The 72,089-nt window shown below is 35.7% G+C and overlaps 1 long non-coding RNA gene across 1 annotated transcript; it reads right to left on the bottom strand.

Moving 5' to 3' along the window:
- Positions 1-31,672: 31,672 nt before the first annotated feature.
- On the bottom strand, positions 31,673-69,173 carry LOC145674328 (uncharacterized). Its single transcript, XR_014128894.1, has 4 exons — positions 68,786-69,173; positions 66,274-66,338; positions 57,302-57,494; positions 31,673-33,016 (listed from the first exon to the last, which is right to left on the bottom strand). It is a non-coding gene; the product is annotated as an uncharacterized LOC145674328 (long non-coding RNA).
- Between the last annotated feature and the right edge of the window lie 2,916 nt (positions 69,174-72,089).

Raw genomic sequence — 72,089 nt, 5'->3', positions numbered from 1 at the left:
GTGAGTATAATATGTATAGGGGTGTACCCTTTCAAGAAGGATATGGTGTAGGTATCTTTCTAGGTTGTTTATTCCGTAGCGTATTTCCATGATTAAAACAAGTTTCTAAAAGATTTGGTAAAGAATTATTATGTACATGAATTAATCTAGCTGGAAATGTATTAGATGATAATATATATATTGATGAGGCTTTAATATTACGCTAGCAAGAAGCAAAAGTAATTTTTAAAAAGCTCAAAATAAAAAAGCAGGTATTGGTAGGATCGGGTAAGAGAAAAAAGAAAAGTTCATGTTGCACAGACAGGTGATAATAATAAAAATAGAAGAGGGAAACAAATATTTTGATTAATTGATAAATATGGAGCAGAGTGCTAGTTTCTATCTCACATTACTCAGTAACAATTCTATAGAATATTTTCCACAATATACCTTGTCATGTTATACTACCAAACTATATCATCCCTTTGTGCTAGAGAGACGTGCGGGAGACGGCTGTTGTTGAAGTACATTATGCAAGTTCATAAGAGAGTTGAAACGTAACTAAAATCTTGCCAAGACATATTCTATCTAAAATTAAACACAAAAGTGATAAATTTACAATTAAAAGTTAAAGCATCGGTAGAACGAATTGAAGTTAGTTGAGTAAGAAAAGATCGGGATCAGAATATAGAAGTACGCCTATCCCCCGAATTAGTCAGAATACTAGGTTTTGATCATATACAAGAAGAAGATATTGCATTTGTGATTATGTTCGTTATCCACCTGATTTACAAAAATCGCTACCCACACTCATGTCTATTTATAGTGATATTGTAGAACAACAACTGGTAGGTGATACTGTAGCTCCACTGTTACGAATAATAAATACAAATATTAGAGTACGGTGCAAGTAATGTGCGCATTTTTTAAAATTTCCATTATGCCACTGCGTAACGTAAACAGTTTATAAAGTTATTATTGACTTAAGAGATAGTACAGGTAATCCACTTCCTTTGTAATATGGTAATGTATAAAATTACTTTTTCAAAGGTGTGATGCATGCTAATAATAATAATAAGTTATTATAAAACTAATTATTAGTTATTATAAAACTGAGTGTATGAATAGCAGAAAAATGCAATGTGAGTGTATGAAATCAGAATTATATTTATTTGCGGGTCTACCCACTCAAACAAGTATTATAGGTAATAAAATAGTTCAATATAATCCTGTGGCTTCTATATCTGATAACGCAACAATAGAGTTTGTAGTCCCCGGTCACGGTGATAATTATATTCAATTATCCCACACAATGTTACATATTAACTATAAAATTACTAAAACAGATGGTTCTAACTTAACTTCAGCTGATAAGAAAATTGGTCCTGTAAATGATTTTCTCAGTTCAATGTTCAGCGAGGTGCAAATGTATTTGAATAATCAACTTATTTCTTACTCCTCACATACATACCCATATCGATTGTACATTGAAAAACTGTTAAATTATAATGTCAATATAAAATCAACGCATCTTCAAAGATCCATGTGGTTTAAAGATACTGCAGGTTATATGGATAGTGCGACCGATAGTAATTTATGATTTAAACAACGTTTCCTTATCACTATTTTGTGTCAGCTATTTGAATTACTGGGCTATATTCATGGTGATATTTTCAATTAGGAAAAAAATACTGAGTGGTGTACAACTGGGTACTAAGCTAATTACAGCTAATCCTGCATTTTGTATAATGGGTGAAGCACAAGGGCGCCGATTTCTCTTTAAATTTAGGGGACCCATTCAGATGCAGAAGGTATATATATATGCTGATTTTAAGACAAATTACATTCAAATTATGCCAAATATTGTATATTCATAAATACAATAGGGTTTGCCTACATGAGCTTTGCGGAGGCCCGGTCCCCCGCTTCCTAGGATCGGTGCCCTTGGTGAATCAGATGCTGAGGGAAAAGTTGTAATTATAGATGCAACATTGCTTGTGCAAAAAGTTGATGTATCACTTGCGGTTAAAATAGCACAAAGTAAAGCATTAGAAAACTTTACATTTAGAATAAAATATCCAATAATAAAAATGCAGGTGAAGACAGAAATTTTACCACAAGAAATTATGCATAGTACACTTCCAGATTCGGTTTCCTGCATAGTGCCTAAACGTATTATCATTGGGTTTATTACTGATACTGTTTTCAATTGTTCTTTGAGACAAATCCTTTTAATTTTAAACATTTCGGTATGAACTTCTTCACATTGTATGTTGATGGAACTCCTGTACCATCCAAACCACTACAACCAGATTTTGATAATAAGCTCAGGGATGTAGCCAGCAGTTTTATGTAGGAGGGGCCCGTCGTTTTTTAGGGGGGGCAGCTACAATGTACAAAGCCAAAGAAATTGTGTTGCAGCTAGTACTCTTGAGGCCTGGAAAAAAACGGAAAATTTTAGTTTCCTTCCGGAGAACTAAAAAGCTGGTTTTTAGATTATTATATTATTATTATTACTGTATTATTATTATTATTATTATTATTATTCGTTTTTTCTCCATAAATTATATTCAAGGTAGTTTTTATTATGTTTAACCAATAACTGTCCCCGCCAAACATTATACCTCTCTGCATAACTATTTTAGTTTAAGCTCTTGTATCTTCATAAGACCGATTTTCTTTGAAATTTCACTGAATTTCTTTAAAATTTCTTGACAAAAATATTTATTTATTATTCGTCACTAAAAAAACATAATTTTATTAAAAACTATATCTCATTTACTGTTTTCGGGGCACTCCACATATTTCGTAACGCTATTTTTCACCAATTTTTACCCCCTTCTCCTCCTTGTCACACTTCGTAACGCAAGGCCGAACCTCTTCAACTTTGTTACGTAACACTTTTTGATTTTTGTTTTTTCACTAATTTTGATTATTTTGGGGGTTATTACAATTTAAAGAAACTATTTTTAATGGTAGAACTTTTTATTACAAAATGCTTATATTATTGTGAATATATTTGTAGCGTTTTTCGCCAACAAATCAAAGTATTAAAAAATGATAGACCCGTAATAATATTTTAAACCCATAGGGTTGCTTAATTAACCAATCCTATTTCTTCAAAACTACTGTAGTTTCCCTAAGGGAATCGCATCCATCATTTTAGGTCACTGGTGATTGGCAAGGAGAAAGCGGAAGATGCAGTTAAAACAGGATCTAAAGAAATAACATCAACATCTTCTTCCAAAATCCAGGATGCTTCGTGCATTTGAAGTTCGCCAGTGTCAACGACGCAAAGTTCTGTTCCTCGTCGACCACAGGATTAGAAGTGGCTGCACACATGAAGAAGCAGGGATATCACGTTTGCGAACAATTTTTCGAGCATCTTCTTTGGACTTTGGACTTCAGTTTACTACTTTACAAATTCTTCTTGTCCTAAAACAGTGCGAGAATGTGAATAAATTCGATTTCTTCAGAAATATTCAAATCCTAAAATTGAAAAAAACAAAAAATAGTACGATATTAATATCTGACGAATTACAATAACTTTCGGTTTTTAATATCTTTTGGTCTGCAAATCGTGGATCGTTCCGTCGCGGAAAATATTATTTCACGAAAAAGAGTTTCTTCTGTTTCACATGCGAAACCTCTGAGAAGAAAAGAGTGGTAACGATTCGAATCAAAAGTTCTAAATAATATTCTCAAAAATAGCAATACGAGTAGGAACGCGAAGGAATTTTAAAGAGGTGGTTACTATCACTAACAACTAACTCCAGAAAAGCGTGTGTCGTAAATGTAATGCTGTGATAGCCACAAAACGGAGTTTTATTGTATTGCAATACACACAGAGTTCCTCACCAGTAATGCTGGTGTCTAGTGCATCTTGGAATCCCTGCTGCATGATTTAATTTATATAGGCTATAGTTCACTACTTACCAAAATAATGGAAAAATCTATCTATCCATCTCTCTCTCTCTCTCTCTCTCTCTCTCTCTCTCTCTCTCTCTATATATATATATATATATATATATATATATATATATATATAATGAAAGTGACTACATTTGTAAGTTAACTCGAACCACCCGACCGATCACGATCAAATTTTCAACATAGATGAGTTTCGGGCCTTGGATGGATTTTATCGCTTCACTTTGAAGGTGCACTTTGAAGAGAAAGGGAAGATATGTAAAAATGATCGAAAATGAGTAATATTAATGTCGAATCCATAGTTTTCGGGGTGGCTGATATGAACAATAACACTTCCGATGCCATTTAAATACAAATTTTAATCCGCATTAGTACTTCTAAGCGGGATGGTGACGTAAAAATAATTGAAAATTACCGATTAATTGGAATCCAAACTGAAAAACCGAATAACGTTGTTTTCACCAAATTTTCCATCTGATGTAAATATGTTTTTTTTAAACATTAGTTACAGCATACAAAAAGGTAATGCAGGCCTACTTACAAATCAGTTTAGTACCATTGTTGTATGGTAGTATTTATAGTACCTTGTTAAAACATTTGTTTTCAAACTGTCAAATATAAATCGCAGTAAATTGTGTAATCTGCTGTGGAAAGAAAAAGTATACCATACCATTTTCCGATCGGTGTAAGGAAGAGATACCATACTATTTTTCGATTGGTATGGTAAAATAGTATTTTTCCATACTATTTTACAGTAAATTATTAATTATATGTGTAAACTTTGTTATTTTTAAGTGACTGAAACGAGGTAATCTTACGATGATGTTTTAAAAGTTGGTCATTTGGGGGGCAGGAAATAATTTGGGGGGGCTGGCCCCGATGGGCCCATCTTGGCTACACCCCTGAATAAGCTATACATAAACCATGTTCTACGCTATTAACAGGTTCTGATATTCATTATTTTAACCAAGGTAATGATATTTCACTTGACGAATATCATAATGGTTATAGTCTACTGGTGTTTGATTTAATTCCCGATTCTAATGCTAGTGCTGCATTTCATACTAGTCTACAACGCCAGTAAAGTGTACGATTAGATGTTCATTTTAAAGAAGCATTGCCATCTCGTGTAACGGCAATTATTTACGGTGAATTCTCTTCAGAACTACAAATTGATTTTCAGAGAAAACTACATATTAATTAATTAAACAAAAATATTAAACACCCTTGAACCTTATGAATCATTACAACATAATTTGCCTAAAATATTTTATAGGTGTATATGCTGCAGGTGAGCTACGTCAGTTTATTTATAAATTTTCTGCAGCCATAATTATACTCATTCTAGTAATAAGCCTGGTGAACATTGTGTTGCCGTTTATATATCTAATATGCGTGTGGGAGAATATTTTGATAGTTATGGTATACCACCCTATATACAATATCACATAAGATTTTTAAACGAAACGGTTTGTACTATATATGAAATAATAGAAGTACTCAGGATGGGTTATCTCAGTATTGTGGACATTGTTTTTTAATTTAGCTTCTAGGGTTTCAGGTCATTCATTACCTGTGTTTCTAGCAATGTTTCCAAATACTAATAGTAATAGTAATGATGTTATAATGTATTTATTAATGAGAAGTTTAGTACAATAAATTATTGTTATAAATTAGAAATATTATATGTATGAAAACCAAAATTTAATAGTTATAACAACACTGTGAAAAACACAATTATATATGTTACAATTTTATTGTCTTTTTTAATTGTTTGAGAGTACTTAGGTAGTACAATAAACTCATACCCTAGTGTTATAAATGATAAATATTATATATGTAGAAACCAAAATTTAATAGTTATAATAACATTGTATGTATGTGACATTATTCTTATAATATAAATTATAACTATGTTAAATTTTTAAATTAAATAGAATTGTTTTTCTTAATACAATAAATTCATACCCCATTGTTTTTATAAATGAGAAATATTATTTGTGTCGAATAACGTTGTTTTTGCAACATTATTCTTATTACATAAAACATGTTACATTTTAAATTGTTTTTAATTGACAATGCCCCCATGGTAGGGTATGTACATTACAATTTAGTATACACCGTTTGTCGTCGTTGGGGTCTAGAGCAATTTTATTCACACAGCTCGGAAATATTTCATGCTCCTTCGACTGAATTTGTTTGCTTCTTTCTGATAACACTAGTCAACAAATTTTATCTTTTTTGGTGTAACATGAGAGAAAACACCTCATCTTAGAAAGCTTTTTGCTCTGAATTCGAATATGTATTCCGCTTTTCTCAATCACTTACAATTTTCCCGCGACAGAGGGACTTTTGGGAAATTCACTGAAAAATCCCCTTTCTTCGCATATTTCATAACCCTAGCTCTTGTCCCCTTACGAATAATAACACGGAAATTAAACCAAAGACCTTGATTGATACTCAACAAATCCCCGAAGTTTCAGAACAGTCGCGTTATGATTTCTAGAGAAATAAAGATCTTTATATGTATTCTGTGTGTATTGTTCATTGCAGCATACTTCAGATCTCTTGATTTGGTGAAAAAGCATTTGCTTCATTATCACAAACACAGACAGGAACATGACTGTTTACAATATTCAACAATACATTCACTTGCGTCACTCTCAGTAGAATTAGAAGTTTACGTTAACTTTCAGAATTGATGAAAATGGAATTCAATGTATATTGGTTAAACGTATGACCTATGTATATCCCAATACGTACACATACAATCTTCAGATTCTCTCCGTTGTCTTCCTTATATCGTTATCAAATATTCATATCAAAGTTAATTACGTTCCTGGAGAATGCAACGTCAAATATGCTCCTTTGGTAGGTCCTAATAAGATACTACTGCCACTACTTCATATAAAGTTAGGATTTACGAAAAACTTTCTTAAAGCCTTAGACACAAGTGATGAAGATTTCAAGCATATACGAAATAAGTTTCCTAACCTGAGTGTTGCTAAGATTCCACAGTGAGTGTTTGTTGGTCCCCAGATTAGGAAAATCTTACTTGATGATAGCTTTGACAGCAAGTTAAACAGTGCCGAGCTAGCGGCCTGGACAGCATTTACGTGTGTTGTGCTAAACTTTCTGGGCAATAACCAAACGGAAAATTACCGTGAAATCGTACAGGACATAATATAGAAATACAAAGAATTGGATGTTTTTGAATATCCAGTTTTTACGTTTTCATCTTAGCTTCTTTCCTGCTAATCTAGGTGCTGCCAGCAACGAACAGGAAAAAAGATTCCACCAAGACATAATGGCAATGAAGAAAAGGTACCAGGGACAATAGGATCCTCCAATGATTGGGGATTATTGTTGAGGTCTTCTTTGAGAATGCAATACTTCTTACAAAAGAAGGAAGTAGTTTATATTTATGTAACTCAATGAAAGTTTCATACTTTCTGGTAGTTTTAATGGCTTTCTCATGACATTTTTGTATATTTGTATTACTGTTTAGTGTAAATTGTGATACATGTAAATTGTATTGTATTCTATTTTATGTCTGCGCTTGTGGTAATGAAGCAAACCGTTTTCGCCAAAATCAAGAGATATGAAGTATATTGCAATGAATAATACATACAGTATACATATAAATATCTTCATTTCTCTAAAAATAATAATGCTATTGTTTTGAAATTTAGAGGGTTTATTAAGTAGCAATACGTTTTTCTTTGGTTTAATTTTTGTGTTATTATTCGTAAGGGGACAAGAACTAGGGTTATGAAATACACGCAAAAGGGACATTTTGAGAAAATTTCCCAAAAAATTTCTCTGTCGCCGGAAAATTACATGATAAAGAAAAACTGAATACATTTTCGAATTCAGTGCACACAGTTCCTTCAAGATCAGGTGTTTTCTCTTATGTTACAAAAACGTTGCTACACATTTTTGAACGCAAACCTACATACTCTACAATTGGTACTCCATTTGTTTCATCTATCATTTTACCTAATACTTTTTTTTTTATTTACTTTAGGGTTACCGTAAGGATTGTCATCACTGTATTCAGAAAAATCAAAATGTTCTTTCAAAATTGGCTTCATATCCTCGTAAAAATCATGTGTCTGAATAATATATATAAAAGAATCAGTGTCCGTGTACGCAATGTTTAATTTTCATCATACCACTTTTTCATAACATCATAATGGAATTAATACATGGCAAGTTTCGATAATTCTAATACCGTAACCCCTATATAAATTGGTTTGCTCAGCTCAACAATACCCTTTCAAAGTAGCAGAAATAGACAACATAAGAGAAGAAGTGGAAGAATTAAAGCAACACTCAAGGTGAAACAATCTTGAGCTTCATGGAATCCTAGGGAAGTCCGGAGAAAAGAACGATGCTATTTATGACATTATCATAAACTTAGCACAATGTGTGCAAGTTCTACTTACTAAAGAAAATATAGATGTAGCGCACAGGATTCCCACCAGAGCAATCGGGATTACAAGACCAATTTTAGTAAAACACAAGAATAGATGGAAGAAAGAAGAGCTTATGGAAGCAAGAAAGAAGAAAAGGGAAATCAAGTGCAAAGACATAACAGGACTAGACACTAGTGGTGCTGATGGAAACAAAAGAGTATATCTGAATGACAATTTGACAGAAAGGGAAACGGACCTCTTCAAGAAATCTAGAGATCTTTGTCTACATGTTAAGCATGTGGAGGTTAGTGACTGTAAGATTTTGGCAGGAAAAAGCGAAAATAACAGAGTGGTATGGATTAGGAGTGAAGAGGATATTGACTTACTAAGGAAATAAAATAAGATAATTATGTAGCAACTTAGCAATAAATGGATGGTGATTTAGATTCAGGATTAGGACTTATTTGTAAGGATCTTTATTATGAGTCTATTTTAGAATATTTATTGTCTGAACATTATCGACTACAACAGGAAGGTATAACATGTGTAACAATTAATGCAAGAAGTATAAGAAATAAATTACATAAAATAAGAGACGATATTGCATAGACTCTCGCTAGTTGATTTTTTGGTAATTAGTGAAACATGGGTTGATAAATTGGAAATAGATTACTTTAATATAAGAGATTATGCATCAGTACATGTGAATAGAGATAGGCTCGGAGGAGGTGTAGCAATATATGTCCATAACTCATGGGAATTCAAAATATTAAATAAAATTGAAAAAGAACACAGCATTGAACACAGGATTGAAATAAAAAAAAAGATAGTATAAATGTGATTGTAATATGTATATATAATTCCGATAACAAAAATAGTCCACTAATGATGGAAGATCGTGAAAAAATATTTTCAGTATATTCTAATAGAAAAATAATAATAACCGGAGATTTAAAAGTTAATATAATTAATTATGTGGATACTTATAGAGTACCTTTACTTGAGTTAATGATGTCGTTTGGTTAGTTACTATGTAATACAAAGTACCCTACGAGAGTTAGTAACACAAATGAGTCACTTTTAGATCATATGTACTCTAACAATTATGAATTACAACATGTTGTATGTACTATTAAAAATGGTGTTAGTGATCATAGGGTATTAGTAACAATTATCAAAGGATGGAGAACTGAGCATAGAGGAAAACATGAAAATTCAGAAGAGCGGGTTTCTCATCAGATTGACCATAATAATAATAATAATAAAAAAAATTGAAACGCAAAACTTTAATAAGAAAGATGATGATATAAATAAGCATTACAACAATTTTATTTCATTCTTAAATATTGGAATAAAAACTCAACTTCAGTTAAAAATACAATAATCTCAAACATTAAACCCTATACACCAGTAGGTCCATGGGTCAATAAAGAATTACTTGAATTAATTAATACACGAGATATCTTCTCTTCAAAAACTAGGAGATATCCTAGTAGTGAAATATTCAAAGAAGAATATATCTTTTTTAGAAATAAAGTAACAGAAGAAAAAACTCAAAAACATGTATTACCAAAATAAACTTAATAATCTATCAATTAAAATGCTGCAATAGCAATTAAAAATGCCTGAGTTCCAACCTATAACTTTGGCTTTCAAATCTTTCAATTACGGTTATGTGTGATTTCACGTTTAACAGAGACAAACATTTTAAGATGTGTACTTTAAATTAATAACCTAACTAGATCTTTTTCATAGAGTTTGTTTTAAAATTATTGTCCAAAGCCTTTGTATTTTAATAAGCCTTCTCTAAAATCAATACACGTGAACTGTGCCTGCATCTTCCGAGTACTTTTAAACTATATGTTGTGGACGATTATATGTTTGTGTCAATCCTTTCGACAATGAGATCTCGGAAACTACAGGCTCTAGAAAGATCACGTTTTCAATGATCGATTGGAAATTTTGATTAGATTGTCCAGTTCTAATTGATTAAAAAAAAAATGGCCATTATTTCTTTATTACATTTTTAAGGGTACACTGGAAGCGTTCAAATTAAAAAAAAAAAAAAAAAACTAAAGCATATCCTACGCATTATGCATTCCAACACCACACTGTTGTAAATAGGGGTTGCATATGTCTCAAGCGTTTGCTTCATGGTCAAATAATAATGAAAAAGGAAGGATAACCATTTCTCCAGTGTAAGATGAATCTTTATTTTTGGAGTGTTTTGCCCAACGAACACCATATATAACTGCCATTATAATTATTTCTGTATGTAATGTGTTTGCTTATTACTTACTGCATGCAAGAAGAAAGAAAACACTGGTCATGCATGAATTACAAACTCCAACCGGAAGTAGGCTCAAATCTTGCAAACGGTGCGAGATATTGAGAAAAAGATAATCGATAAAATCTCCCCTTTATGATACGTCTTGCTGATTTCTTTCAATTGTGTCTGTAAAGGAACATGTACAGATGTGAGGAATGAGAAGGAGATTTATGCTCATATGCGAATGATGCGCTGTGTGGAGAGCGCAGGTTGAGCTAGTTCGCTAGATAATCTTAAAAAGTTTTGGAAAACAGTGAAACAGATAAGAAATACAAACGATTTCTCTAACAAACAAAATTTCACAATAAAAATGGAAGGTAAAATAGTTCCTCCGGAACATGTACCAGGCATTTTTAATTATTTTTTGTCACTATAGGTTCAAATCTTGCTAAAAATATTAAAAATTCAAGTTAACAAATTTATGAAAGAGCCAATCAATAACAATTCTTTTTCCCTAAGCCCAGTCACAGCCTACGAAATTCAGAAGATAATAGGAATCTTAAAACAGAAATATAGTGCAGCTAAAGACAAATTAAAGAATACATTTCTCATTAATTACAAGAGTCAATTAAGCATATACATTGCTCATCTTGTAAATCATTCATTCACTTCGAGAACAATGCCTACTAATTGTAAAATAGCTAAAGTACTTCCAGTTCATATAAACGGAAACGTTAAAGAACTAAATAACTATAGACCTATATCAATTTTGTCTTTGCTCTCAAAAATAATTGGAAAGAGTGTAAAATTTAGATTAGAACGTTACCTAAAATCTGTCAATTTCTTTTATGAACATCAGTATGGGTTTAGGGGATCTTCCTCAACACAATCAGCAGTTTTAGACATTAGTGTTAAGATAGAAGACGCTTTAGATAAAGGACAGGCATCAGCAGGATTATTTATTGCCTTTGCTTTGAAAGCCTTTGATACAATTAACCATGACATTCTGCTTAACAAACTTAGTAATTTAGGAATTAGAGGACTTGTATTACAATGGTTTAAGATTTATTTAAACGGACGAAAGAAATATGTTGAGGTAAACAGCTTCACAAGTACAAAACAGACAATTACATGTGGGGTGCCACAAGGTTCCTGTTTGGGTCTTCTCTTTTTTTTAATATATAAAAATGATGTAGCAAACATCAAACTAAATGGTACGTTAGTATTACTCGCAGACGATATGTATATATCATACACAGCAGAAAATAAAAATGCATTAGAAAATATAACACAGCAGGATCTAAATCTACTGCAGGATTGGTTAAATTGCAATAAACTTTCACTAAATGTAGAGAAAACTGTATATATTAGTTTCCATAAGAAAACAGATATCCAAGTAGACCATAATATAAATATTTTTTTCACAAGGTCAACAAATAAGAAGAGATGCTGAAACTAAATACCTAGGAATAATAATTAATCAGCATCTTGAATAGGCACCGGACATAGCATATTTGTGTTCAAAAAAAAAAAAAAAAAAAAATCTTACGAATAATAGGGGTGCTTAATAGATTTAGAAATATATTATTGCCGAACATTAAAAAATATCTATTATGTATATGTACACTCTTATTTAACTTACATGAACATATGAGGACGTTCGAACAAAAGTGCACTGCATCCACTACAAATTTTGCAGAGTAGGGCTTTACGTACTGTACAATCTGTCACGCTTAAACCCAAATATCTATAGAACGTCTAAGGTATTACCAATAGATTATTTAGCCAAAGAATCAGCTATGTTTAATGTTATGAATAATAATATACATCAGAATATAATAGTACATAAAAATAGTTACTTTCATAATTATGAGACAAGACATAAAGAAGAAATACGGAATCTTATTCTTCAGAAACATACGGAACAGGAGGGATTAAGAACTATCTCACAAAATATTCAGCGAAATTCCAACTGAATGCAAACACTTGAAATCAAAATCATTATTCCAAAAACGGACAAGAGAACTATTATGGCAAAAACTATGAAACTGAAGTGTAAGAGTAAAAGGAACCGCATTAAAAAAAAAGTAACAAGTAAATGGAAGGATAAACTCAACAGATATTGCCTTATTATTATTCTATATATGTATATCTATTAGTATAAGGAATTTAATTTTTTATTTCCATATGTACAAGCAATGTAACTGTATTGCTCCTTAAAGTGAGTCCAAGAAAGGGCCTGGAATCTGATATAAATAAATAAATAAAAACCCTTAACTAAAGGATGACTATAATTCATACGGAATGAATTGTAATTCCTTCCCTTATAGGAAGAACGTTGCATGTTTTTTTCTTTTTTTTCTTTTCTTTTTTTTTTTTTTTTACAAATGATTTAAACTGCATTTCGGTTTACACCCTTACATGAAAAAGGAAAATATTATTTACAGAAAGGAAATTGCATATCTATACTGCATGAAGAGCAACATCATTCATGTCATCATAGCAAAGTACATCCGACCCATCCCACTAACCAATCACGTTATAACAAGTCTGTTTTACGTAGTTCATTTCTCTTTATCCAGTTTTCGGTTTTGTCCAATCAATACCTTATCCGTCGTATATATGGGCAAGATATACAAGAATTAGCTTTCTCCACTCTCAAAGTACAAACAGTCAAGTATCAATCACCCGTGAAACGTCACGTTAGATGAGGTAAATATGTGTTGACATCGCTATTTACCAGGTTGTTATAATTGTAACTTCTGTTCCCCTAAACAACATTAATCTTGTCATGGCTCAAGTAATGTTTTAAATTTTTTCGAAGCCACGACTTACAGAATTTCTAAATACAAAAGCTAGAGCCACTTGGTACCTTTTGCCCTAGAGGCTCTTTGGAATATAAAGGACACATTATATATTTTTCGCTATTTAAAAAAATAAATAAATAAATTACCTTGTTTATTGCATGTTATTGCTGTTCCTTCTCTTAATATTTTGCTTATTTTTATTTTATTTTAATAAATAATTAATGCTATTAATCTGCATTTGTTCTGTTTTGTTTTGTTCTCTGTAAATCTTAAAGACCTGCGGTAAATTAATTTTCTTTGAAACATTTCTGATCTGAGGTTTCAACAGAAATATCGGATTTATAACACTTGGAATTGTTCGGGGTAATAATGGTGGTCGCCTATTTTACGCCAGACAACCTGAAAAATCGTTTCACAAGTAATCAAAATCGTAGTTTTCATTAACATATCGTGAGAAAAAATCATGGTATTATATTCTCTAACTTTCAACTGTGGGTTTAATTTCTCTTTCATTCTCTGTTGATGGCAATCGATATAGATTTTTCATTTCATGTAAGGCGAAGGAAGTACTAATTTTATATGGATTTGTTGATAAATTGTCTCAAGGGTATCTGAAGGTATTCTGAAAGGGGTACTTTTGGTCGATTGGAATGCGGATTTAGCGTCCCTGGAGTACCATAATATGTTGAACATTTTCCCATCAAAAATCGAACCAGGGAAACTAAAGGTTCTTAATTATCTACTAGACCAGAGGAAAGGGATAAAGGAATACTTTTGTTGCTAGCTTACATGGCAACCTTAATAAGGCTTACCTGTGTTCTCACACATCTGTCCGATATTTTATTGTCATACAAAAGAAAGGGGAAAGAATGATTAAATACATTTTTATGCCCCATCAATAACGAATTTCTCTCTGTTCTAATCCGAACGTGTGCGTCTGTCCTTGGCTGCTTAAGTAAAGCTATACTTAGGTAAAAGCATCTAAAATGCATACTGGAAGAGAAATTCATTTAAACGTTATGGATTCGTTTGCTTCGAATTAAAGGTAATGGTGAGACCTAAAGGAGGTAGATTTGAAAGTCAGAAGATATCAAGGTTCTTAAGCTAGTCTTGAATTTTTTGTAGTTTTTCTTCGCAGAAGTACGTTTATCAATGAAAGGAAAATAAACACAGGTGCAACAATCACAAGAACAATGGAAAGGAAGTGGAAGGAAGTTGACAATGACCAATATTTAAAGACACCCTCCCGGCATTTGACTGATGGAATGAAGTGAGGAGAAACCTCAGAGCGGATGGCCAGCTAAGGAACACGAACCTACGATCTCCTGTTTGCAAAGCAGAAACGCTAACCACTAGCCTATACATATTTTCTTCACCTTTATCTGCCTTTCCTAATCTCACCTCACTTATTCAATACTGATGGCCAATAAATGTTCACATTATCATTGAAATAATATCAACGGATCATGTAACATACAAAGATTCACTTATTGAAAGGAAAGTGAACAAGCTTCTACTATTCAAGAGATATTTATTTGTGTATATATCTGTCTGTTCCACAGTAACCTTAGTAGTACCTATGTATTTAATAGCGTCTTTTCTTAAATATGTTTATATCTTGAGATTGAAATCCACCATGAAAAGAGGTAACACATATATTCAACACGATGTTCGCGAAAAAGCTAAATTTCAAAAGGCTCTATTCGAATTTGAAAAACTTTGGATGGTGGTCCTTATCAGCGTAAAGGAAGTCACGTATACACAATCTGAAAGTGCATATTTTATCCATCTTCAATAAGTGTACAGGGTATTCCAACAGGATGTAATTTCAGATATGCTCTCACTAGAATTTTCAGATATACCCTGATTTCAAGGAGGATTCAAACTAGACAGGAGGTAAGCCTTCACAACAATGAACATCCAATGCCTCGGAGGAGAGTCGGGAGTATTAAGAACCGGTAGCTTTTTTTTGTGTGTGTGTGTGTGTGTGTGTGTGTCTGTTCGGAATACCGTGTGATGTGATGTATTTCGCCATGGTAAATTTCACGTTTTCTCCACTTATAAGCGTGAAAGAAAACATCCCAGCATGCGTTTTTCCAAGTACGAGAGACCGTGCTGCTGACGATCCTTAACACTTCCGACATTACACCAAATGATTTCGTGTTCACTGTTATTAAGGCTTATCATTTCCCTACTTTGGACCAATTATGAACTCAGAGAATATCTCAAAATTCGGTTGATGGCAACTCGGGGAATTTCACCCTGCAGGAAATACTCTTTACATCCAGTGAATATTAACGAATTGTGCATTTATGGATTGCGTGTTCATGACTTCCTTTACGCGGATAAGGGTCTCTCGAATTTGAAATAGGGCCTCTTGAATGTTTTTTTTTCCCGCGATTTTGGACATCTTTAGCTCTGAAATTATGCACTTTTCTCTACAGGTCCGTATGAACTTCTTCTCTTATTTTGATGTAAGGAATCACTTCTTACAATTTGTTAATATAGCTCATTAGCACCCTGTATAATGCTGCGTTAAGCAAAAAATCAAATACATCAGTTGAGGTGACAATGTCTTATTCGGAGTTGTGTAAACAATCAACAATATTCGTGATATATTAATCATTCTTATATAATGGAGACCATTCTCACTCTCGATCAGATTTAATTTTTCAAAAGAAAAGGAGAAAAGCCTCTTTTGTTTGTTGCATATACGTGAAAGTAGCTAATAGTATTCGGAATAAGTTAAAGTTGATTTTGAGGTTAACGTACCTTTCAGCAGCGAGGCTATATGACATGGGACTTACTCATTAACGTGGAATCCGAACCACATGAGCTCTCACCGGGAATCGAACCCGGGTTTTCCACGCCAAAGACGCGTACGCTAACCGCTTAGCCACGAAGGAGCTCAAAAGAATACGTTAAAGTATACATATTTACGCACTCTTATGACACTGAATAATAAGATTGTTCAAACAGGCAATAATTATTTAAAAATTAGTCAAAATAAATTTGAAAAAAGACATAATATGGCCAAAATGGATCCATTTCTCTTTATGTTCAAGGCTTTTCTTCAGGTTCCAGAAAATGCGATAATATGGATTCAAAGTTGCGCTGAAATCTTCAAAAAATTCTGCAAAGGCTATAAAAGTTATGTTGATGGTAAGGTAAATTTGTATGTATATACGAGATAATTTGAGATTGTAACCACACACACACACATTTAAAAAAAAATAATATTTAAAAAAAAAGATTCGGAACATATAAATCAAGCAGTTTGTTTTAGGATTGTGAGAACAGTTAGGTGAGCAAAGAAATCCATTACAAATGTTCATATATTACATAAGATGTCCTCGTTAGTGGAAAAATTAGCATATGAATAATAATTTAAGGAACATTATAGAGGTTAGGTGGTTTCCCGCACTTTTTTTTTTTTTTTTTTAATAAAATCACTGCGTTTGTGTGTTTAAATAAGATATGAAAAATGTTGGAAGTTCTAACAGTAATGAAAAGATGTGAAACTTAAGAAATGAAAAAAAAAGAAGCAGAAAGAAGAATATCATATTAACATCAAAGCTTGTAACTTGATTCGGTGATCACACAAACTCTATCAAAGCGTAGGACGACTTACGAAATATCTATGCACTCAAATCGCACTCTTCAGGTAGGTTTAGATTTAGCTTCGAGACTATGTGAAATGTTTACGTCGGATTCGAATCATTTTACCTCCTCCGAATGTTGAACCCAGATTTCTCTTTCGCGCCAGTACGCTAACCACGCAGCCACGATGGAGTTCCGTATTATTCAGAGAACTTCAATAGACAGTGCGGACAATGACTAGACTTTACTGGATGTGTTATCCTAAATAAATAAATAAATACATAAATAAAAATGTCCAGTGTTTATAGTAATTGTGTTTATTAACGTTCACAGACTGTTAATAATTTTCAACATTATTTGACACTGTTTCAGCGATTCCAGATCACTAGTCCAATGTGTCAGTTCTTCAACTGATATCTTGCTACAGACCAACAGAACTCTTCCAGTGATATCTAAATATTTTATTTTCCCCGCAATAATTTTCATTTATTAGTCAGATGGAAACACTGAGGCAGATATAAAAGTTCTTTAGTGTTGTCTACTAACATTTTTTTTTTTTTTGATTCTCCATAAATTAACTAACATATTAAGGAAAAAAATAATTATCCATTTCTGTCCAAACATACACTATAATATTAAAGATTCGTTCACATAACACCATGTGTAATGAAAGATTAACTTTGACAGGAACACTGCAAACTATTCAGATACTTTGTGTAAAATACGTTCATATACATTAAAATAAGTTGCATAATACAGGTATTCCGTGAGAATTATGACGAAAGTATGATAACTACTAGCGTCATTCCAGGTTTTGCCAGTGGGGAAGGGCGACGGAGTGCAGAGATATCCATTGTTTTTCACAATTTTTTATTGGTACATAATTTATTAAAAAGCATGTTTCTCAAACTCAAGAGAGTGCAATTTCTTTCCTGCCCTCCCCGAATGACGCTCCTTATGTTAAGAAAGAAAAAAAAAAAAAAAGAAAACATATATAACTACGAACGTTTTGTGATATCTGGACCTGAAAATACGAAAGGAAACCGCACGCAAGAAAACGGAAGCTCGGAGAATAGTTAAAGGAAAAAAAAAAATCTCAGAAAGAAGAAATGAAAAAAAATCAGGAGATTAACTGTTAAGAGTGTAGTTTAAGATGAAATGGACGACTGACCGACAGAAATTGAAGAAAGGGTAAGAACAGATGAATTGCAAATTTCAGTTCGAGTAAATTATTTCCTCTCATTCATTGTTGTTAATATCGTTTATTCTGTATTTGTTCTGTGATTTGATTTGACTCTGACCGGTTATTTAACTGCCTTGCACTAGAAAACCATATATATATATATATATATATATATATATATATATATATATATATATATATATAAACTTTTTATTTGAAGATGGGGCAAATTGTAACGGACCCGTTTGATCTCCATTACCGTATAGGATTGTCTTTCATTTCATGCGGCCTTATTGTTTGTCTTTACCAACCGTAAAAGTTAATTAATTATTGTTAGTACTGCATTTATGGCATTATTTACGTTAATTTACTGTACAAGTTAATATCGGGTTCTAATGTATCTACGCCATCAGTGTACTAGCGCTAATGACCGGGAAATTATAGCTGATTGTCTTCTTTTTCTTCTGTTAGTATATATATTTAGTATCTCACTATATTCATATTCTATTCTATATAAATAATTGTATATAGTAGTGATAGTACAGTCAGCGACAACATTTCTTTGCGTTTGGTAGAATTTATTTTGGGAATAACGGTGGAACGCAGACAGTTTCACCGAGTTACAAGGCTGGAACGTACAGAAAATTACATTCTTTTTAATTTACTGAAAACTGTACTCAAATTATCCTTCCATTCTGGAGCCTTTTACGAAATTTATTTCATCAAACGAAAGAGCTTTTGTCGTTGATTTACGAGAAGAGAGAGCATGAATATGTCGTGCTGGTCTCAACAGTCCGGAATCGATTATTTTCTCTCCTGTTTATAATAAATAACATTGTTCAGGTCAGGAAGCATAAAATACCTTGCTAACTGTAAGTTCATTACAAAGAATCCAAGAGACGCCTGTACTAGTATAATGCGTTATGTATCCCACGCCGAGTGATGTATCTGCCTCTTATAACTAAATGATCATCCTGTTGTTATACGAAGTTATTATATTTATGAGAGTAATGTATTTTTTTATGATTATACGACGATTTAATCAACATAATAGTTTACGATAAAATGGTAATTCACTGAAAAACATGTTAATTTGGATTATTATTATTTACATTGAAGTTTGAATGTAGCCTTTTTTAAGAAGAGACTTGGAATATTTTTAGATTCGTAACATTAGCTTAAGGTATATTTTAAATTAGTTTTATTGCTAATGTGAAAATCACGCATTTAAACGTGGTACTGGCTAGAGGCTTATAAATGAGATATTAATAGGGATTTTTGCCATTGTTTTGAGACAGCAAAACAGAACCATGTGTGTAAAATAGGAACACAAAATGGAGTTATATTTAACATGTATACTGTTTTACAAATATTGTGTATATATGTATGTTTGTGCAACCGATATAGGTTATTTGAGAGTTATTGACATTATTTAGACTACATGAGGAAAGGTTAACTGCCTTCTGCCTTATACCTTACGTAGATAATGATGATGTTGAAACTTAGGAAATCTACAAGCGGCGTACAGCTACTTTTAATGTACATGTTTAGTTTATTTGAAGAATTTGTGAATGCGCTCTTTTTAGGATTTTATGACTGCTTAACTTTTTACTATTTTTACTTTTCGTGATTCTATTCTATTGCTTATTGTTGACTGACTATAATGAAGTAAACTTAAATTTACAAATAAATAAATAAAATAAAAGTAAAAAAGGCTTGTACTACACCTTGTGGTTTTTAAAATTTGGGTTGAAATTATACACGTGCCTTTGAATTTTTTTAATGAAAAAATTTTAGTTAATCATTTTTTTTAAAAGTATTGAACACTATGTTATTATTTAGAACTTAACCATTGTATTGCGGAGGTGAGATCACAAAAATTAGCTTATAAATTACCAAATTCCGCGAAAAGCTAAAAATACTAATTTAGCTTAACTTTTGTTTATTTTGTATCAAACATAACTCATACCTCATTTTCCTGCTTATTTTGTTTTGATATACAGTGAAATCTCCCTTAACGGACACCTCTATAATACGGACAGATTTTTTGTCCCGGCAAAAATATATGTTCTCTTACGTAACAAACCCCTCTCTTTTACGGACACTCTCAGATACGGATACGGACAGTCCTTTTTTTCTCCAAACGTTTCAATAACCTCTTCACAACGGACAGGAATTATTCTCGGTTCAGCGATATATTACAGTAGACAAAAAAGTCTTTAGCCTACAACTGTATGTATCATGAGTCTAGACCTGGTGAACCATCAAACAGAACAGCTTCAAGCTGAACTTGAAATTTTTTTCTCCCTGCAATAAACTGCTTTTTGCTGGAAATCCTAGAAAACCTTCAACAAGCAATAGCACTCATGAAGGGTCAGTCGTATGGCCAAGAATTCTATGCGAAAGATCTTCCCTTCTCTGACAAATTTAGTCCTTTTTCCTCTGGGCTTTGCATCTTTCCCGACAATTTCATGTGAATTAATGGACATTTTTACAGATTGATGACATGTACTTAAGAAAATTACCATACACGCATTATATTTTGCAGTATACGAATATATCAACACATCCCCCAACAATAATATTATTTAACAGAAATGAATCTGTCCTTCATCTCTCCCAGTAATTCAAATACGTACTGAATAGATTATTTTCATATTGAATTTTACGTATTTACGCTCATATATAATGTATTTGCTGTATATTACTGCATAAAATTATCGCTGTGAGAAATTACATTTTTGTAACAAGTCTGTAACGGACACCTCTCAGTAACGGACAAAAATTCATGTCCCACTGGTGTCCGTTATTCAGAGGTAATTGTTTTCATATTAAGTTAAAAGTCAATGGGAAATTAAACTTTTTCTTACGTAAGTCGACTGCAGTAGACCAAGTACTGTAAAATATTGATGATACAGTCCTAATCTAAGGACACTCAATTTAAAAAAAAAAAAATAATTTGTGTACTATTTTTAATTATGTTACGTGTTTTGCCTAAAAACAAAAAAACAATAAAAACTCGAAGGAATCTTCAAGCGTGAGTTCTGAAATTTTACGATCGACAATGTCCTACAGTTCAGCAGATGCATTTCTTGTGGAATTTTTCCTTGGAGTGATATGCTCTGAAATAAGGGACAACACAAAGAACTGGATTGTTTGGTAACACCTCAGTTTGATGATTTCCGGACACTAGTATGACGTTTTCTTTCTCTTGCATGACCCCTTCCCTAACAATTTGCATTTGGCTTTTCTGATACTACACACTTCACAGTCTGGTTTTTACTTTTTGTCCTCATACTGTGCAGAAAAGCGGCGTTCCACGATCTGCCGACTGAGTGCAGCAACTGAATGGCATCTCTGATTCAACTCTAATCTGCATCTAATTCTCGTAATCTTTCAAACTACCTTGACTCACTGCAACACGAAACTGCCTTGGAGTAAGCTTTTCTGAGGGATTTTCCATGTTGTATACTATACAACTGTTTATCAGTGCAGTTTCTACGACAAAATGCCATAAAACTTGGTAGTATTTCATTAATTTGAGTTCAAATGAGTACGACCTGCAGAACTGATCAAATCTACCTACACCTTTCATGTACTTATTGTAGTTAGAAACAATATTAAGTATAGGTTGCAGGTATAACAAATTATAGCTCCAACTTATACTCAATATTGTTTCTGACTCTACATGGCATCCACTGAAGTTTTTTTTTTTTTTTTTTTTTTTTTTTTTTTTTTTAAACAAAACGATTCCCTATTTCTGACTTCACTTCAACATCAATCAAACTGGTGTCACCAAGAGTTGACAGTAGGTTAACTCTATCAGTATCTTGAAACGTGTACACCATCATGTCTTTGTCAAAATTAATCTACATGATAGGATTACCACCTGTGTCTTTTTTATTGCACTTGGAAGACTTTTTCTGTTTGATCGAACCGTACCGCATGCACCAAAACCAAAACCTTTCGACAACAGATCTTTGAACAGTTGCGGACCTGAATAAAAATTATCTGTATACACAACAGTATCCTTTGCCTTCAAATCCTTTTGTAAGATTCTTCAGAACCCGAGAAGACAGTTCTTCCTTCTGATTTTGAGGTAGATGCATTAGCCTTTTCCCATTTAACTTGTAACTAACTTCTATTTCCTGCTCTTGGAGATAAACCAAATTGATTATCAACATGACATCCTATTACCCCAACGTGCAGTGACAGAATTCCTCCACAAATTCAGCGATATCCCAGCAACATCGATTGATCAAATCCATGAGGACAATACAATAAAACCGAGGTAATGTGCATCGATGGCTTCAGATATTTAGGCGTGGTGACTGCAACATCCAGGATCAGCTACGGTCAAGTAGACTGATAACCGTTACAACCGTCAAGAAGGACCTCATCCAAAAAGACAGATACGTCACCACGAAACAGATTATGAAGCAGATAGATTTGGAAAAATGATTTGTGTTAACGTTAATGTGAAGATTGAGATACAGAAAAACTTGTGTTCGCTGGGTTTCACGACTCTTGACAAGACAGATTATGCAAATCAGAATTATATAGTTAACATACTCGTTTCTGGGGCAGAGAACCGGGTTCGATTTCCGGTGAGAACTCATCTGGTTCGGATCCCACGTTAAGCTGTACGTTCACGTCTTATACAAACGTTAATCAACCAAACATCATCGGCAAGAACACGTATAATGATATGCTACGAAGTTTGGAGTTTGTTCACAACACTTCATGGAGTCACCACATGTGATGAATAATGACTGTTTCATTTTGATCCTGAGAGCAAAAAGGCAAACGATGGAACGAGCACACTGTGCGTGTGAAAAATTGGTATAATGACCAAGTTCACGAGGTTTACAAGAGCTCCCTCGTGCCTAAGCGGTTAGTACATGCGCTTTTGTCATGAGAGACCCGGCTTCGATTTCCGGTGGGACCTCGTATAGCCTCCTTGCTCAAAGTGACGCTAAACATCAAATCAAATCAGTGAAGAGCTTTACAAAGCTGCATTCGTGTCATGAAATGTGAAGCGAAGAAAATGGATCATAAATTGAGTGACAGTTTTAAAGCAAAATGATTTTATCTACAAAATTTCATTTTTCTAATATTTAACATCACCGAGCGATTCTGCATTACTTTTTGACCACATATTGGGCATATGCATTTGCAACTAACAATAATCATATACCCGTACACCTAAGTACCCTGAGGCCTGAAGCTAACATTTTTATTGTGAAACGGTTTGGTTACATGACTGAGCGCCACTAGTTTTATTCCATCTGTTGCAGTTGTGTGAGTGCGCGAAATCCTAAATATTCAATTAAGCAACCAAACAGTTGTACAACAGTTTTATTTCGATCCTGGGCACCTCAGACACAACTGCTTGTACACCAAACTCCACTGGAGCACACATTGCATCATCATCATCTTTACTAACAAACTGCTCACAACTAACTCCAGCGTTGCAACGTATTGTAGAATATTTCATTTGTCAGTTGAAGTACTGTCGCTTTCATCATCTAACTCGTCAACAGGATCAGCGTCTGTATATTTCCAGTCTCTCAGTTCTATGTGTGTTGTGATGACACAGATTCCCAAGATACGGCAATCATTTTTACTGATCAAGCAAACTGCAAGTTGGCGTTTCCGTATCCTTTTCAGCAGCACGAATTGCAGCTCTCACAAGTCGTTTGCGATAAGACCTGTTCATAAGAGCAATGACGCCTTGAAACAAAAGTTGAAGATGACTTGTTGCATTTGGGGGAAAAAAGTGAACCTTTACATTAGTCAAGTTCAGATCATGTTATGGGCTGTACACCTGCCTAATGTCAGAAGAACATGCCTATTCTGAGCCAATATTCGATTGCTAAAAGGGGAAGCAGCATTTACGAAATGATGAACTGTCGATTCAAGTTTTCTTATGATGAGAGTAGGTGCAAGGTAAAGCAGAAATGTTTATGTTCTTAAAAGAACGTGGTTTCTCAGACTTATCGATCACCCAAGGACGGTGTTTATCACTGCAGTTTACATTACATACAATAACAACAGCCAAAAGTTGTTTACTGAGTCCTCCATCATGGCACTTGCAACCTTTTAATCCGAGGGTACGATTTGCAAAAAAATTATAAAAAATGTCCAGTTTCGTCCATATTGTACACGTCACACAACGCATACTTTTCTCTCACTTTATCAAATTCACGTAACCAGTTATTTGCTCCTTCTTCACCAACTTTATTTGCTTTATCACGGATCACTAATGATGAAATTGAGTCTCTTTTGAAACCGTTAAAGCTAACCAGTGGAACAACTGAAATCTTGAATGTCTAAGCTTTTTGCAATCTCGTTTGCTTTTAATTGAATTTTAGTTCCCCTTAAAAATAAATTAGAAGAGCGCGTATGATTGAACCATTCTAGAAGTAAAGTTTCGACATCTTCGTACTTAGCACTGCGAAGTCACTTAGATTTTTTTTCCCGGAACCCGATGCAGCAGCATTAATAAGAATTTTTTCACGATTTTTAAATATTATAGATTTGGGAAGTCCATACTTTTCGGCAATTACATTTTTTTTTTTCAACACACCACGGTCTACTTCCTCTAAGATCTTCAGTTTTGTCTGCAGATCTGTACTTGTCTGCTTCCTCTTGGCCACGACTCCTCTCGTGCTAGCTGACTTATTTGTGACTGCTATCACCAGTTTGCAACCACATCAGAGAGTAGAGGAGTTTTGTCTTGTGCTGTCACAGCTCGTCTGCCAAGCAGTTTTAGTGTTCAGCGCTTCAGGGAGGAAAGAATTGACATCTCATAAGAAAAAAAATGCGTTTCTTGTTTCTCTCGTATTTACTAGGCAATTTTCTTCTGTATAAATACTGTATTGCAAAAACTGATCCAGAATAAAATTTAAAACATCTGGAGAGAAAAAAAGAAATAAATGTTGAAAGTACGTGTTAAATGAAAACTTCTAATGACGAAACGGATTAAAAATTAGTTCGTAGTTCGTGCTATCCGAAATTCGTGTTAACCGATAAAACTTCCTATAAGATAGCATACGCCGCAGACGGGACCGAAATTTTGTTCATGTTAACCGAGTATTCGGCTTAAGTGAGTTCGTGTTAAGGAGGTTTTACCATATTTTATATATATATATAGCCAAAAAGTAAGAATAATGTAAAAAGGAAAATTTCTAATTAGAACTAAAAACGACTAAGAGAAAGAAATAACGTTTGAACGTTAACTCTTCCCTTTTTCATAAGGTGAATCTTCCGTTTATATATATAAGAGTACTACGATTACAATTAAATTCACAGATCAGTGTGTATGAAATAACTTATTACATTTGGACCATATTTATTTGTGTAATAATGTTGTAATATGTGTGTGTGTTAGCAAAAAAAGTAGTTTAAAGCGTATACTCGAAGATTAACTTGAAGATGGAGAGGAAGGGAATATTAATATGAATGAGAAGATCGATACAACACATTGTCCAATAACGAATGGTCAAAAGAACAAAAAGTTCGGCAAAAAACACTTGGAGACATAGTTTTCACCAACATTGCATCCGAATAATGTCAACCTATGAAAACAACTACAACGAAAGTGTTACTAAACGTCTTTCTAACAAAGTCTAAAAGTGATATGCCTCTGAGAATATTGTTTTAAAGATAACTAAATATTGACAAGGGTTAAAAGAAAAACAAACTGGGATTACACACGACAAATTATGCTGGAGGCAGAAAACAACAAAGAATGAACAATTCTGACGCTCAAGATGGATTAAAACACCAAGAGAATGATTCAAACGATCGCTGCTGCAGTCAAAGTAACTGGATCTGCTACGAAGAAATGAAGAGTTAGTAGTTTTTAACGACGACGAAGTTCACGCAGAAGTACTTCCTAATTTCAATATCGAAGGATTAACCAAAGGATATAAGTGAAGTAAAGCAAAATATTACGACAAGCGTGTAATGAATGCATTGCTGATAACAAACCCTGACAATAAGTGAACAAAGTTTTTATGTTTGACTAATTGAAATCAAATTTTTTAGTTTAACATACCATAATTATGCCCTTTAGGCTAAGGGAGAGGGATGATTGAGGCAAGTGAATGATGATGGAAGAGTCGGTGGAATGAGAATGTGGAAGAAAACGGAAATACCCCAAGAAAACCCACGGACATGATCTTGTTCACAACAAACGTACTAGGCTGGGAATCGAACTAGCAACTCCAGGCACCAGAAGTAAGTGCTCCAAAGATGGAATGTATTAACAAAGTATTTACGAATGCAAGTGTTTTGTATATATATATAGTTCCAATTGTCGCCACAAGAGTTAATTTTGGCTCTGTACAACGCCAAGTAAATACAGCATTAAAGAAAAACGACACTAGGGATGCTAAATAATAAGGCTCTAAGTACCTCTCCTGTGGGTCTCGTGGCATTGTTGCGATATTAGCACCCCGTGAGCAGTGGTGGGCTTATGGTGGAAGTTTGGGGTGAAGCTCCCCTTAAACTTTCGGAATGTCAGAGAAAAACAAGCAAAGTGAATGTTAGTCTTTCTTATGCTCATAAGTAGAGCTTAGAAGTTGAAGACCTAAAAATTGCCTAAAAAGAAACTATAAGAAGACCTAAAAACAGGAAAAAGAGACGTAAAAATAAGACCCAATTTAATTAGAATTACATATTTAAAGAACATAATGCTCAAGAAATAAAAGCTTCTGATAGGTTAACGGTCTGTCCTTCTTCCACAAACTGAAGCACAAACTAAAATAAGAAAACTTCACCACCCTCACCCCCCTTGCTGGAGGACATTATTACGCCTCCTTATCCGACTTGTAACTGTTCCAGATCTGGTTTTATCAGTCCAGTCATTAAAGAATGTCTTATCTTTTCAATTTTCTCTACTAAACTAAAGATGTTTAAGAGGTGGTGGTGATCCGAGTTAATGTCCAGTAAATTTATTGTCGAAAGATGAAGTGATAAAAAAAAAGGAAAGACCTTAAGACCTATGAAAACCTTAAAAAAAAAGAAAAGAAAACCGCTAAAAAGGCAAAAAAGGACAAATAAAATCCACCATTTTCTGGCCTACAATGATCTAAAATGAACATATATATTATGTTAAGCCTCGTCTTCGGGCACTCGTAAAAAAGAGGATTTTTCCTCAACTTCCGGGCCCTACTCATATGCGTCGCTCCCCTCCCCCCTCCCAAGTCCAGGATGTCGAAAAAATAAAGTCCCTTGTGCAGAAACCCCTCCCAAAATGGTGTTCCAGCACTATCTCTGGTGTAGTGGCGGGGCAAGGATGGAAACATAAGCAAAATTGAAATCAAAAGCCAGAATTGGGAGGGAAGCACTTTACTTGGCAAATAACAGCACAGCACAATGAACACAGTGTACTCACAGCTTAATCTCCATCTGTAGAATGAGGTATGGGATACCGTTTAATGTGAGCTCCATCCTTATGTTCCATGAAGAGAATTCGATCTACTGTATGGTCAATTGCAGAACGCAATTGATCTGTAGTAATAGCCTGGACATGCTGAAAAATTGTTCAGACGAAAAATGTTCAGAGTCGGAATGTGTCCCTGATACACTAGAATTATTAGGTGTCACTCACAACCAAAAGCCACATGGAGTTAAGCTGGATGATCGGGCGGACGATGGAAAGGTAAACAACGGCTAAAAGTTCGGTCTTCTGTGAAGTGTTCGCCAAGAATCTGCTGTATGTTACGCGCTACATCTGGCGTCGCTCCGCCCTGCATGAAAATGGTTGATTCGAGACACCTGCGTTGCTGGAACTGTGAAATAACAAATGTGATCAGTATGTGGTATACCTATGCGAAGTGATGGACCTTGTCACTGGCACATTTGGACCATCGTCCTCAAAGAAGTACGGTCCGAGGATAGACTGGGCAGCAAACCCAGGAACTCAAGATGAATGCAGGGGCACTTCGTATATTTCATATGGGCTTTCGCTAGTCCATACGCAGCAGTTCTGGGTGTTCACAGTCTCGTGAAGGTAAAAGTGAACATCATCAATCCATAAAATATTTCATTGCCAAGCATTGTCCACTTCCATGCGTGCACGCAATGTCAATGCAAACGTCGGCATCTGTGGGACGCAATTGGATGTTTTGTTGTTACCTTGTAAGGGTACCAATGCAGCACTTTGCGCAGAATTTTACACACAGTTAAATAGGGCATGTCCAGATGTTTTGACACTGCCTTCGCACTTACCACGCCACTTTACTCACGGGTTTCTCCACGACGGCAGTAGCAACATTTTGAACTTCTTTCTGTAGTTACACTCTTACGACCTATTCCTGGTCTCAACCCTAACATACCGGTTTCCTTAAACTTTCTTACTTTTTTTTTTTTTTTTTAACGTACATAGGGTAATGGACCACGCCGTAACTCTTTCGTCAGCGACATTCACGAGTAGCACCAGAACTGTTGTTCAACGTATAGTAGTTCCATTAAGAAGGCTCTTTCTGGCACCGTCAGCACCATGGTTGCTCTCTTGGTACCCCATACATAACTTGGTCTTGCAGTACACTACAACGCAAGTGCTTATTCACGCCTGCATATTTCACTGATAGGGGTTCGAGCGCCACTATATGCCAGAAGTGAACTCCTCTCACCTTGCCGATGTCCGATTTTTGCTTCTTTTTTCTTCTCCCAGTCTCTGCCTTGTACGCAAGGGGTCCCGGGTTCGATACACACGTCGGTCGGATCCCACGTTAAACTGTAGGCCCCGTCCTTAGAACGTCATCATAATTTCATAAGAAAGTAATGGAAAACCACCATGATTTCACCTTGCTCAGGGACCTTCACGTCAAAGACCTGCCTTCAGGCAGAACCCACATCATCATCGCCCATAATACATCCCTACACTACGGGGCTATTAATAGGACTGCAAATCACTGCCACGCATCTCACGGGGGGCATAATTACGGCCTTTCATTTAACATCAATACTGTCATTTGTCTTTCGTAACGCAATTGGCACTGAACAGCACTACAATAGCCTCTGGAGGCGAGATTTGAAACTGTTTCCTGGAATTTTTGGGGGAAAATTCCGAACTTATACTACAGAGACGAGTCTCAGACACAAAACATTATATGTTTAATGAGCTGTTCCCGAAGATCAATAGGACACTTACAGACTCGTCATTTTTCCGAATCTGGAGTTTTGCAGTAGACGATGAATTTTACTGACACTTTCACGAATGAAGTGATTCTTATGATAAATCCAATAACCTTTCTTTGACTTCCAAAATCATTTTCTCCTTACTGGTGCCTCCCCTTAAATCAAGCATCAAATAGCATAGTAGGTAGTATTGAGAGAAAATATGATAAAAAGGACTTTTAAAGAACTAACGAACCCATTAATAGAAGAACGATACGTGTGCAATGGAGGGATACTGATGACTCCGCAACAATATTCAACCATCTGTAAACAACTTTTACATTGAAAAGATTAACTTAGCCTGCCACGCGCGTATATGCTCCCTAAGGAATCGGTGCGTGCGTATGCATTAGCATATCTCAACTTTAAAGGTGGTAGCCAAAGAACATGTGGGGCTTTACTAGCAAGTACGCTTCACTATATCAAAACTTTTAGTCACAATCGTGCAATTAGGTCATAGTTGGTTTAACGTTTTCAACATGGAACTCAGTCACACTCGTTTTCTGTATGGACAAGTACATTTGCTTATTACTATGAATTACTGAAGCATCGCAACGATAAAAATAGAAATTACTTTCTCACGGAGACTTATCACAAGCTGTTGATGTTTGAATTAATTATATATTTATCAAAACAATTTTGCTTTATTCTTACTTACAGTATTTTCTTTTCAAAATATATTATTGTTAAAAAAATACTAATACGGTTTGTCGATGAAACAGATGATGCACAAAGATAACTGTAATTTGAAATTTTAAATTTTGGACAACAGGTCTAACAACTGAAATGTATTGTGGAGCTGGGAATCTCCAATCGGTAGACTTACTTTCCGATTTCTGGCTTTTCCATGACTGTCCGTAATGGTTTTGTGAAAATTATAAAAAGAGCTGACACACATTTAAAAATCTAATGAAAATCCGAAAAGCCATTCCTTTCTTTTTCTTCTTCTTTTTTAATATATATGTATCTAATTGTTAAGAATCATTGGTAAATTAATGCTAGAAGTTACGTGGTGATTAAAAAATACCTTTGTAATAACTGACAATTACTAACTGTTATCATCAGAACTTAGAAATTACAAAGATTTCATTTCCACAAACAGAACAATAAGATTGAAAACACAATGACAAAAGAAATGTGGTCAAAACATCTATAAATAAATAAATAAATAAAACTGTATGCATGTTTATATCATTTGTACCCGTTTGTTGAGTTTTAGAAAATACGGTTTATGGCAAGGTATTGGTTACTGTCAAATATTTAAAACAATCATTAGGCATATACTAAATATTAGGTGATACGAACGTGTCACGGTTTCTTTTTTCATTCTTTATTTTTACAGTGGAGTCCCGATGATCCGAGTTTCGACTGACCAAGGTTCCGTGTTATCCGAGCTTAATCCAATCAAACAAACGAAAATTTAAAAACAACAATGATAAGCAGACTGCAGGCTTTTGCTTCAGCAAGAATGTAAACAAAGCTGGTGTGAAGATATCGACTCCGGGCGACCTTGCCTCAATTGAATGAGCAAGCTTTAATTGCTGCACGTTTTGAGTTTCAGTTTGAGAAGGCATTCGTCGACACGGCACCAGCTGACATTACGATGTTTTTACGTCTGTGCAATATAGCGGCCAAAAACGAGATAGCTTAATAAAGCAGAAGACTATGAAAGAATTAAAAAAAAAAAAAAAAAAAAAAAAAAAAAAAAAAAAATCTGTGTATGCTAAGTCGTGCCATATTTGCATTGTGTTGTGTCTTATTTATATAGTATCATCAAACTATATTTTATTTACTGATTATTGCTAATTTCCTATGTATGTATTGTACCGTATGTCCAATGAAAATAATAAGTACACTAATAATAAATAATCTAATAAAGAGACATAATCAATAAACAATAATAATAAATATTGTACATTTCTTTTATGAATACATTTTTTTATGTTAATCCAGTTTTTGCTTATCCGAGATAGATTCGGTTCACATTAGGCCAGATGATCAGGACTCAACTGTATTTAGTTTTTCATAACGAATTATTTATTACCTAACTATCTATTTCCGAAACGATTCATCAACACACACAAATTTAATAAACACTGTTTCAAAGTCATGTTAAACATCATTTCGAACAATTCAGTAATATATATACTAAAAATATGGTTAAGCGTTAAATATGCCTCTCACTTCTCTAAGTGTCAGTTCTCTAAATGTTCAAGGTATAGACCATAATCATATGAAAGGTTGAAGTAAATACGACAAGAAATGAAATAAGTGTAATTAGTATGTGTAAAACTTTATTGAAAAATAAACATCTTTGAACTGTGCATATTTAATACATGTCAAACATATCATGCGAGTGTGCCGACACACACACACACATATATATATATATATATATATATATATATATATATATATATATATATATATCTGTTTCAGAGCTTAATGGGAATGGGTACTCAAATAATAAAACTTTCACAAACAACGCGAACTAAAACCTACATACACTGGTGAACTTTAAAAAAAAGAATACAACACTAAAACATTTACTTTACCTACTGAACATTTCTTCTTTAAGGCACTGGTGTCAAGACATGAAGGAAGACTGGTCGGGACTGTTCAATATATTCTTTGGCAAAGGAATTCCTAACATAATCACTTTTGATGGTAAGGATATTATAATAAGATTTTAGAAATCACTTTACTGAAACCATAACACGTGATTTTTACTTTTCAAACCTGTATTTTTTCCCTCATTTATCTTTCACTAATAAAAATTTAAAACTTTAATTCCTGAAATTCGACTAAAAGTTTAACTTTGAGGATACATATTCACCTCAGGAATCAACGAAATCAAAATTAACTCGTTCATCCTACACCTACGCGGTTATTGGAAAAACAACTTCTAAATTGGTAATTTTAAATTTCTGAACCTGAATTTTCGTTTCTTCGAATTCTTTTACTTTACTCAGATCACACTTTCTATGGTACAACCGAAAATCAATATCCAACTGGTATGATTTTTCTATAAAACAATATTAGTACGGTCAGTAACAATATATATGACTAGAAAATACATACTGATCCACCAAATGCTTACTAAACACCAGTTTCTTCATCTAAAGATAATGCACTGAACAATGAAGACAACATAGACACCGTTTCATCTTCAGGCGTCAATACGGCAGCTTTGGGCGGCCTTCCCATCTTCTTCCTACCTCCCTGGATGGGTTCCGAAGATATCTAATCAGATGATACGGCAGGTTTTTGCGGACGGACTCTCTTCTCCCTACGTCCCTGAGTGGGTTCCGAAGATTTCAAACCAGATGATACGGTGGCTTTGGGCGGCCTTCCTCTCTTCTTCCTACTTCCTTGCGTAGGTTCCGAAGATTTTCGACCAGATGATACGGCGGCGGTGGACGGCCTTCCTTTCTTCCTACCTTCCTGAGTGGGTTGAGATTTCTGACTACATGACGATACGGCGGCGGTGGACGGCCTTCCCCTCTTCCTACCTTTCTGAGTGTGTTGCGAAGATTGACTAGATAATGATACGGCGGCGGCCAGACGAGATTTTTTTTCAGATTCTATTTCAGCTTGAATCCTACAGGACAATTTCCGCCACTGTGTGATATTGCCTCCACTGAAAAAAAAGAAGAAAAAAAAAGACTATTATTATTATGGACCAAAGCTATATATGCATTCTAAATGTAGTAACTAATCATTATCTAGATATTAGTTTATTTTATAATATACTAGCTGAACCTGCGCTGTCTTCTCAGCACATCGTTCTGTTATGACCGTAATCTCCTTCCCACTGTGCATGTCTCATTACTCACACAAGTAAAGGATAGGAGACTAACAAAGAAAATGAATTGTTATGAATAGGTGTTGGAGTGAGTTTGTAGCAAATTTGTAGAAATAACATGATATAAAGGGGAAATATTTTTTCCTAATAAATGCATATCCATCCCTCATTGCGTCTCTTGAGGCCTTCGAAGTTGCCAGCATGCAATAGGTTTCGCCATTCAGATTTAAGCAAAGCGCCTGCAATTTCCGTTAACCCGCCAACCCGTAGATCTCAAACCAGCTAATAAATTTCCGATACGTTTATATATATATATATATCGGGTGTTGCAAAATAAGTGTTACAACACTTGGGAGGTGACTCCTGCCACTGAGATAAGAAAAAAAGTTCTCTTCAATTTTCTGCTATCGGACATAGTTTCAGATCTACAAGGTGCCGAAAGCGTGGGAAAATGACTTTCGGACGCCAATAGTTCGGAAACTATCCAACATAAAGAGGGCGGGTAAAAAATTCACTGAAGAAATCATACCTGCTCTATTGAATTTTGTATGTTTCACAATCCTACCGTGCACGCGCAAGGGATTCCCCAAAGGAACGTAGGGAGTCCCGGATAATCTGCCAAATGAAACTTGGTCTAAATGGATATGAATTGATAGGCTTTCTACCAGGTAACAATAATTTGTTTGTATTAAGTCGATATCTGGAACAAATACAAAATGGCGGATACCTTCATGCTCGTTGTGTGTGGTTGCATAATCGCCAGGTACAGATGCTAGCCAACAGTGACGTTCTGAGTATTAAGTATACCGAATTTGTACTCAAATGCTCTAGAAAGACATCTCTATCTATGTCGGTAGAGCATAACAGATGAAGCAGGCTGATTCACATGTGTGGAAACACTTAACGAAAAATGTCCAGAAATGCACTCATACTCAGTAAACGTGAGTTGAAAGCGTCAGAAATGTAAGGATTAGCGTCAAGAACATGAAAGCCATTGCCAATTCACCAATAATATTCCCCCAAACCGATGCAATATGATATACACGGTTGCATACCAATAAGGATGCAACAACTGAAGCCAAGTTCAAATTGTGCAATTGTACTCACTAAGAAACTGGGTAAACTAAAGGAATGCCACTAGTGGGATCGCATGATCGATATTGAAATGTGGCTGATGTGTGTGTTGATATCAACATCTAGCTAATGGACAAATGTCAACATGTCGCACTTCTGCTGGGACACCGTCTCACGTGCGAAAACAAGGAAAATAACGCTGTACATTCTGCTATTACATCTGGTGCACCTTTTGGTAGAACGTAAGTAGAACACGATTGTATCAATGTCCCTCTTTGTTTGGGACATTGCCCTACAGTCGACACATATGGCAAGAAATATCTTAATGCATGGTTCAAATTCTGATAGAGCGTGAAAATAACAAACTTGTATCATGTCCCACGTCTTCTGAGACATATGACATACTCGAAATATAGGAAAATAATTCCAGAAATTCGTATCTTACACACAGTGCACATGCCAAGACAAAGACGAAAATGAACCAATTTGACACATTTAACACTACAGCTGGAACACCATACATATGGAAAATAAAACGACATGAGAAATAGGAGGAATCGTCTTAAAGCTTTGATTGTTTACAACTGTGCAGTAGGAGTAACAAAATTAAACACACAAGTATGTCGGGAGGCTGTACAAGAACGCTTGCCAAACAAAGTGGGTACTCCTCAAAGAAATGAATACAGAGAAAGTGAGGCTCCTTCGAACCTCAGGGCTAGAGCGCTCGATTTTGCTCGCGTGGTCGCAGTTTCCAATCCTACTGAGAGCCCATGGCCTCAGATTCAAGACCCGAGTAGTTATTTTCCTATTTTTCGCACCTGGGATGATGTCCCAGCAGTAGTGGGACATGTTTACATTTGTCCATTAGCTACATGTTGATATCAACACACACATTGGCCACATTTCAATATCGATCATGCGAACCCACTAGTGACATTCCTTTAGTTTACCCAGTATCTTAGTGAGTACAATTGCACAATTTGAACTTGGCCTCAGTTGTTGCATCCTTACTGGTATGCAACCGTGCACATCATATTGCATCGGTACGAAGGAATATTATTGGTGAATTGGCAATGGCTTTCATGTTCTTGACGCTAATCCTCACATTTCTGACGCTTTCAACTCACGTTTACTGAGTATGAGTGCATTTCTGGGCATTTTTCGTTGTTTCCATACATGTGAATCACCCTGCTTCATCTGTTATGTTCTACCGACACTCCAGATGTCTTTCTAGAGTATTTGAGTACAAATTCGGTACACTTAATACTCAGAACGTCACTGTTGGCTAGCATCTGTACCTGGCGATTATGCAACCACACACAACGAGCATGAAGGTGTCCGCCATTTTGTATTTGTTCCAGATATCGACTTAATACAAACAAATTATTGTTACCTGGTAGAAAGCCTATCAATTCATATCCATTTAGACCAAGTTTCATTTGGCAGATTATCCGGGACTCCCTACGTTCCTTTGGGGAATCCCTTGCGCGTGCACGGTAGGATTGTGAAACATACAAAATTCAATAGAGCAGGTATGACTTCTTCAGTGAATTTTTTACCCGCCCTCTTTATGTTGGACAGTTTCCGAACTATTGGCGTCCGAAAGTCATTTTCCCATGCTTTCGGCACCTTGTAGATCTGAAACTATGTCCGATAGCAGAAAGTTGAAGAGAACTTTTTTTCTTGTCTCAATGGCAGGAGTCACCTCCCAAGAGTTGTAACACTTACTTTGCAACACCCGATATATATATATATATATATATATATATATATATAATTTGAATGAGAACTGGACAATTTACACAAAATTTGGAATTAACTAGTGAAAACGGCATTGAGATCTCATTGTCGAAAGGACTGCGGACAAACATATAAACCTAGTATTTTAATATATAGACTAGCTGAACCTGTGCTCTCAACACAGCTCATCATTCACATATGAGCATGAATCTCCTTGTGATTCCTCACAACATCCGTACATGTTCCTCTATAGACAAATGAAAGACGTCTTGATAAAAATCGGCAAAGGCTACCACATAAAGAGGAGATTTTTTCAATATGTCGCACCGTTTGCAAGATTGAGCCTACTTCCGATTGGAGTTCCTAATTAATGTATGATCAGTGTTTTGTTTCATTTTGCATGCAGTATGTAATAAGCAAATACATTACCCACACAATAAATTATAATGTCAGTGATACAAGGTGTTCATTGTGGAAAATACTCCAAACAATAAAGGTTCATCTTATACTGAAGAAATGGTTATCCTTTGTTTTTCAGTATAATTTGGCCATGAAACAAGCACCTCGTAATTTACAACCCCAGTATACAACTATGTTGTGTTGGAATGTATACCTCGTACGATATGATGCTTTATTTATTTATTTTTTTAAATTTCGACACTTACAGTGTACCCCTTAAAAAATGTAATAAAGAAATAACGGCCATGTGTTTTAAATATTCAATTAGAACTGAACAGTCTAAACAAAATTTGAAATCAACCAGCGAAAACGGGACGTTTCTAGCACTTGTGGTTTTCGAGATATCGTTGTCGAAAGGATTGGAGACAAACATATAAACCTAGCATTTTAATATATAGATAGTAAATTTTACTGAACAACAAGAAAACGATATATTAGTTTATTTTAACAATTACACTACTTAGTGCGCTCCCTGAACAGCCATACATTTTGTATCTTGTTCATTATAGTAGTTTTAAAAATATTGCACAGTATTAATGGAACTAAACAGACCAAAGCATTAAATCTATATTATTACTACTAGTGTAACAGTTTCGGCAAAATAACACAAGTATTATTGATATACCCTTAGTACTTTGGTCAATTTTGTTTTATTAATACAGTCATACATTCTGTCACTCTTGAAGACAAGATGTAAAGGAAGTTCGAAAGAAAATCGGTTGAGAATGCTCCAAGAGCATTGCCAGAACGAACCTAAAAAGAATGGAAAGTTGGAAAGGGAAGGTTACTGTGATTTTTCCTACATGTAAAAGTAAATCTTTTATCTCCACTTTGTTGTGTTTCTCGCAAAAAATCGCAAAATATCATGTCTACGACTTACAGCTCCCGAGATATAGCCTCTTAAATCTCCCAAAGTTCGAAATTTTTTGTCCAATATTTGGGGAACGGTGGCCAGTTGGTCAGTATCCATTTGACCAATGGCCATCTGTTACTGTTTGGTACTAAAATGTTCACCATCCTTTTACGTATTGATCAACACCAATGTGATCTCTCTATGACTTACGGTTCCCGAGATATGGCTCCTTAAATCTCCTGAAATCGGAACTACTTTTTAGCCAATATCACGGGAACAGTAAGTCATAGAGAGATGATATTGGTGTTAATACCTAAGAGGATGATAGACATTTTGGTACCGATATGAATTGGTGAGCACTGGTCAACTAGTCACTGGCCAAACCAGTGGCCATCGATTCCTATTAGGTACCAAAATGTTCAAAATTCTCTTAGGTATTGATCAACACAAAATATCATCTATCTATAAGTTACAGTTCCCGAGATGTGGGTTCTTAAAACTCTGAAAATCGGTCATTTTTTTGGCCAATATCTCGGGAACGGTAAGAGTGACGCGGAAAATTCCACCACTTTCTCAGATAGTTTTTGATGCTCTATCGAATTGAGGGCTCAAAATTGAAAAAAAAAAAAAAAAAAAAAATCGCAAATAACAGACAGACGGATACACACACAAACATTGAGAATTCAATAACTAACTTTTTAAGTTCACTGAACACGAGAAAAATATATGGTCTAATATTGAGTAAGGGAACGTGGACAATAAAGATACAATAACGAATTAGGTAAAATTATAAAAGGGGAAGGCACTAACATACAACAAAATGCAGTGTCTCAGATTGTTGGGATACGTCGAAATGAAATGAGGCGTAATGAAGTACCGAAAAGAAACCTATATGGAGTATATAAAACCAAGAAAAGAGGTAGACTACGAAACGGATGGTTAGAAAAGATAAAAGAAAGTTTGAAGAACGTGGGACTGAAAAATACTTCGAAAACACGTGAAGGAAGGAAGAGAGTTGTAAAGAATGTCTAAGCTTATTCCAGGCTGTAGCGCGCGATGGTAGGTAGGTACAATCAAAAAAAAAAAAAAAAAAATAGATATTTTCCATCTCAAAATATGTTTGGCAACATTGGACGCGCCCAAGGGTAAGAGTTTCCGAAGATACTGCAAAATAGCTGACGTATTGGTTGTGGCTTTATGTACTTGACTTCAGGCTAGACTACACACAATGAGCTGTGTGTCTTTTGTATGTCTCTCTCTCAGCCCCTGGCTGTGTTTGCAAAAATGTTGTTGTTTGCTTTCCATGTTTTGCATTGGAATTTTCATATTGAATTATCAAAGGACCAGCTTCTTCAAGTGGTTATAAAGTATCTTAACACCGGAAAATATACCTAGTTAATATATTACATGAAATAATAAAAATGATATTTTCTTATATAATTGAAGAGGTGGACGAGATCGAGTTTCGTATTTTGATAATTACGAATGCAATCCTCGTTGAAAACTTTGATTTGCTTTTCCTTAAATTTTCTCTCTTTCTCATTTACACAAGAAGAATAATTATATTAACCATAGTTAGTTTATCAACCAGAATATATGTTGTTTCCTTACATTAATACAGTTATTATTCAACAGGAAGAATTCGAAATTGAGTTATAACAATAGATCCTCTCTTTCTTCCTTTTTGGAGGCACGGTGGCTCAGTGGTACAGTGCTTACTTCTATTGAGTGGTGTCCCTGGTTCAATCGCCGGCCAAGTAAGTCTGCGGTGGACAACATCGTGTCCGCTGGGTTTCTTGCGATACTCTAGTTTTCCTTCACATTCTCATTCCATTCACTTGCCTTAATTACCCACCCTCCTTAGCCTCAAAAGGCGTAATCGCAGGACATTAAACTGGAAGATTTCCGGAACAGGACGTTTGGGCGCGAGATACATAGTAAAAATCACAATTTACGACATAAAGTAAGGTAGGCACTGAAAACTAAGCGCGAATCAAGATATATATATATACACTTCGTACACTTCTATCTTTATCTCACCTCATTTATCTGTATATTTTCTATCTCTATCTTATTTATTCATCTAAACTAAATAGTTTAATGCGTTTTTGGCATTTGTTGCCTAACCTCGTCATGGATTCATTTTTCGCTTGTTTACGATTCTTGTACTTCTGATCTAATGATCTCATTTTTGTATTATATAAGAAAGCTAGGAAATGAAGGAATCAGACGAACTGTTAACAATTTTCTTAATGTTAATTAAAACATATTGATTTAATTCTTGTATTTTTTTTTTAAAAAAGTTAACAATTATATATTTATGAATATTAAAATTTGTTTTCTTTCGTATTACTTTTGCCAAACTCTTCTCTTCCTTAAGTCCAATAAAGAACTACCAATAAAAGGTTGAGGGAGGGAAGTGGCCCCGCGTAGCGTAGTCGCTAACACTCTCGCCTTCGGTGCGAGCGGTCTCGGTGGGTGCACTCGGTCAAAAAAGTGTAACACGCTCTTTCAGGCCAGCCACCCTGAATGAAGTTTCCCTGGGTTTTCCTCATTCACACCAGGCAAATGCCGGGGTGGTACCTAATTTATAGGTCCCAGGCCGCTTCCTTCCTTCCCTTTCCCCGGATAGTGTGTTCCCTCAAACGTGACGGGCTAAATGGCCTTAGATGCCGAGAGCCCACAAATCTAAAAGTCGTAAATCCTAATCGAATTGAGGGAAAGATATTCCGCGTACAGATGTCTAAGACATTGAGTTTAGGAACTGCAGTATGCCGTATTTCTGATATCACTTTTTTTTTTAAATTAACATTCCAATATAAAAGTCCAAACAACACACTTTTTTTTTTCGTCCCATTATAAGCATTTAATCTGCATTAAAGAAAGTGGCGAACGGAAAAAAAAAAACGATTTTAAAGTGAAAAATAATGGTTAAGTGTATATATATATATCGGTCATTTAGCCAGTAGAAATGTGCTTGACATTCAGACTTATTGCATAACTACAGTACAAGGCCTACTTTAAGTTTTTTAATGGAATAGGCTCACTATGTATGTAATGCCATCAATCATATCTAGTCTGGTCTACTTACTTTTGGTTTGAAAAGTTATCAAATAAAAAGCACACAACTTTGGCTGAAACTTAAATTTACAAAATTTAATTGTTAATTCAGTTTTTAGAATTTTGAAATTCCAGTATTTCTAGTATGTAAAACAAAATCCAGTATACTTCAAGGACTTTCACTACAGTAGACACCTTGTGATATCTTCATTCGAACTTAGTACTCAGCACCTAACATAATGACTTTTTGATTTAACTCGCGCCCAAACGTCACGTACCGAAGATTTCGTTTGTCTTTCTCTTAGTGTCGCTCGCAAGCATGTACATGCACCACACACACATTATATATATATATATATATATATATATATATATATATATATAATTAAAACCTCTAGAGTTGGAAACACGTCACAAGTCTGGGTTAGGCAAAGCGCGTACTACGCAAGGAGAAGTAGTAAGTCAGTGTCCAGTGAGCAGACGGTGGTAGTGTAAAAAGGGTGATCCCTCTAATATCCAAGGCCATGTGGTAGATCTACAAACCCATTTATATTCGAATTTGGATCCATGTGTTGACCACTCATCACTCAACTACAAGCAATCTGGTAGGCCTAGAAAGCCCTGTAGCAAACATGTTGGGATTAATGTGCTAACCACACATCACATCACTAACTATTCTCGTAGAGTTAGAAATCCAGTAACAACTGGGTAGGAGGTCGATGTGATGATGATACATCACTCAAGTAAAAGCCGTCTATTATACCTAGAAACCCCAGCAAAAGTCGCGCTCGGGTGCATGTGCTGATCCATATCACTTAACTAGATGCGTCTGGTGGGACCAGATATCTAGTAACATTGTGCTGACAACACATCACTCAACTAAAACCATTCTGATAAACCTAGAAACTCACTCAGTAACAATCACGTTTGGGTCAAAGTGCTCACATCACTCAACCGATATGAAATGAAGTCCTTAAGTTCTACCTCCCACGCTTATGCCAGTTAGGCTAAAGGCAGGGTTGGCAAAACCCATGGTTTTTATTGAAAAAAAAAAATAACAAAAAACTGTTTTTTTTAACCTTCTTTTTTGTTTAAACCAGGTTTTTGGTTTAAATAATTTGCTCCATGTATTTATATCACATACGGACAGAAATAATTTTGTTTCGTCTAGGTGTTACTGTGCAACAACCGGATTATACTGGAATGGGTCACATAATCTTAAAGCGCAATCCAAACCGCTTTTCGGCTTACATCCGAGAAAAATTGTCCTCCATTTGAACTCGAAACCGGGACTAATTGGCCACAAATGCGATACGTCTGTCGACTTACACACGAAGGACTCCCGATAAATACATTGTACTGATTTTTACATACTTGTTAATATAGCTGTCAAGAGTCATTTCAGAGGGATAAAAAGATAAACAGTTGCAGAAGTGAAACCATTATACAGAATTACATATGGACAATTTCGAAATACTGCAGAGTATAGAAGAACTAATTTAGTCCAAGTTAGTTCACTACAACTTTTATTAGTTCAAGTTAAAGAAATACAACGATTTAATTTGCATATCACTAAGAAAAAAAAAGATATGAATTTTTTGAGTTCATTTTGGCTCTGACCCATTTATACATAAATAGATTCCAAAGATATTTCTGATTTCAATAAATGCCTCTCGTGGGGTTTGTACGACCCCCACCAAAAAAGTATGGCATTTCGATATATTTTATCAACAGTAAACATTATTAAAACGTAACAATATTTAGAATTTTTCTTTGATTGCAATTGCATAATAATAAGAAACTAAAAAAATCATAAAAGAAACATTCATAAACTTATTTTTAAAAAGCTGCTTTTGTAGTATAATCTCTTTGAGTGATAAGTGGGAAATTTACGTTTGAATATAATACGAATAATATACGGGAGTGAAAATAATAACCCATAAATTTGTGTACATCAAGATTTTACAGACTTACACTTTTACGAACATTCTTCGTTTTTTGGTTTAAGCCAGTTGGCTTAAAAAAAAGTTTGTTTAAACTAGCCAACCCTGGTTAAAGGAGACGGTAATGATGAGAAATGAATGAAATGGAGGAATGAAGAACGTGGGAGGAAACGGGAGAACCCCGAGAAAACCCACGCACACGGTGATCACAAAAGGAACTCGTTTGGTAGACCATAGTTCGGGGCTATACTGTCAGGGAAGTTATTATTGGTAAATGAAATACAGCGTGATGACTACGAGTTTAATGCTGAAAAAGGTCCCTAAACTTCAAATCAAGGAACGTACTAATGACCTCCCCGCAGGGAGTTGAATCTAGGAACATGCGCACATGAAGTATGACCTACAAACTGCCACAGACACATGCATTTTAGTGTCGATTTCGTTAGGAATATTGGTCACTGACATTACGAATTTGTGAAACCTTTCAAGTAATATATTAAATAAAATACTCACTGATACGCAAAATTCGGATCGTTAACCAATTAACTTAGTAATTATATATATAGGGTGTTAATGAACTATACCAACAAACTGTAAAAGGTGATTCAAGGTGATTCCTCACATCAAAGTAAGACAAAAAGCTCATATGGACCTATGGGGAAAAGTGCATAGTTTCAGAGCTAGGACTGCCCAAAATCGCGAAAAAGCCAAATTTCAAGAGACCCCGTTTCGAACTCGAGAGACTGTGGATGGTGGTCCTTATCAGCATAAAGGAAGTCACGCAAATGCAATTCAAAAATGCATATTTCATTAATGTTCAATTGGTGTACAGAGTATTCCCTGTAGAGTGAAATTCCCAGACATGCCATCAACCGAATTTTGAGAAATGCTCTGACTTTATGATTGGTCCAAAGTAGGCAAGCGATAAGCCTTATAACAGTGAACACGGAATCATTTGGCGCAATGTCGGAAGTGTTAAGGATCGTCAACAGCACGGTCTCTCGTACTGGGAAAACGCATGCTGCGATGTTTCTTTCACACCTATAAGTGAAGAAAACGTGAAATATACCATGACGAAATACATCGTATCACACGTTATTCCGAACACGAAAGAACATGAAAGTGCAGGTTCCTAACACTTCCGACTTCCCTCCAAAGCAATGGATATCCATTGTTGTCAAGGCTTTCCTCCTGCCTACTTTGGACCCTCCTTGAAATCAGGTATATCTGAGAATTCTATTGAGAGCATATCTGAGAATTACCTCCTGTAGAGAATATCCTGTACACCAACTGAAAATTGATAAAATATGCACTTTTGGATTGTGTATGCGTGGCTTTTTTTTTACACTGATAAGGACCAGCAACCATAGTTTCTGAAATTCGAAATAGGGCCTGTTGAAATTTAGCTTTTTCGCGATTTTGGAGAGTGCTTTGAAACTATGCACTTTTTGCCATAGGTCCATATGAACTTTTTCTCTTATTTTGATGTGAGGAAACACCTCTCACAGTTTGTCGGTATAGTTCATTAATACCCTGTATATATATATATATATATATATATATATATATATATATATATATATATATATATATATATCCGTAATGTAGAATAGAAAATGTGTTCATAGTAGTTTCCTTACAAATATTTTTAGAAAAGTAACATTCTTCCTTCGCACTTCTGCTTGAGTAACGCTTTACATAATGTTCTCAGGCAGAAAATGTGTTTAAACATCTATATATTAAAATGCTAGGTTTATATGTTTGTGCCCAAAGAAAAGTTTATATGGTTGTCTCTAATCTTTTCGACAGGGAGATCTTGAAAAGCCACAAGTGATAGAAACGTGCCGTTTTCGCTGGTAGATTCCAAATTTTGTGCAGATTGCCCAGTTCTAATTGAATATTTTAAAAAATACGGTCCTTTTTTATTACATTTTTAGGGGTACACTGGAAGTATTGGAATTTTAAAAAGTAAAGCATCATATCCTAAAAATTATACATTCCAATACCACATAGTTTTATGAGTTGCATATCTTTAGGCGTTCGTGTTATGGCCAAACGATAATGAAAAACGAAGGATAACCACTTTTCCAGTTTAAGATGAATCTTTATTGTTTGGAGTGTTTTGCCCAATAAAGACCATATATCACTGACATTATAATTGATTATGTGTATAATGTATTTGCTTATTACTATGGTTGCGTGTCATGAATATGCACATTGACTTCAGATATTCCATTTTAGTTCGTATACTGTAAATAATGGCTACATTATGGGCGAATCAGTGCTCAACAAGTTAAAATTTCATTAATGTATTTCTACGTAGACATGCATAGCACAAGTAGGAACACAACATATTTAGATCATTTACACACTGGTGTGTTAAAATATTATTACAAATTTGTTCTGTAAATTTTAAAAATATGTAAATCCGTTAAGTAACTCTGCACCTATTTTTATTTATTTTTTTAAATGTTAACTATATGTAAGGTAAATGCAATATTCTGGTTAAAAAAAAAAAAGTTACTGCTTATGCCTTGTTGACAGCATGTTAGCAATCAGTTTTTATTCTAGAATCTGGGTAAAATTTGAAGAACGTGCCAGATTTAGTGCAAAGATTGGAGCAATTCTAGTTTATAGCATAGGCAGTTAACTGTTCTGATTTACTGCTCCGGGTTATTTAATTTATTTATTTTCACGCTTAATCCTGTATACAGTAGGGTAGAATCACATACAGATAATCACATTAAATATACCGAAAATTAAGCTATTGTGTCCAACTCTACTAGGTGACCACCAAACCCAATTTCATCAATTCACGAATTACAGTGAAGATATAATCTAATTAATAAAATAAATATTATAATAAAGTAGCGCAAATTTGGTACTTTAATCGTTTCATTGTGCTTATAGATTATTAGTACGAATATCCTTCTTTCTTGCTACCACTCAACCCTACAACCATCTGTGCTAATATATTATCTTTCAACTCTGTAGTCAGTTTAAATAATTTTACAACGCAAAAATATATCCATTATATTGTAATTGAATAGAACTCAAGTATTCTACAGAAAAGATAAAAATTTTCTTCGAAGTTATTTTGACCCATGTCATAGGGTATTGTTCCTACTCACACATTGCTATATATTATCAATGAAATACTAAAAAGTTAAATGGGTCATATACTGTACATTTAATAATACGAGGGTTGCACTAAAGGTTTCGGGAAAATGATAGAACGCAAAAACATCAAAGTGCAGCAACTTTTTGCTGCTTTTCAGAGTACTTAACTGTGCTGCAATGCATTGTTTCATGTGATAGAACCACATCTTCGAAACAGTTATGCCACTCCGAAGTTGGTACCCGTGAAACATGCAGTTTGTATGCCTTGATGGCTTCTTCTGGAGTGCAAACGCTTCCTACACAACGTGTTCTTGATTGTTATGAACAAAAATAAATCAACGGGGGTAAGTCAGGGGAATAAGCAGGAGGTCATGACTTCAACATCTTCCTGGTCCAGAAAAACACTTGTGGAACTCGCTGTGTGCGAGCTGGCATTGTCGTAATGCAGAATAATTCGACGGTTGGGGTTGAACTGTCTGCTCGCATTCAGTAGGTCTGGTAGACATACGGTTGTGTGCCATTCTGCATTGACTGTTCTACGGCAGTTAGAATATGACCTGATTTACCAAAAAATAATGCAATCATTTGTTTGGAAACACTGCGTGCACGAACAACTTTGGTTGGTTTAGTTCACTGAACAGCCACACAGCAGATTGTCACTTTGTTTTCAGTTCGTATGCATAAATCCACTTTTCATCACCTATTAGGATGTTAAACACCAAACTAGATGATCCAGATTTGAACCATTTCGTCATAGCTTTGCACACTTCATACGGGCGTCTTTTTGTGCTTGAGTTAAATTACGTGGGATCCAACGAGTGCCTGAATGATCATGCAATATTGTTTGTATTTGTATCATGCCAATTCCTACGGTCTCCTGAATTTCGCGGTTAATTAATTCACGAACAGATTTAATGTTTATGGGCACAATGGCTTTCGATGGACGACCTGCGTGATCGTCGTCACTCAGGCTGATCCGATCACATATGAATTCGTGAAACCACCTGCAAACTGTCGTTTGGAATGGGGCTTCATCAGGAGAAGTAGCAGTCAACCCACGAATACACTCTTGCTGTGTTGACCCTTGGCGAAAATTATAATAAATCATGGCACGGAAGTGCTCTCTTGTCAGGTCCACTTTTGATCACGATCACCTCACTTTAAACTGGTGCTCTGCAACGACTAAGATTCCAAGTTGCATACGATTTTGAAAGAGTGAACAAAGACGATAGTTTTTAACTACAACAACATCTAACAGATTACATTGTTCCCAGTATGTGATTCCCCAAACTTTCAGTGTAACTCTCGTAATAATAATAATAATAAAAAATAAAAGGCACTATAATTCTTTCCCCAACGCTACATCAGATGGAAAGAGAACAGGAAGAAAAGAAATATTAAAGAACAAGCAACGTCCAGATGGACGCCATGTTGCAATGTGGCTTCAAGTAATAATTTTCCCAGTTTGAAAGTAATGAGAATTTAGTGGTGAAAGATAAAATTAATGGGAACTAGTAACAACCATCTTCCTCTATTAAACTCTCTATTCTTTAAGAGCCTAACATACTGAAAATAATAATAACAATAATAATAATAAAATCTCTTGCTTGTTTTTCATAAGTGAAAGAAGACAATGAAATGCAACTGAAATGAAATGAAATAATGTTATTCTACAACAGAAAATATGAACGTGAAGAATGTTCAGTGTTGCCATCCACAGAAATTATAGTGTTGCCAGAATAACACTTCCCCCAAAATTTAAGTTAAGGCAACAACTAGAGAAATAAACTCAACTACATTTGATTACGCATCATGTTGTTCTGGAATCCTGTGAAGTGCTTTTTAAATGATAGTTGTATTTAGATTGTAAAAAAGAAAATAGTTTTTATATAAGGTTATTAAAATTAAATAATAATGTTATTTAAAAAGTAGCTCACAAGATACCAAAATAACAAGATACGTAATCAAATGCAGTTGAGTTCGTTTCTCTAGTCACAGCCTTAACTTAGATTTTGGGGGATATGTCATTCTGGCAACACTGAAATTTCTTTGGATGGCTACACAGAAAATTCTTCAGGTCCATATTTTCTGTTGTAGAATAACATTAAAGGTGCATTTCATTATCTCTTTTCACTTACGAAACACAAGCAAAAGAAAAATACTAAATTTTGTATTATTTCTAGTATGTCAGGCTTTTAAACATGAGAAAACTATCACATAAACCTGTATTTCAACATCGTGTCCATTTGGACTTAATAGATACTTTTTACTTTTGTTATATTCTTATTTCTCCCCACCATATTGATAAAACATCCAACGTAAGATCTTACAGTGCATATTTGTTTTCCCCCTTTTAGCGCATGTGATCCTGCTTTTACTATTTCCTGGCAAAATATCGATTTTTTATTCCCGTCTCGGACTTACTTTGTTCCAGCTATACATTCGCTGTATCCTTCTCCGCTGGTTTACTGCGTAACACGCAGTCCAGTATTCGATTCCTGGTGTGCGAACACTGAACGCATCACCAGGGTTATGATTTCACCTTAAACAATAGGTCCACATCTTACATATCCTCGGAATACTGTAGTATATAGTAACAATGGTACAGAATAGTACTAAACAACACAAAATTGGATGTGTAAGTACAGAACTGTCTGAGGCCATCAACATTTGGACGGAGTTTGTAGTTGTTCTACATCATCTCAAACTGGTTGAATGGATTCCGTACTTTTCGAATTAAGCTGAAGCAAAGATCATTTCCTTGCATTTTTGGCAGCTTATGAATATGGAGCGAGGGATCTTTCGGTCATTTTTTCTTTGCCATAACGAAAGATCTTTAGAATCTTGGTGGCAGTTTCGGTGTTAAATTACAGGGCAGTAACTAAACACCTGTATGAGGTGTGATCAAAAAATAGGGCGAATAATTTTATTAAAAACAAAGTAATAACCTTACATGGAATTTGATTCAATCTCCTTAAAGTTGCTGTCCTTGGCTAGCAATGCACTTATCCAAACTTATGCCAACGTTGACTATATAACTGGAAGAATTTCTGGAAGGTTTCTTTTGGAAGGGTGTTCACTTGCTCTGGCAATTTCAGGAATGAGGTCAAAATCTTTACCTTTAAGCGCGTTTTTAATTTTTGGAAAGAGCCAGAAGTCGCATGTTGCTATATCTGGAGAGCACAGTGAATGTGGACAGACAGGAATATTTTTCGGCCAAAAACTCGCGGATCAAAAGCAAGGTATGTGGCATGGCGCATTTTCGTGGTGAAAAAGTAAGTCATTTGCCCACTTAATCGGCAGTTAAAATGCTTTTTGTGGACTCATACGAGATCTTTAGTTCTTCAGAAAGCTCTCGAATAGTCATTCACCTGTTTGAACAAATCATTTGTGCCACTTTTTGCACGTTTTCATCTATTTTTGACGCCGAAGGACGTCTCAATCGTTGCTCCTTGTCAACTGACTTGTTGCCGTTTTTGAATCACTCATACCACTGTTAAACTCCCGGCTAAACTCAGTTCTAAACTTCTTCCTGTCAATACTTCGTTTCAGAGTACCTCGCACACGTGCGATGACAAAGCACGAACTGTTACGAACACTAAATATTCAACTACCTGATACTCGTCATAAAATCAGTGACCTCAAATATCTCTACAAACACACACATGGCCAGTTCAAATACAAAACGCTACTCTCAGAATTGTAATTGCGAATTCCATTCAAACAAGTAAAACACATCTTTTTCATATAGTGCAACCTGGACTGTCAATAGTTCAACGCCCTCTGTTCTATAGGCTTCCTAAGTTATGCACTGCAATTCATTCACCCGTAGATTTATTTAATTCTGAAACTGCATATAACTCTGTACTGCGACGTCATCGTAATGAATAGGTTCTAGTCAGGTATTGCAGGGTTTCTACTGATCTGGAGAAATGTATTTCTCTGACTTTCCCTGACCTTTGGCAGGAAATTCCCTGACTTTCGGACAGGTGTCGGAAGATGTTGACATATAAATAAGGAATAAATAGCTGTGAATATATATATATGAAGGGTAAGGGGAAAAAAAGAAGGGATGTCACAAAACTGGATTTTCGAGAAAACGGCGTTTTAATATTGAAACCGCGTACAAAATGAATAGCATTAGTCAAATCTTTTGCTCCTTTTTACATGGATATTTCTACATCTACGTATGCATGGCATATATAGTCAAATAATGGCAAGAGTCACCAACAGAAAGGATAAAACACCCGTTAAAGCACACACATGGACATTCCTTGTTCTTCCCCTTACCCTTCACATGAGAACATTTATTCCATAGAGACAAATGATAATCAATTGCTCATACGTACATTCCACTTACCACCCATAAAAATCTGAGCAACGTTCCCTACTGTGATTATTAATGGTTGGCTAAGCTGAAATTAGTGTACAATTAATGTTAGAAAATATATACCTAGTTATATCATAAATACTGTCACAAGATTGAATGTGAATAACTAGAGAGTCTTAACACCAAGGCAATTTATTTTGGTCATGTTTTACATTGATATGTTATTCACCTGACGCACGAATCATTTTTCGAAATGTCTCCCCTTGGTCTTGATGCAGGCACGAAGTCTGTCCGGCCACTGGTCAATAGCATTACGCACCACGTCCATGGGAAAATTGTTCACTGGTCGGGTCAAACATTGTTTCAGACTGTCGACAGATGGATACCGTTTATGGCAGACCTTTACCTGAAGGACTGCCCAACGGGTTAAGGTCCGGGCTGTTTGAAGGCAAATCAATGGTAGAAATGAAGTCGGGAACGTTCCGTGCCAGCCAGTCCTGGGTTGTTTTCGCCTTGTGACCTGGAGCGGAATCCTGCTGGAAGGTCCACCTTTCTCCAGGGAACAGTGGTTTCATTACAGGTGTTAGCGCTGTGTCCTGGTACACCTGGGCACATCTTTGTACACCTTGTTCGCAAAAATGCAGCTGGGTTGTGCCTGAGTAATTCACTCCCCACCAAATCATCACTGAGGCAGGATGATGTGTCCTCTGATCCCTTAGAGCTGCCTCAGCAGCTGCAGTAGATGCGTGGCATACACACGGTCATTTTGGGCGTTGTAGGCCTGCTCAATTGTGAACACCTTTTCGTCAGTGAACAGAATCTTTCTGTGCAGAATGTTGGCGTAACGCCGCAACAGTCTCTTTGATTTAAGGACCCTCTGCGACATTAATGTTTGGGTCAGAAAGTGACCAGTCCGCCTTTTATACGCCCATAGGTGTAGGTCACTCCTGAGCACACGAGACATGGAATTTCTGCTGATGTTCATCTCAGCAGCCATCACACTTTGTGTTCGAACAGGACTTCTTCGAATTCTTGCTGCGACTGCTTTCTGGACCTGCAGGGTTCGTACCATTCGTGGTCTGCCACTCCTTGCGCGGTCAGCTGCTGTTCCAGTCTCGGTGTATCGCTGTATGGAGCGATACACGAATCTCTTGCTGATTTGTAGGGGTTTCATGAGGTTGAAAATCTCACCTGCTGTCTTCCCGACCTTGTGTAGTGCAATTACTGCTACACGATTTTCGCAATCGCCCTACTCCATCAGAACTCAGTACAATATCAGCGTATGTCATGAACAGTCAAACACACACTACATGCATCTTCCGCTTTATACAAAGATGGCAGCACTGTGCCACTTCGGATGCCTACAGCGCCACTCCAAACTTTTTAACAGTATTTATGATATAACTAGGTATATTTTATAAAATTTCCCTAACTTTTCCTGATTTCCAGTCTTTTTCCATGAGTTTCCCTGACCTGTACCATTTTCCCTGGCTAGTACAAACCTTGTGTTGTCAACCTTTCTGTTATTACTTAGATGTTGTTATTTATTATTTTATGTTGTCATCGTTTAGATTTGTTAGATATTGCAATGTAAACTGGCATTCAGTTGTATATGAAATTATGTTTGTAAATAAAATAAATAAATAAATAAACAGTCTATCTTGACATTTCCTGAGCTTCTTTGGCACTTCTTTGCAGCTTAGAACAAAACTTAATGTTGGCATGCAACAGACTCAACACGTTCTCACTCTTCCGCTTCTGGAAGCCAACTAACATGTTAAAAGTCGTTCAAACTCGACACTGACTGTACCAAAAGTTTTAGGCTACCGGGCTTACTAGTTGAAATGGGTACAACACCGATAGATGGCACTGTGCAACTACATTCACCGTACTTTTTGATCACACCTTTTAAGTGCTGCCGACCAACGGACAGCCATCGAACATAGTTCAAATTGAAGAAGATCACCACAGAAAAATACACAATTACACAAGAGGCTTCAAGGGACAGTACTCGTTCTCCGGATGTCTTTATTTTATACGCGTATATAAACCGAGAAATTTGATTGTTCAGAATCTTCTGAAACAAGCTGGTTGTTCGATTTATGGTATTTAGCTTCAGTTTGCAGATTACCTGAGACCCGTGGTACTATTTCCTTCGTCTTACTGCGGAAGGGCTAATGTTCAAATCTATTTAGGATTCTTTACAAGCCAGCTAATACTTCCAAGCACTGAACAATGGCAAATACTGCATGCAGGACCAATTCCTTATTGAGTGATTTCGGATTTTATTTTCTCACTTGTGAAGAGCTATAGTTCCATAACAATATAGGAAGACAAGAGTGTCTTGCACCGCAGGAATATTAATTGACATGAACATGTAACTACCTGATTTGTCTCCCGTTGGCTAGCGTCCGCGTCTTTGATGCACGTGATCCCTGGTTCTATACTTGATGGGAGACTACTACAATTTGAACTCTTTACGATGATTCAGATTCCACCCTACGCTGTAGGTCTACGTCTCACATAGCCTCGGTGCTCAACAGAGACGCTAAATTTCAAAGAAAGAAACAAACGTAACTTCTTGCGTCATAAAGCCATAATCACATAGTTCTTGCACCGTGATATACCTAACCCTACCTCACAACCTATTCCTTTTACTCCTGGTCTTAATTGAAGTTCGCTGCATCACTTTTTGAGAAACACAGGAAACAAACTGACCGCACTATGCCTGAGATGCCGCCTACCCATATTAGAAAAGATAAGTTAAATTAAAATGAAATAAAATCTAAGTTTTAGGTCACACGATTATGCCGGCTAGACTAAAGGAGACGGTGATGATGAGAAATGAATGAAATGGTGAAATGAAGAAGGTGGGAGGAAACGGAAGAACCCCGAAAAAACCCACGCACATGGTGTTTGTCCACCACAAAGTTCACTTGGCACGAGCTGGGATCGAACCAGGAACTCCATGCACCAGAGGTAGACGCTGTACCACTGAACCACCGCGGCCGAAAACATAAGTTAGAACTCATCTCCGGACACAACACTCAAACAAGACAGAAAGACAACTTCAAATCCTCTCTGAAGGACAGATTTACCGAGTGATTAAATTATATATCTTTTATAATATTACTGTACTATTGAAATTATGTTGTACGCATTTCATCATTTTTGTTATCCATGATTTCAGTTTTCAATTATTAAAGCTTACTAAGATTGATTACTTGATAAATGTATTTAATTGATAGCATTATTTCAATTATTGTTTTCTCATGTTATCATCATTGATTCTCGTATCAACGTCACATAAAGACAATTGCAAAACCAGCTTCATTCTAAAAATTTCGATCAAAAACGAGTTCACTTTGAAGAGCACTAATAGTATAATAATAATAATAATAATAATAAACCTAAAGAGCAAAATAGAAACCAAGACACAAATGAATTGCACATTTCTAAAATTAAAAATAAAACTTTTTTTTTTAATGTAAATAGACTAAATGTGTTCAAATCCTGCCAAAATCGGCAGAATATGCAAATGTGTAAAAACAAATACCTTTGTCAGATATATTTTTTTCCCTTTCTTTATCACCATACCTGCATGAAGTTCACTATATCAATCTAAAGATGCATTTCCACACAAACCCTAACACTACTTACTAGAAGTTCAAAAATAAAGACGATACGTTCACTCCCCCCTTTTTTGTTGAGGATATGTGAGAGAGGACTCTGAAACGGAATCAGAACATCTATTCTACATTAACCCGAAGCAGGTACCACTTACAAGGATCGAACCCTAGATCTGCGCAAAGAAAACATGCAAGTTAGCCATTTTGTCTTACAGACACAATTTTACACAGAAGTACAATGTAAACTTGTTGCGGTTATCGTTGCTTTTACTCACCCTTGAAGTTCCCTTATACGTTCGAAACCGAAAAGAAAACAAAGTTTAATATTTTCACCAGCTACACTGGACATCTTCGAAAGAGCATGTGAAGATCAAATATGAACAAGAATGTCAGGTTACATATTTACTTTATTCCTTTAGTGTTCTTGTTAATTAAACGTCTATTATATATTAATGAAAAGATCAAACAACCGATTGAAACTTAGTTTTACACACGAAATCCTCTGTAGGTGCGAACACAGTAACATACAAAGAGTGAAAAAGTGCATGACTGGTTTGCGACTCGAACCCGGCATCTCCGGCATACCGTGCCAATGAGTTAACCACTACTCCACCCAGTCCGCTTCCCACAACAGCCAAACACTCTCACTCCTGCAGTCGGTGCTCTCCACTCAGACCACATGGCTTGTACCACAGCCTAGCTGCTGTGATTGGACAATCCAGTATCCAGATATAAGGCATGCCCAAATGAAAGTTGGATTGATACATTTAAGCAAAGATTTATTTAGTTTTAATGCATAAGTATATTATAAATTGAAAAGTATTACATAGTGTACAAGATCTGTTTAACAATACTGTCTATACATGATCACCTAGCTGGTTGAGACAGGTGTCTCATTGGTCCACGAGATGATGAACACCGTCAGCAAAGAAAGTCGTGGATTGCGTGCGGAACCGTTCTTCAACTGCTTTTCGGAACTCATCGGTTCCCTTGCTCAAACACAGGCTGTTTGCAATCTCCCAGATGGTTATTCGACGATTCTTTCTCACAAGGGCGTCCACTGCAGCAATTGATTCATCCATGATGACCAAATGTGGTTAACCTGGTTGTGGCATGTCTGCTGGACTCACACGTCCATGAGGAAACTCACTACAGCATCTGAACACGTGACACACTCAGTCCCATACATATCCTTCATTCGACGGTAAATTTCACTAAGACCTTCTGCTGACAAAAATTGGATTACCGTGCGCTGAGCCTGTTTGGAGGAATCTATGGCACGCTCGTTACCTGTTGTCCCGCTTCTGTTGCAGTCAACAACACACAGATCCTATTCACTGTATGTCAAATTTCTCCTGACATACACACCTATCTAGCAGTGAAATTGCAAAGTTCTAACACTAATAATAACGGCGCTCTAACCTCAGTCCCATTTTCAGTTGGGCATGCCTTATATGTTGAGAACAGTCTTTCATTAATATATATGAAATTACAACCGCCAAAAAATGTTGTCAATATGTATGGACATTGGATTGTCCAATCACAGCACGCAGACTGTGGTACCATCAGAAACAATATTAAGTTGGAGGTATAAGAAATGATAGATCCAACCTAAATTTAATATTGTTTCTGACTGTACAATCCGTCTGCTCTGAGGGAAGAGCACCGACTACAGGAGCGAGAGTGTGTTTCGTTGTTCTGAAAAGCGAACCGGGTGGCATAGTGGTTGGCGCATCGGCACGGTATGCCGGAGATCGCGGCTTCGAGTCCCGGTGCAATCAATCACTTTTTCACTCTGTATGTTATTAAACATGTATTTTATTCATCATGGCTTTGGGAATATTCGCAGTATTAATAAATCAAAACAGACGAAAACACCAAATATATATTAATAATATCAGTGGAACCGTTTCCGCAATGTAACATCGTCTTCAGACACGTTATACGTTCATCGTCCAACAGTTAATCTGTCTGATGAAGATAATTTTACACTGCCGAATCTTTTGCACAGGAATTATTAATAGCTACAAATGTGGCGTTTTGGTCAGTTTTGTGTTAGTAATTAAATGTTGAATTTTGGGTGCCTGGAATTGTTACTATCCTCGAAGCGTAGAGTTAAGAAAGAATTGTGACTTTGTAAGTTTAAAACCTTTGGCGAAACATACCTACTTTTTTAATTGTACGTTGTTGGTGTCTGTCTCTCCATTATCTTATCTTCGTGTTGTCGGGCTTAAAATATCGAAATATCTAACGAACATTGCTCCTTTTTTACACTGTACTTCATTTTTCCTTGCTCTTCTGTTTTTCAAATAGATAGATGCCAGATAATATTCGACTTATCAGTTACATTCAATGTAATGATGTTAATAAAAGCTGAGTAATTATTTCGAAAAAAATACTTTTCGCTGGCTGGCGTCTGTTTTTATCTACGTAATTTATATGTTCCAAGATACAGTGCCCGGCAAAAAAGACCTCCCGTATTTGGAGAGGGCGCTGTGTGAATTGTGATGGGAATACGGCAGCGGTGAGCATAGTGCGTTTCTTGCGGAGAAGTATATTCGTAGTGGTGGTTTTGACCGGCATGATTCTGTTCCGGATAGAAAAACTATTCAAGTTAGGGTATCAAACTTTAGAGCAACAAGATCTTCACTGAGATGAAAAGTCGCCTGGTGAACCTCGAACAACGCGGGATAATGTGGCGCGTCTGAGAACGTTCATCCAGTAATCTCCAAAGCGTTTAGCACTTAAACAGGTCGGTCAGGCGATATTTTTCCCAGTGCAGAATCTGTTGCTCTGAAATTTGATACCCAAACTTGAATAGTTTTCCTATCCGGAAGAGAATCATGTCGGTCAAGTCCGAACCGAATGCGATATGCTCGCTGAGTAGTAATCACAGAACCACCATTATGAATATGCTTCTAAACAACAAACGCACGATGCTCACCGCGCCACGCCATTGCAAATACTGAAAATGACACCTATACCGCTATTGATCAATACGCCCTCCGCCGCCATATCCCCACCGCAACTCACACAGCGTTCTCTCCAAATACGGGAAGTCTGTTTACCGGCCACCGTATTTGTTGCTGAATGCCTAATTGTGAACATTTAATATTTGTGAAGTTTTCTTAACATATCATGAAGAGTTAGCTAGAAAGTAAAATAAGTATAGAAGGAGCGGAAGAAACCCAACATTTACAAGATGTCATAAACGGAAATTCTTACGAAGAAAGAAAGGTTTACCATTGAAGAAAACGTACGGAATGTAATTTTCACAAGCTTCAGCACCAATTACGAGGATTCGGAAACCTTTTTTTTTTCCCCTGACAAATTCATTTACCTCCTTTGTAGATTCAAACTCTACAATTAAAAATGAAAAGCACCATTTCAAATTTTATAGTTAGTAAGTTTTGCGGCATTAAGTAAACCCTCTCTGAGATACTAAACTTTTATTTGGATCATATTTTTGAACGACACATTTTTCTCGAGATATTTCGATGTCTCAAGTTCTATATATTCTAAGGTAAGAAGGAAACATAAGGAGGTGGAATTCAAAGCATTAATATCACTGTTACTTTAAACTGAAACTCACATCATCACAATCCTTTCCTAACGAGACGATCAGAGGATGACAACTTCATCGCGTACGAAAAATTCATCAGTTGAATTTAAAAATAAAACACTGAAGGAACAATATTTATAAATAATTGTCCTTCCAAATCATAAACTGGACAGCATCTATTAGTAGTTGATTATAATGTCCTGAAAGTGAAGTGTATCTATTATATAACTTCCTCTTCAGAAGTATCTTTGTCATTCTTAACGCTTCAGCAAGTATCACCATGCAAACTGGTGAAAACATTCGAGCACAGACAGATTTATTGAATCATAATTAATAAAATTAACATTCACCAAACTATCTGAAGCTTGGACTTCCTCTGACCTGTCAACAACAGGTCTGCTACATACTGCCACTCCTCGTCCAAGGTAACATCTACATTTTCTGAGTCATCGCACAGGTCTGCTACAAACTGACACTGCTCGTCCAAGGCAATATCTGCACTTTCTGAGTCATCGTTGGATTCTCCGGACTCTATATAGAACTCTAAAATTGAAAACACATATTTAAAAATATGCTAATATAAAAATATGTACATCTTAAACCGATAACTGTTACACATTATAACGTACACATTTCTAACACAGTAACTACGTACCAGCTTGTATCTTTATAAACAATACATCGTCGCTGCGCCTCTCGTAGAACTGCTACCGGTACCGTATGTGTTAAAACCACAACTTTTTAGGGTAAGCAAAAAATATTCCAAACTGTTAAAATTTTGCCAAATATACACGGAAACACTTGAAAAATATAATAAAATTGGTTATGTGTATATTATGCAATGGACATTGTTGTAACTTGCTTCAACAATATTATATTAATATTTTTGTTTTTACGTAGCACATGTCGGTTTACCTTATGCGCCTTTATAAGCACATAGAGGATTTGTATGCCTTAATCAATACGTACGTGATGAAAACCTGAAGCCTTTAATTTCGATCTATTTTTTTTTTTTTAATTGTTCTGGCGAAACAATTGAATATGCTGCCTGACAGCTTTCAAGTTTATTTGCACGGCATAACTCATTTTCGACAAAACTGTCACATAGCGGTTCTTCGGGGCGCAGCGACGATATATGGGAACTTCATCATGGCTATATGCTTAGCGTACTGAACTTCGGCGCGGGAGACATAACTTAGATTCCCGGTCAGAGCTCAGGTGTTTCTGATTTCCCCTTAAGCTGCAGGTGCGCCTCTCATATTATAGCCTAGGTGCTGAAAGGGGTAATAAATATTCATTACATTGGGTCTTTTCGTTCGGCTGGGGTGCAACTTCAGCAGAAATGACACATTACACCCCAACCGATCAATTCATATGTACAGTCTTGTTCAAAAAAATCCTGCTCACCCACATTTCTTTGAAAGGAACGGTGTTCTTAGTTACAATCAGATTTTCTTTCGCCAACCGAAACTTTCATTCAGGGACAAAGTACTAGAATATCCTACGCTCAATTACAGGAATATGGCCTTTTAAAGCAAGGTGGGTGGCCAATATTTTTTTGATGTAATTTGATTTGATTTATGAGTTTAACGTCTCGTACAGTAACCAAGCTATACGAGACGTGGACCTACAGTTTAACGTTGAGTCCGAATCACATGAGCTCCTGTCTGGGATCGAACTCGGGTCTCCCATGCCAAAGACGCGTACACTAACCACTTAGTCATGAGGGAGCTCGCCAAGATTTTTTGAGAAATACTGTCCATTCTGCCTTTTTGTTACCAGTGTCGAATGCGCGTTATTTATATTGTATACACATCATTGCAATTAGTGAAAGTAATTAGTAATCTTATATCGTTAGCCAAAACACTTTATGTTTATTTATCTCACGAGAATTTATACTGTTCTGTTATTTTTTCCTATCCACTTGCCAACTGTTTCAAACAAAGAAAAAAGTGCGTACAAATGTAAATTATGTTGTTTGTGCCAACGTACAACAATTACATCTTGTAATTGTGTGCATACATGAATTTGTAAACAAAGCTGGTACAATTTCATATTACATAACGATTACAATTATATTTCTTTCTCAAACTAAAAATTTTTTGCAAACATCAAAAATACGGTACTAAATTTAAAACAGAGCAGGTAACACTTTTACATGTTTATCGTACCATCCCTTCCACAATATAGGAGCTACAAAATTTCCAAAACTCAGTCAATTGGTCCCTAGTATCTTTGCTACCAGTTAGTTACCAGTAAACTAAAACCTCCTCCTTCAAAAATACACAAACTGAGTTCACAATGGTAACTCTAAATTCAACACTGTGCTTTAAAAATACTCAAAAGTAGTAATTCCGTTAACTTCGTATCAATTACAAACATCTTTAAGCGCTGACCAGTCACACCAATGTTTACAATACTCCAAACACTATTACTAAAAATTTATTACAAAACTAATTACATATCAAATATTTCGTTTTGCCAAAAGGCTATAAATTTAAAAAAAAAAAGTGTTTTATTGGCACTAATTAAGTATATATTTAAGCTCTATCTATATCCTTGTAACAGTCCCGTTTAGGCATATCAGGACGTAGTCCAGGGTTGAAACCCCGGTAGGAGTACTCGCCTCAAACACAAATCCAAGTAATGGTTCGGATTCTTTACTAAAAAGAAGATCCTCGGTGCCGAAAATCAACGTTACTCGATACGTTTTTTAAAGCATGAATTATCGTTTTTGCATATACCTTTTGACGCGAGCGGAATATACAACCTCCGACAATAAAGTTCAGCGAATTAAGTGGCTGTGCTCGTCCTGGCAACACTGGCGCAACGAAACACGGCACACTAGTAGCGACAGGTGCCGCCATTGTGGCCCCACCGTTGTTCAGTTGTGAGTCAACTGTGGTTTGTGTGAGACGCGTTATAATGAGTATTAGTGTGTCCGGTTCTACACTGATAACAGTAAAATGAACGAACAAAGGATCAATTTGAAATTTTGTTTTAAGCTTGGCAAGACATTGAAAGAAACCCATGATATGCTGGTACAGGTTTATGAAGATCAAGCAATGTGCTTGAAGTGTGCTTACCAGTGGTTCGGCCGTTTTCGGGAAGGGCGGGATAATGTTTCTGATAACCCCTGTAACGGAAGGCCGTCAAGCTCTCGCACAGACGAAAACATAGAAAAGGTGAGGACATTAATCACGAACGATCGCTGATTAACTGTGCGAATAATTCCTGAGGAATTGAACATTAGCCGTGAATCTGCGAGACCTATCCTCACTAACGACTTAGGGAAAAGGAAAAAGTGTTGTCTACTCGTGCCATATTACTTGACTGATGACCAGAAGCACGCACGTGTTCTTGCCTCATAGGATTGTATCGCTATGGCGGATGAAAATCCGAATTTCTTGAACTGCATTGTTGCTGAGGATGAATCCTGGTGTGTGAGGTACGATTCGGAAACAAAACACCAAAGCATGCAATGGCATTCTCCTGCATCACCTCGTCGGAAAAAGATCAAAGTAGAAAAATAACGCATTAAAGCGATGCTAATCATCTTTTTCGCCAGTAATGGCATAATCCACAAGGAATTTCTACCTGAGGGAACAACATTGATTGCTGCTACGTACGTTGAAATTTTGAGACGTTTCATAAAACGTGTACCAAGGGTACGACCCCAGTACTCAGAACAAAATTAATGGTTTTTGGACAATGCTCGCCCTCACACAGCCAATATCGTCAGACAATTCCTGGCCCAAAAGGGGGAGGTGCAAACTGTCCATCCACCATACTCGCCAGATCTGATTCTTCCCGTTCTCATGCCTCAAACTCGCGTTGAAAGGAGAGATTTGACGATATTCCAGACATCCAATGAAACGTGACGAGGCTCCTGAGCACCATCCCGAAAGAAGACTTCTCAAAGCGTTTCCAGGACATGTACAGCCATGCTCAGCGTTGCATACCTGCGGGAGGGGACTACTTCGAAGGTCAGTAAGGTAAATTTCATTGATGGTAAATTGAAAGAAAAATCTACTTTCTATTTATGGGATCATTCACCGAACTTTATTGCCAGAGGTTGTATATATATATATATATATATATATATATATATATATATATATATATATATATATATATATATATATATATAAAATTCTTGAGTTAAGTTCCGTTGAACCCCACCACGATAACTGAAAATTTGCAAAACTTACCGGGAATAATTCGTGAGTGTGGTTGTTCTATTGTGTGACGGAATAGCAAAGGGGTAAACATATTTTTATTTTTTATTATTTATGAACATTGGCGATAGTGAAGACAGATCTATTTTCCTAAGCCGGATGTTACGGCAGGTTACTCAATTCTGGAGGGGGCATATTGAAGAAAATACGAATATCTGTCCAGGTTGTGATTTAACAGCGTTTAGTTTAGTAGTTAAATACCAAAAACGACAACAATCTCTTAAAATTGTACGAAGGCATGGGTTAATGAATGCAAGAACGCGATGTCGAAAGATGTTAAGATAAGGAAAAATAAAGGAAGTTACGTTTTGTAATATAATGGAAGAACCAATGTGGAATATTATTGGGAAAACAGCAACATTTTCCGAGGAAGAGCGATTGTCAGTGGAGAAAGGTGATGTATTTTACTCGCCGTATAAAGTGTTCCAACACTATCTTCCTTTATGCGTATACGCACCGCCCCTGGCGCGTGTGCCACATACGGACGCACTCCTCGCTGCAGCTTGGGCCCACTTGTTCTGACTCAGTCACACAACTTTCTTCCTCATAACCACCTAGCACAAGTTGGTTGATGTTTAAAGCTGGACCGTGTTTTATACAGAACAGACCTAAAGTCAATCTGCACCCTGTAATGCAATCCTACCTGCAGAAGAATTTTCTAACGCAGTAACAGTGCATCTCGTGATAGAAAAAAATAACATTTTATGAACGTAAAAGTGCACCCAGCCCCCCTCACCCCCCAAAAAGAACTACCGTTAACAGAACATAACGTAACCTTACCTAACCTATCAACTAAAGCTCCCAACACCTCCGACAGACGATTCGTAATATTTGAACAGTTACTTCTGTTCATTAGCTGGAGGAGCTTTACTGAGTAAATGCCCAATTCTTGCTTGTAGTAGACACCTAGCACAGGTTGATTTGTTAGTTGCATAAAAATTTGTTTATGTGGCGTATCAGTTTGCATGCATACAATCAATTTGTAGGTAATTGCTTAGACATGTTGTTGAAAAGTAAGAGTGTAAAATGTCTTTGGGAATCTTTTGCAAGAACTAAAGCACAAGTTGAAGCTTTTTTTTTTTTTTTTTTTCCAGCACATCAATCTGCAGCCTAGTACGAATTACTCTAAACCCGCACGCATGATTATTTCGTCTGAATGGAACTCAATTTTAGAAGCAATGAATAAAAAATTAACTAAATTCTGTACACCACTTAAGTTCACGTACTTCAATTCCTTGTAAACGGAGTAGTGAATTGTCTCTGCCATGAATTATAACTGATCCTTCTTTAACGGCGCATGCACACATAACTCACTTGGCGCGGGTCAAGTTAAGGAACAACAACAAAAATACCAACATAAAAAATTAAAATTGTCACTAAGTATCTTCGAATGCTTTCTACTCTTATTTTCATGTTGGTTACCAATAAACTGTGCGCAGATATACAATATACTTGCAAGATCATTATGTCATAAATAACTTGCTAACAGACTGAATAACAGGGTTACGTCTGCTTTGGAGGGCCGAAAAATAGTTCAAACACAGAAGGTTTACAGAAAGAATGAGTTGATGTTCCAAAAGGGTAACCTGTGAAGTGAAGAGAATGGAAACGCAATATGTGCAATGGAGGAATGGGAAAGGCACGTGTACTGTATCACCAGAACACACGAAATAAAGGTATCACATTAGGTTACAAGTCAGTTACGTTCAAAATAGTGTCGTGTAACCTTTTACAACCTGGAATAGAAAACAACTATATGCGTAGAAACACGGGATCTGGATTATGGCATAAGAACTACAGTGCAAGGAAACACAAACCAATCTGTGCCAGATAGCCAGAAAAAAAAAAGGCACGAACCGCACCTAACCGAGTCACGGCAGAGTGAAGCTTGTGTCGAAGGGAGCTGGCGCGTTAGCGACGGTAGGTACGCGCGTTAGAACGGATAGTAAAAACAGATGAGTTTTGACAATGATATGAATTTCAGCAGCAATTGCCATGGTTTCATAGAAGTAACGTTTCACTTGCAAATATAGAGATTCTTTGCACTATGCAGAAATACACCGCCATAGTGGCCACCTAGGAGATTAGGTTGGTTAGCTTACACCTCGTTATTTTTATATAATCGTATAAAATTTTTAAAAAAGTATGGTACCAACTTTGGCATATATGCGCAATTTCCACACTGCTTTTTCCGCCACTAAATCATAACAATTAACTCTCCGCCAAAAAGTCCCATCCGCCTCAAATTACAGTGCCGTGTATAACATCGGAAACATCTTACAACAACAACCACTTTCTTAACCTTAACTACTCCTTTCATCAGACTTTCATCCACTGTTCCTCCACACCAAATTAATTCTACTATTCAGCAGGAAAATTTACTAGGATCGGTTCGGCGATACAACACTTAACCTGTGGAAAATGTTGCAGGAATTATTTGCAGTGAACAGAAGACCTACCGTACACAAACCGAAAATGTAAGTACGTTAAATTCGAAACTTAAACTAACCTGACAAAAATTAGCCAACATTTATCAAAATAGTGCCAATTTTTACCAAAAAAATATCGCCCCCAACCCGAAAAACCGACATATACCTAATAACACTGGTGGAAACTTATAAGCGCTGGTAGCGACAAGTGCGAAAGTACGCTCAACCATGTACAAGGTGATCATTGCAAACTAGCTTTGCATGTATACCAGTTCAGGACGAGCGAAGATTGATAACACGCGCGGTAGCGAATATGAAGCAAGCACGTCAACTGCGGTGGAGGATTAAGTTTTGATATAGCCCCTACCACGATAAATCTATGTACTACGTAAGTGAACGAAACCAACTTAACCTATTCATTAAAGATTATTGTAATGTTAAAAAGCTGGAGGGGGGTAGCGAAATAAACATTGAGATTGGTATGCATATAAACGAACAAAAGTTCTAAAACAAACCACTAGCGTGTGCCACGTGATCAATGCAAGAGAAATATCATTATACCAAATTATCATAATAACGAATCACACTTCTCAAACATTTTCTTTGGTTACAGATTACATTAACAAACTCCTTACACACTATTTTATTATAGAAATTGACTTTACCTTCACCTTCTGCCATAATTTTCAATCAATTTGTCACTATACTATACTAGTATCTATATCAGCGTTTCCCAACCTTTTTCATGTTGCGGCACACTACAGGTGTAACTTGAATTCTCGCGGCACACCCATATATATATATATATATATATATATATATATATATATATATATATATATATATATACATATACTATTATTATTTGTAAATATAAAATACTGTGGTATTTTTATGCGATTACTGATCTTCTTCTTACAGAGAAAAAAGCTGGTTCACTGATTTTCCCCCGTGGTAAATCATTATGATTATTTTTCATTCTAATTTTAAAACAGAAAACAATTGGAATGAAATATAGGACTCCCGTTTTTAAAAATCCACTTTCTCTTTCGAAAACTGTATCTAACCTTTCACTAAAAGGGAAGATCACTAAATAACAAACAAATATACAAATCTCCTGTACTTTTAAAACACAATTGTAGGTAATTTGTATGCATGTTTGCTTTGTTGAATTTATTGAAGGATATGTTAAAATTTCAAGTTACGAAATAGTCTGCAACAATAAAGAAGCAATAGTGGTCATGACAATGATAAACACGTTTTTCAACATTAAAAATGTACAGAAAAGTAACACAGTATGAAACTTAAAATTGTAGATTTATAGTAGAGTAGAAGTTCGTAGTAATGTGAAATACAAATATACATTTTCCCCTATGTCTTACAATTTGGTTCTTATAGAATTAATAATTTGTTTCGATTTCCTTGCGGCACACCCGCGGCCCATTCGCGGCACACCAGTGTGCCGCGGCACACCGGTTGGGAAACGCTGATCTATATCCTTGAAGGTATACTTAGCACCAGAAACGCGCGCTACTGACAATGGTACCAACTCAGAAAGGAAGTCGTCCGTTAGATCGTACCTCAGATTTCCCCTAAATCTCATTAAAGTTCCCCAACACTTAAAATGGTATTACAGCCTCAAATCTTGTTTTGAAAACGAGATTTGCAACATATATGAGAACAATGCAATAAATTTGGATAAGATTAAGGAGATATCCAATAGGAAAAGTGAGTATTGTGTTCTTCGTAATGTGAAATCACCATTGCCAGAATACGTAAAATTAAAAGGAATTTAACGTAAGAAATAATAATAATAATAAATTATCTTCTGGAATCCCACATAATAATTTAACGTGCAGATACGAAATATGAGGTCCACCTTATAAAATTATCTTACGTTAATTAATTATTAAACCTTAAATAATGCCGTAATATGTCTTGGAACGTTATTTACTTGATGCAGACACAAATAACTACGCGTAAATTGATAATATGTCGCCAAACTAATATGCCACCAAGATGCCAGTTCATGCAAAAAAAAAAAAAAAAAAAAAAAATATATTCAGTGAACCCCAGCCAGCTTTTCAGCATGATAAAGTTTAAAACAAACCATTTGCGCTACTACATTGGCACTAGAAACCACCAATTCGCTGCAGTGGAGCTCTAAAGTGGAAATACGTTATTATACGATGTTAGTCACCATCACTCTACAGATATTCGCTCAGGCTACGAGAAGTTAAATACCCTATAAAATCATTTTCGTTATAATGGATCATTTATAAATGGACGTTGCTGTTACTAATATTGCTAAATATGTATGTCGTATGTGTTGTTCACATAGTACAATATGGTGACAATAAAGATAACGTTGCACTACTGTTCCTACGTTAATATCTGAATTAGTGGTTCCGCCTACATACATAAGTTCACTAAACATTACTCATTTTATGTGAATTAAAGCACTGTAAATTATCCAAACAGTGGCCCCCATATCCCGTATCTGCTCCTAATTTATTTCCCCTGTGAGATTTTCAATCTCAACCAGCGAGAAAAACCGCTAGTTAGTAATACTGACACATAATCTATACCAGAAACAAATGACTATAACCTAACCTATGAGATACGCAATACACAATTCACCTGGCGACTTCTTACCGATTTGAAAATGCAGCTCCGAGACATTTTGAAGATCATGAACTCCCGAAGTTGGTAATCAGCACCTGTAAAGAAAATTAACATTGTATGTAAGTTTGAAAGAGGTACGCTCCTTTCAGATATTTTCAAGGGGGGGGGGGGAGAAAACAAGTAAAATTTTTAAGTGAACAATACTTCATACCAAACAACAATTCTTTACACATGTTGCATAATTTTATTAATTACACTAAACATACTATCATGGGTGCCCGAAGAGGATTCCCCCGAGAAAAGTTTCTTTGGGCGCCACTGGATATTATAGTGGGTGAATCAGCATAATCCAACATATTTTGACATGCATTTTGAAGAACCGAACCTCTGTCGAAAATTTTGGAGATGCCGTACCTTCACCCAATGCGAGCGTCCATGGCTATCACACATTTTGTCTTTTTCCTTAAAAGATCCAATATTGAATATTTAATTTTATTCTTCGCATCAGCCTATATAAAAGTGATAGATTCACACTTTTTTTTTTTTTTAATATCAACCTTTACCAAGATGCACAAGATGCAAGCTTCTCATTCTACTGTCGATAACAGATAAAGAATACGGACGCTACTACGTAATGACGACTTACTACTTCTTTAATCATAGTGTCTTTAATGGCTTAAACATTTTCACATTTACTACGTACGCTTGAACGAGGGAATACTTTCAGCTGGGTAAAATGGCTCAGTGGTAGCGGGCTCGAACGATTCCAGGCATTGTGAATTTTTTACGGGTAACACCGGTCCGTGTATTTTTCTCAAGGTATTCCGCCTCCTCCTCTATACGCAGATCCTAGGGGGTTCGAGGGGGCCAGGACCCCGAAGTTTAGTCGGTCCTCCCAGGATATGGATAGCCGTGCTTAGACATCACCCAATCATACCTATGCAACAGTACGCTTCCCCGAATTTTTTGCGTAAATGGCGATACTGCTCCTCGTACATTATCTATCAATTGTTTCACGATGTTTAGCTTTCACTAATAACCCATTGCCTTTAGCCTAAATGGTATGTTGTGGGACGTTAACTTGAACATTTCATTTTATAAGGAGATTTGTCGAATTCTGTAAGAAAGAACAAAAGGACAGTGGTGACTTCGGTATTTTAAAGTTGATATGTTGAAATATGAATCTTGCCCGTAGCTAGGGAGCCTGAAAAGTAGTCGACAAATTCTAATAACCTATTTCATTGCAAGAAAAAAAAAAAAAGCCGATGTGGTTGTGAATCAAAACAGAGAATCCAACTTAAAATATCAGGCTTTCCACTCCCTTGTTAGGGAACAGTATTACTTTAACTCGGCAGCTCTGTTATCGTGTTTTCTTTTTCTTTTATTTTCTTCTTATTGGCTTCACAACTCTCCGTTCTGTGGGACAGAAATTAAATTCTTCTGTAGAATTTTTATTTGTATACTTTGAAACTATTAAAATAATACCAAAAGATATACAGGAACGTACACAGGATGTGGGTTATGGGGTTCCGGAGCACTCCGAATACTCAACTTTAATGTAAATTGAGTCTAATTTCCAGGCTGATTTTATAAATTTTAATATAATTTATCCTAATATTGAATTTGGACTCCCTCTCAAAAAAGATATAATTGTTGTGTACGTGCCTGATTCTATGCAATTGTTTCGTAAGTGTTTCTTCTATGCAGCTCATTAAGGAAAATCGAGTCATGCTAATAGAATTTACATTCTTACGAATGTAAGGTTAATTTTAGGTACTCTTCTCTCTCTCATTCTAATGCTGTCTCGACCCTAATGCGAATGAATAATCTTCTTTCGCACACAATAACTACTTCCGGGTTAACTCTACAATACCCGTTCCAGCTGGCATACCCAACCAAAACGAGAAATTACACTGTTAATTTTATGAAGAAAGATTCCTATCCTGAAGCTAAGCCGTTCCTACCCGTACCCTACTTAGCCTTATCATACCCTACACTAACCTACCCTACTCTGGTATACTCTTTTACAGTGGTCCTTACTTACAGATACCTTTTTTTTTTTTTTTTTTTTTTTTGAGTCTGGAAGGTTTTCAAAACTCTCCCTCCTGCTCTTGGCGACATTTGTTAGAAATTTATGATCCCCGTTACCTAAAAATTAACATTGCCACATCTCTGTTGCCGGCTTCTTTCATCCACCATTCATTGCTTTTTTAAAAATGCTGAATTTTGTTTATTTCAATAGGGTCTATACAAGTATTACGGAAGTACCGCAAAATTAAAGAGAACGACAGCGTACGTGCTGAATAATAAGATCACCCAATGTTTGTGGGTGAAAATGGAAAGTGGTTGGGTTAAGAGATCTCTTAAGTTCTGCAACAGTACTGCAGGTAGTAATTAACGTTTGTGATAACAGAGAGATGGGGCGCGAATTGCTCACGGAGAATTTGTTAGCTTTTGTTAAAAATTATCTTCACGGATAATTTGTCAGCTTGTATTAAAAGTTATCCCTAAATACAAGAGCTACCAACGTTACGCTACTTACTTCAGTTTTTACAGTGGGCACATTTCTGAATCCGATTTATAAAGAGTCTTGCGTGCAAGTTCACATTTTGCCTGCATATATTTCTTTCTCACTCGTTTATAATTGATATGTTTTCCCAAGAGGTAAGACACTGCACAGTCACTATCGATGACAATAAAAACGAAATTTAATTCCATTTTGCTTTCAGACAATATACCAGTTCACTTGTCTACTCGAAGCGCAAAATGCTTTATTTGTTTGCAGCATTAAGTACACAATGCAATACTATCTTCAAAATTCTTACGCACTAATTAATAACAAATCTTAACAATAACTTTTCCGCAGTGGAATTAATACAAAACACTGAACTATAAACAAACTGAAGTGTTTTTTTCTGAATTCGCGCTACTTAGCTTTACCAACAGATGGCAGGGCAATTAGCGGTTTAGTTGAGGAACACTTTGCGGCGGTCAATTATTCACTGCGAAACGTAACATCGTTCAGAAATATATCGAATAATAAAGGATATTTAATAACTATTTATTTATTATGAATTACAGATATAATATTAGCTACAGTGAGATATTAGAATTCTCTTAATGTTAAACATGCCTTTTTTTTATAATATTATGAAATATTATTGGGAGTTCCGCGTACTGTATTTTTAAATTATTATTAGATTTATTAGATCAATTATTATTCAATTATTAAATTTAAAAACTGTTATTCATAAGTTTCGGAAGTCTTATAGAACTGTAATGTCCGTCCGTTCGTCTGTCTACTCTGTTGACACGTAAGCTATCAGCAAAAACTAAGAGATATCGCGAAGCTTTTTAAAAAAATGATTCAGTGTCAAAAGTATAGGGTCCATCTCCTACGTTAACTCTCCATCCAAACCGGAAAAGAAGCTCCTTCGTGGCTAAGCGGTTAGCGTACACGTTTTTGACGTTGGAGACCCGCTTTCGATTCCCGGCAGGAGCTCATGTCGTTCGAATTCCATGTTAACATAATCAGTGGGTCTACGTCTCATATAGACCCGTTGCTGGAAGGGACGTTAAACTCAAACTCAACTCAAATGGAAAGTGGTTTCAGATTTCAACAATTCAACGTTTATCTCCGTAAGACAAGAATGGTAACACCAACTGGAGGAGCCCGCGGGCCGAACTCGGACCTACAAAACATATACCGGTATCACTTCGGGCCCGGGCCGACTAGGCCGTAAATTTTTAAATATAGCCTACAACCATATTTCTCGGGCCTTTTTGCGACTAACTTTGTAAATATAGATACCGAACAACGATATTTATAGGACCGTTCTCTCTGAAGAACTTTTAAAGCTCAACTTCAAAATTAAACCTCTAATTCCTGTAAATAAAAACACAATCTTGCGTTAATTTTTAAGTTTCTGAAATTCGGGCTTATTTCTGGCTCATTTGATTACAACACGAGCTCGAGCCTGGCTCGGCCCCAAAGGCTAAAACATATTTCGAATTCGGGTTGGGCCTCACAATATAAATTCACGGGCCGGGCCGGGCCCGGGCTAAAAATTCTGACCCGTGCAGACCTCTAACAGCAACAAGCGCTACTTTCTTCTGTTATATAATAAGTGAATTATCACTTAATAGTGCATAAAGTTTTTTTATTAACATAAAACAAAATGGACAATTAAAATAATATTTTTCAGTGCGAATAGTCAAAGCATCCAAAAATAAGAATAACCTGAGGCCAAGGTTGTGGAACTGGAAAATAAACTTTCCCATAACAAGCTATAGCGTAACACCTAGCTGACCTCGATATGTGCATCTGTAATTTCACAATTGTTTGCAAGAAAAGTTAAAAACAAAATATCTGGCGATGTTTTAGTGGACAAATACACGGATTTTCCAAAACTAAACAGAAAAACAAAAATAACCTTTATATTTATACACATTACAATAATATTTATCAAAAAACTATAATTTAAACATTTTAAGATTCAAAAATATAGTGCCAACTAGTTGTAACAAACAAAAACATTTACGAGTATAAAAAAAAAAACAGATTTTATAAACCAAGCATACATTCTTTTGGGATCATTTCAACGATCATTCATTCGGTTTCCACTATTTTGGATTTACTTCATTCCATTTAGAGCTTCAACATGAAGTTTTTGAGTAGCTGTCGTCAGGACATTAAGTATAAACTCAAAAAGAAAGTATAACTAATGTATAATATAGTATAATAAGTTAAAATTATTTATTAGCAGTCTACATGCTTTTGTAGTTACTATATGCTTCTTTTTTTCGTGTTTTATTTGTGTATTTAACTTACGTGTAATTGTTTCTTTTATTCTAAATATTAATTAATTACATTGTGCAATCTTATTATTTTTATTCAATCTCTTTTATTTTACTATCTGTTACATCTGAATGAAATGTCATGAATTATTTGGGTAATGGTCTCCATGTGACAGGCAATACACTATAACTATAAGCCCACTATACTACCCGTTCCATTATTGTGGTATACTTTATCCATTACACCGTTGAAAATTTATTTTATATTTATTTTTTATATATATGTTATGGCTCAACAGTGTCTCAAGAAAACATATCACCATCCGAAATTACTAAATCCGGAAGTAGTCCTAAGGTACCTTCACTTCCGGTTTTAATATTGATTTCCGTAAAGCAAAAAATGTATATTGTATATATCGAAATGCTGTTTTTTTACAATTGATTCAGCGCCCGAAGAATAAATTCCATCTCTTCCGTTAATCATCTATTGAAAACGGAAGTAGTAGAAATCGACAATTTTCGTATTCAACGTATATCAACCAGCTAGAACTACAATGGTAACATATAGTGGGAAATTTTGTTTTTCTTGATTGAGCGTCTAAAGTGAACATATAACCACTCATAATACTCTACCAAAACCAGAAGTGGTTGATACCTACTGATACTTCTATTTTTCAACATTGATTTCCATGTCTAGAAATAGTTTTTTTTTTTTTTTTTTTGAATTCGATTCAGAGGCTACAAAAATAGACTCTATTTCTTTTGTTAACCCTTTATGCAGATCGCAAAAGGTAGAATTCAACTGTCTGCGGTTTCAACGTTGACCGTCACAGAACGACAATGGTGACATAGTTACAAACGTTTTTTTATCTTTTTCTTTTCTTTTCACCATGGACTTAGGTTCTCTAAAGAACATGCCAATACCACTTTCAACACTCTACTAAGATTGGAATTTGTTAAAATGTCATATTATTTTCGGTTTAAGCACTGATATCCATAGAACTAAAATCGTAAAATAAATAGAAAAACAGATTTTTCACGCAGATTCA

This window comes from Thermobia domestica, chromosome 17 (assembly GCF_964235325.1).
Source record: "Thermobia domestica chromosome 17, izTheDome1.hap1.1, whole genome shotgun sequence".
In the NCBI taxonomy this organism is placed as follows: Eukaryota; Metazoa; Arthropoda; class Insecta; order Zygentoma; family Lepismatidae; genus Thermobia; species Thermobia domestica.
Note: the sequence above shows the minus strand (reverse complement) of the source record. Positions and strands in the feature narration are given on the sequence as shown.